This window comes from Lactuca serriola, chromosome 1 (genome assembly GCF_051521515.1).
Source record: "Lactuca serriola cultivar US96UC23 chromosome 1, Lser_US96UC23_V15, whole genome shotgun sequence".
In the NCBI taxonomy this organism is placed as follows: domain Eukaryota; kingdom Viridiplantae; phylum Streptophyta; class Magnoliopsida; order Asterales; family Asteraceae; genus Lactuca; species Lactuca serriola.
Window position 1 is genome coordinate 251646370 of NC_136408.1, and position 72089 is coordinate 251718458.

Consider the following 72089-nt stretch of genomic DNA (forward strand, 5'->3'; position numbering starts at 1 on the left):
TATGCGTCCCGTCAACTAAAGACGCACGAAGTAAATTACACGACCCATGACCTAGAACTGGGAGCCGTGGTCTTCGCCCTAAAAATTTGGAGGCACTACCTGTACGGTACTAAGTGCACCATCTTCACAGACCACAAGAGCCTCCAGCACATCTTGAATCAGAAGGAGCTGAACATGAGACAACGAAGATGGGTGGAGTTGTTAAACGACTACGAATGCGAGATCAAGTACCATCCAGGCAAGGCCAACGTGGTAGCTGACGCATTAAGTCGGAAGGAATACACAAATCGCCGTACGAAAACGCACTCGATAACCATTCAGTCTCATCTGACCACTCAAATTGCATCAGTCCAGGCAGAGGCTATGAAAGCGGAAAATAGAACTAGCGAGGCATTGCGCGGAATGGAGAAGAACCTGGAAGTCAAAGAGAATGGGGTATACTACTTCATGAACCGTATTTGGGTTCCAAAAATCGGAGGATTCAGAGAGACCGTTATGAAGGAAGCCCACAAGACACGATACTCCATTCATCCTGGTTCGGACAAGATGTATTTGGACATTAAGCAGCACTATTGGTGGCCTAACATGAAGGCGGAAATCGCAACTTATGTTAGTAAGTGCCTTACGTGTGCCAAAGTAAAAGTGGAATACCAGAAACCTTCTGGATTGTTACAGCAACCGGCAATCCCTGAGTGGAAATGGGAGGGGATTTCTATGGACTTCGTGACCAAGCTACCCAAGACGTCGGACGGATTGGACACCATATGGGTAATAATCGACCGACTGACGAAATCTGCCCATTTCCTGCCAATCAAAGAGTCCTACAAGATGGAGAGGCTGACGCGTTTGTACCTACGAGAGATTGTCAGACTTCATGGAGTGCCAAAATCTATCATCTCGGATAGGGACAGTAGGTTCACGTCACGCTTTTGGCAGTCGCTCCACAAGGCCATGGGAACTCATCTTGATATGAGCACCGCGTATCACCCACAAACGGACGGTCAAAGCGAACGAACCATTCAGACGCTTGAAGACATGCTTCGTGCATGCGTGATAGACTTCGGAAAGTCTTGGGATACCCACCTACCGTTGATCGAGTTTTCATATAACAATAGTTATCATTCGAGCATTAAGGTGGCCCCTTTCGAAGCACTGTACGGGCGTAAATGTAGATCACCGTTATGTTGGGCTGAAGTAGGTGACACCCAGCTAGCAAGAACACATACGTCGGATAGGGCAATGACAGGACCGGAGATCATTCGCGAGACCACAGAAAAGATTGTCCAGATCAAAGCTCGATTACAAGCATCGCGTGACCGGCAAAAGAGCTACGCTGATAAACGGCGAAAGCCCTTAGAATTCCAGGTCGGTGATCGAGTATTGTTGAAGGTCTCACCCTGGAAAGGAGTTATACGTTTCGGAAAACGAGGAAAGCTAAACCCGCGATACATTGGACCTTTCGAAATCGTCGCCCGAATAGGTCCAGTAGCATACAGACTACAACTACCCACGGAGCTAAACGGTGTACACCCCGTGTTTCATGTTTCTAATCTGAAAAAGTGCCTATCAGATGAAACTCTCGTCATTCCTCTTGACGAAATCGAAATCAATGAGAATCTCCTGTTCGTCGAAGAACCAATCGAAATCATGGACAGGGAGGTGAAGCGTACTAAACAAAGTCGCATCCCGATCGTGAAGGTACGGTGGAACGCAAAGCGTGGGCCAGAATTCACGTGGGAACGCGAAGATCAAATGAAGCAGAAGTACCCTCACCTATTCTAGCAATTCTCAAATCTAGCTTTCAAACAGAATTTCGGGACGAAATTCCCTCTAACGGGGGGATGATGTCACAACTGTAAATTTTGAGCCATGTAGATCTATACATTTAGGTTAATGTGAATCAAAAACTTCAATCAAATACAACATGCTAGAACTACAAATAGTCATCAAACAATTGGAGACCCTAGAAGTTCTTGTTAAGTCTAATTTAGGCTAGAACTTCCTTATTGGATCCAAATGGGCCAATAAGCTTCCAATTAGACTATCATGGGCTTAGAACCCTAATTGGGCTCTAATTGGACCCACACTTATTTATTTTAACATTTTAGGTCATGTAGGGCCTAGAATGAAATGGATTAAGAGCCTTGATACATGAATAACCTAAAACTAGTTCAAGAAAAACATAAAAATCCTACTACATTCTCTTAAGCATAAAACACACTCTAACTAACTCTAATTTTGGGCTTAAGGGAAAAAGCCCAAATTTTTCTTTTCCCTTTTTAAAAATCTCGGCCCAAAGGCCCAAACCCAAAGAGAAATGGAAGTGTTGACTTAATGCATGCCACCTCATCTTTACCCATAGGATATCCAAGCAACATCTCATGCCTCCATGCAAGCATCACTTCAAAAATCACTTCTTTCTCTTCCTCTCTCTCACTCTCGGCCATACACACATACACACTCCAAAAATATCTCCATTCTCTCTAGATTATTCAAGAACTCTTCTACCTCTTCTCCATCCAAGATCTCGAAAAATAGGAAGCATTCAAGGAAGTTCTTCCACAAAAATCATCATCTAAGGTAAGGTTTTGTTTGGATCTATGACTTGTAATCTTTATTTATCAAAAATCTCCTCCTAACCTATGCAAAATCATGATCTTACACCCTAGAACCATCTCAAAACTCAAGATCTTCATCAAAGGGAGCCAAGGCCAAAAACACTTCATTTTTCTTCCATCTTTTCTTCCAAAAACCGAAACAACACCCCAAGGTGAGATTCATACCCCTATTTTCTGTTTTTATGAGTTTTGTGGGGGGGGGGGGGGAATACAAGTGAAAGTGTAGATCTATATGTGTTTGTATGCCTTGTATGATTTCCATGCTTATATGTATGCTTATATGTGTTTTAATGTTGGATCTAGCCATTAAACCCCTCAAAACCGAGATATAACTTATGTTTTATGATTTTAGCTTCAAATATATTTCTACATATAAAGTGATACAAGAAAAATAGCTAAGTGGTTAGCAACAATTTTCTTTAAGCTAAAAACACACCTTTTGGGCCAAAAATGTGAAAAATACAAAATTAAGGGCCCAAATTGACATTTCACAGATTCTGATGGATGAAATGTGCCAAAACAGTTTCCATAAAACTATTTCTGGAACTATATTCAATTAGAGGATTAAAAACATAAATTTCAAGCTTATTGGGCTAAAAATGAAAATTTCGGCCCAAGGAGGCCCATTATGCGAATTTTTCTGTTTTGGAGGGCCAAAACTGTGAATTTCTGTAAAACAGTGGACTATAAGTGTCCCAAATCCTTTTCAAAGGTTTAAAATGCTTTTTAAATTTAAAAAGGGACCAAAGTTGCAAAAATTTTCCAATTTGGGCCAAAATTGTCAAAATTGCGAAAAGAAGGGCTAAAACCGAGAAAAACTGCATTTTCAGGGACTTAAACTGTTTTCTATGAAAAATATGCTGGAAAATATTAATTTCAATAATTTTTGGTGTTAAAATGTCAAAAAAAAATAGTTTAAGGACCAAACCGGGAAATATTACAATAATAGGGTTGAAAATGTAATTTTTACAAATAAAGAGGGGCTGAAAACAGAAATATTTCAAGGCTAATTAAATATGTACAATTTGATCAAATAATGACACCTCGACTATCGACGAAATACAACTCATTACAATACCAAAAGTCGTTGTTAAACGAATTGGCTCGGTCTCGAGCCAATGGAAATCTACAACTACTAACTCTTCGATACTACGATTCATACAAGTAACGTTTGGTAATACATATACATACGAGTGTGCACAGACGTCTACGCACCATCTTCGGGCCCCAAAAGTGTAAAATCTTGCTTGTTGGGCCTAGCTAGCCCAATGACCTGATCTTAAGGCCCGAAGACACATATTTTCTACGAAGTGTTGAGTTTCACCGACTTGGCACAACGTAGAGTGACTTTCAATGGCTTGTACCACTGGTCCCCAAGGGTCCTTGGTATTGCTAGAAGAGTCTGCATATTTTACGAGGCGGGTCGGGGACCCCTCGCACGCATATTTTCCCGAACCGGTTAATGGAGTCACCGGGGTCTTCGTGACCTCTTTCTCTTCGGATGTGGGACTACACCTTGTCCGGGCGATTGGATAACGCGATTAGTACTGACGACGCCTTCGGGAATCGTTAGTATATCTACAAACTGGGCGTTTGCGTAACGCGGGTTTGTAGTAAATAATCCTGCTCGAGAACCTTCCAACGTCGCCTGGGACTGACACTGCTATCTTCGTAATGGTTTCAACGCAACTTAATGGATTCCAAAGGAACTAGGGGAACATCGGGTTTCCCTAGGGTTTTCAATACATACAGATTTGAAATGCATACATCTTCAATGAACATTTTTTTTACAAGTATAGAAACAAACAAGCATACCTATGGATCTTCACAAACGTTTTCGAAAGCTTTTCTTTTCAGAAAATATCGGATTTTCTGGTGGTTTTTCAAGCAATACAAACATTCGATTTCAAACACTACTTATGAACTCACCAACATTTCATATGTTGACGTTTTTCAAAATACTTGTATTCTCAGGGAACCAGTGAATCAAGGGAAATCATACTCAGTGACGGTTGCAGTTTATTTTTGTATGAATTGAACAAATTAATTTTTGGGGAATGTAATGTTTAAACAATGTATGATATGTAAACACTACTGGTTGTAATATGAAATGAATGGTGACGAATGTTGTTATGTTTCATATATATTCAATGTTATGATATGCAATTGAGTCACGACAGCCCCCGGACGTTTCCGCCGTCTGGTTCGGGGGTGTGACAGGTTGGTATCAGAGCTTGGTTTATAGTGAACTAGCATGTCGAGCCATACATTGATATGCAACTATAAACCAAAAAGAAGGACTAACATAACTCTGAACAAAACAAATAAATAAAACACACTTGCTTGCATTAGGAATAAAGACCCAACGCTGAATCAAACACAATAACACTGGTATCTCGGTTAATTCGGGACTGTCCTTAGTGATACCAAGGATTGAATGTAGCCTGATCAACTACATTCTCTCCAAGGTAAAACTAACACACGTCTTGATGAGATCGGAATAGCCAGGGAACCTAAAACTATACCCTTTATCACCCAAAAAGAGAATGTTTGCTTAGTCTGTACAATAGTCATAGTACCCTAGGAATAATGTAGCATAATTACGTACTCGCGCAGACAGCATGGCTGGTTTTCATCACCCTGGAGACCTCTACTTCCCTAATCAGGGAAACAACGGGTGGCTAGAGGAGGAGGAGGAGCCTGAGGAGGAGCAGCCGGGTATCCAGTTTCATCAGGCCTTAGTAGCTCACGGGATGCTGGTGGATGAACCGGGAGAGAATCCAGGAGAAGCACACGACGTCGAACCCGACGAATATATAGACACCGACTACGAATTTGGAGAGGTCGACGATGACGACGAGGAGGGTCAGGTCGGGGGCCAGGACCCCATCCCGCCATGCGAGGACGAGGCACAACCAGATCACCCCGCTCCACCAGTGAACCCCCCAAGGGAGAACCGTTCCCTCGAAGCTGAGATCGCCGCACTGCGACAACAGCTGTATGCTATGGAGGCTCGGGCAGTGAGAGCAGAGCACGAGAGGGATGAAGTTATAGGAGACATGGCAGAGATGGCGCAGCTACTGGCGCAACATTTCGGCATATGACCTCGGCACCACCTCCTGACGCAGCTCATTGCGGTTAGGGATAGACCTATCGTAGTAGGATATTAGTAACTATGTTATGTACTCCGGCTCTATGTTTAAGTGACTACACTACTCATGGAGCCGTTATGCTGTCGGATTAGTGTTACTTATGTATGCTCTTGCGAGCAAATTTTCTTGAACTAAATGCGGATAATATTAATAAACTTTTGTGTGTCTTGCTATGATATTCTCAGTTGTTATGTGTTGAGGCGTTATGATTGTATGCTTGATGATAGTAATGCTTAGGTTCGTACCCTACACCTAGTTAGTAGGATCATAACCTCACCGAAACCACGTACACTCAACATCTTTCCGTTTCATGACAGAAAGATGCCTCGCCCAGCTACTCGCGGAAATCCCGAACCAACCCCGCCGGAAGTTGACTCCACTGCTTTCCAGGCAGCTGTGTCTGCTGCGGTCACAGCAGCTATGGCACAACTTCACCGAGGAAACAATGGAGGAGGCAATGGTCAAGGCTCCGGAAGTTCGAACAACGGGACGAACCAAGGGCTCACTAAAACGTGCACCTACAAGGATTTTGCGAACGCTAAACCCCGAACTTTCAACGGCACTGGGGGAGTGATCGCCCTAAAGCGATGGATCGAGAAGGTAGAGTCGGTGTTCGAGATATGCGAGTGCCCCGAGCAGATGAAGGTGAAGTTCGCGGCCTACACTTTTGTGGACCAAGCACTCACTTGGTGGAATGGTCACATAGAAGCTATGACACTCCCTGTTGCCAACTCTATACCCTGGACAGAAATGAAAGAGATGTTGACGGCTGAGTACTGCCCCCGAGGTGAAATACAGAAGATGGAGCAGGAGCTGTGGAATCTCACGGTGCAGAATGGGAACATCGATGCTTACATATCAAGATTCAGCGAACTATCCCTGTTGTGCCCGGGAATGATCACATCAGAGGGAAAGAAGATTGAACGATTCATCTGGGGACTGACATCCCCCATTCAAGGGAATGTGATAGCTGCTAACCCTGAAACGTTTGACAGCGCGAAGAGATTGGCAAAGAGGCTATATGATCATAACCACAAAAAGGGCGAAAAACCAGTGGAGACCGAGAAGAAGAAGGAGGGGGATGGTAAGAAGGGATGGAACCAAAAAAGAAAGGGGCGTCAGGGCCCCGAGACCTCAAAAAGGCAACAAACGGTGGCAGTTAACGCTGTTACTGCGCCAGTTCCAGTCACCTCACATGCTCCAGCCTCAGCTGCTTCAAATGCTTCAAGGCCCTACTCTGGTAGCGCTCCCAAGTGCAATAAGTGCAGTTTCCATCATCATGGAGAATATAAGGAGTTCCATTGCACCAGTTGCAACCGAAGGGGACATACTGCAAGATTCTGCAGGACTTATCCTTCTCAGAACCAGAGTCAGGGAAACAACCAGAACAACAACAACAACAACCACCGCAACATCAACAACACCAATGCCGGCGGCAACAACGCAGGGCCTAGCCACACCTGTTTCGGGTGTGGAAGGACGGGACATTTCCGTCGAGATTGCCCTAACAACAACAACAACTCAGGAAACAGAGGAACAGGAAGAATGCTGACTATGGGTCAGAGTGATGCAGTTCAAGATCCCGCAGTTGTGACCGGTACGTTTCTCCTAAACCACACTTATGCATGCATCTTATTTGATACCGGAGCGGAGCGAAGTTTCATTAGCGAGAAGTTTAAACATTTACTAAAACAACAACCCCAGAAGCTAAATGAAACCTATACGGTGGAAATGGCCAATGGGAAAACCGAATCCACTAGGGAGATCTACACCGGATGTACCCTAACCCTTAACCAACACGTCTTTCGAATAGACCTAATGCCAGTATCAATTAGGAGTTTCGATGTGATTATCGGCATGGATTGGTTAAGCCCCCACCATGCTGAGATTATGTGCCACGAGAAGGCCGTTCGCCTTCGTCTCCCAAATCACGAAACCCTAGTAATTTACGGAGACAAACCCGGTACGAATCTCCGCCTCATCTCGTGCATCAAAGCGCAAAAACACTTGCGAAAGAACAGTTTGGCGTTCTTGGCCCACATAGTGGACAAGACCAAAGAAGAAACTAACATCCAAGACATTCCGGTAGCGTGTGAATTTCCGGACGTGTTTCCCGAAGATCTTCCAGGAGTACCCCCAGAGAGACAGGTTGAATTCCGAATCGACCTCGTTCCAGGAGCAACTCCCCTCGCTAAATCACCATATCGGTTGGCACCTGCTGAAATGCAGGAATTATCCAGCCAACTCAGTGAGCTTCTGGACAAGGGATTTATCCGACCTAGCTACTCGCCATGGGGAGCTCCGGTGCTCTTTGTCAAAAAGAAGGATGGATCTTTCAGAATGTGTATCGATTACAGAGAGTTAAACAAACTCACTGTCAAAAACCGCTACCCACTCCCACGAATCGATGATCTATTCGACCAGCTCCAAGGAGCTAGCTATTTTTCTAAAATAGACTTACGATCCGGATACCACCAACTCAAAGTCCGAGAAGAGGATATTCCTAAAACCGCTTTTCGAACCCGCTATGGACATTATGAATTCGTTGTAATGCCCTTTGGTCTAACAAATGCACCTGCCGCATTTATGGACCTAATGAATCGAATCTGTCGACCGTTTCTGGACAACTTCGTCATTGTGTTTATCGATGACATCCTCGTCTATTCTCGAAGCAAAGAGGAGCATGGCCGACATCTCCAACAAATTTTAGAGACTCTGCGCACGGAAAAGCTTTACGCCAAACTCTCCAAGTGCGAGTTCTGGCTTCGGAGTGTGAATTTCTTAGGCCACGTAGTTAGCCAAGATGGAATTCATGTGGATCCCTCTAAGGTCAAAGCTGTGGAAGGATGGGCAACTCCGACTACGCCCACAGAAATTCGTCAGTTCTTAGGCCTAGCAGGGTACTATAGGAGATTCATCCAAAACTTCTCTAAGATCGCCAAGCCGCTTACCTTGCTTACGCAAAAGGGCGTGCCATTCAAGTGGACAGACCGACAAGAGATTGCGTTTCGAACCTTGAAGCAAGCTCTTTGCAGCGCTCCTGTACTATCTCTACCTGAAGGAACGGAAGATTTTGTAGTTTACTGTGACGCGTCAAATCAAGGCTTAGGTTGCGTTCTCATGCAACGTGGAAGAGTGATAGCATATGCGTCCCGTCAACTAAAGACGCACAAAGTAAATTACACGACCCATGACCTAGAACTGGGAGCCGTGGTCTTCGCCCTAAAAATTTGGAGGCACTACCTGTACGGTACTAAGTGCACCATCTTCACAGACCACAAGAGCCTCCAGCACATCTTGAATCAGAAGGAGCTGAACATGAGACAACGAAGATGGGTGGAGTTGTTAAACGACTACGAATGCGAGATCAAGTACCATCCAGGCAAGGCCAACGTGGTAGCTGACGCATTAAGTCGGAAGGAATACACAAATCGCCGTACGAAAACGCACTCGATAACCATTCAGTCTCATCTGACCACTCAAATTGCATCAGTCCAGGCAGAGGCTATGAAAGCGGAAAATAGAACTAGCGAGGCATTGCGCGGAATGGAGAAGAACCTGGAAGTCAAAGAGAATGGGGTATACTACTTCATGAACCGTATTTGGGTTCCAAAAATCGGAGGATTCAGAGAGACCGTTATGAAGGAAGCCCACAAGACACGATACTCCATTCATCCTGGTTCGGACAAGATGTATTTGGACATTAAGCAGCACTATTGGTGGCCTAACATGAAGGCGGAAATCGCAACTTATGTTAGTAAGTGCCTTACGTGTGCCAAAGTAAAAGTGGAATACCAGAAACCTTCTGGATTGTTACAGCAACCGGCAATCCCTGAGTGGAAATGGGAGGGGATTTCTATGGACTTCGTGACCAAGCTACCCAAGACGTCGGACGGATTGGACACCATATGGGTAATAATCGACCGACTGACGAAATCTGCCCATTTCCTGCCAATCAAAGAGTCCTACAAGATGGAGAGGCTGACGCGTTTGTACCTACGAGAGATTGTCAGACTTCATGGAGTGCCAAAATCTATCATCTCGGATAGGGACAGTAGGTTCACGTCACGCTTTTGGCAGTCGCTCCACAAGGCCATGGGAACTCATCTTGATATGAGCACCGCGTATCACCCACAAACGGACGGTCAAAGCGAACGAACCATTCAGACGCTTGAAGACATGCTTCGTGCATGCGTGATAGACTTCGGAAAGTCTTGGGATACCCACCTACCGTTGATCGAGTTTTCATATAACAATAGTTATCATTCGAGCATTAAGGTGGCCCCTTTCGAAGCACTGTACGGGCGTAAATGTAGATCACCGTTATGTTGGGCTGAAGTAGGTGACACCCAGCTAGCAAGAACACATACGTCGGATAGGGCAATGACAGGACCGGAGATCATTCGCGAGACCACAGAAAAGATTGTCCAGATCAAAGCTCGATTACAAGCATCGCGTGACCGGCAAAAGAGCTACGCTGATAAACGGCGAAAGCCCTTAGAATTCCAGGTCGGTGATCGAGTATTGTTGAAAGTCTCACCCTGGAAAGGAGTTATACGTTTCGGAAAACGAGGAAAGCTAAACCCGCGATACATTGGACCTTTCGAAATCGTCGCCCGAATAGGTCCAGTAGCATACAGACTACAACTACCCACGGAGCTAAACGGTGTACACCCCGTGTTTCATGTTTCTAATCTGAAAAAGTGCCTATCAGATGAAACTCTCGTCATTCCTCTTGACGAAATCGAAATCAATGAGAATCTCCTGTTCGTCGAAGAACCAATCGAAATCATGGACAGGGAGGTGAAGCGTACTAAACAAAGTCGCATCCCGATCGTGAAGGTACGGTGGAACGCAAAGCGTGGGCCAGAATTCACGTGGGAACGCGAAGATCAAATGAAGCAGAAGTACCCTCACCTATTCTAGCAATTCTCAAATCTAGCTTTCAAACAGAATTTCGGGACGAAATTCCCTCTAACGGGGGGATGATGTCACAACTGTAAATTTTGAGCCATGTAGATCTATACATTTAGGTTAATGTGAATCAAAAACTTCAATCAAATACAACATGCTAGAACTACAAATAGTCATCAAACAATTGGAGACCCTAGAAGTTCTTGTTAAGTCTAATTTAGGCTAGAACTTCCTTATTGGATCCAAATGGGCCAATAAGCTTCCAATTAGACTATCATGGGCTTAGAACCCTAATTGGGCTCTAATTGGACCCACACTTATTTATTTTAACATTTTAGGTCATGTAGGGCCTAGAATGAAATGGATTAAGAGCCTTGATACATGAATAACCTAAAACTAGTTCAAGAAAAACATAAAAATCCTACTACATTCTCTTAAGCATAAAACACACTCTAACTAACTCTAATTTTGGGCTTAAGGGAAAAAGCCCAAATTTTTCTTTTCCCTTTTTAAAAATCTCGGCCCAAAGGCCCAAACCCAAAGAGAAATGGAAGTGTTGACTTAATGCATGCCACCTCATCTTTACCCATAGGATATCCAAGCAACATCTCATGCCTCCATGCAAGCATCACTTCAAAAATCACTTCTTTCTCTTCCTCTCTCTCACTCTCGGCCATACACACATACACACTCCAAAAATATCTCCATTCTCTCTAGATTATTCAAGAACTCTTCTACCTCTTCTCCATCCAAGATCTCGAAAAATAGGAAGCATTCAAGGAAGTTCTTCCACAAAAATCATCATCTAAGGTAAGGTTTTGTTTGGATCTATGACTTGTAATCTTTATTTATCAAAAATCTCCTCCTAACCTATGCAAAATCGTGATCTTACACCCTAGAACCATCTCAAAACTCAAGATCTTCATCAAAGGGAGCCAAGGCCAAAAACACTTCATTTTTCTTCCATCTTTTCTTCCAAAAACCGAAACAACACCCCAAGGTGAGATTCATACCCCTATTTTCTGTTTTTATGAGTTTTGGGGGGGGGGGGGGGGGGAATACAAGTGAAAGTGTAGATCTATATGTGTTTGTATGCCTTGTATGATTTCCATGCTTATATGTATGCTTATATGTGTTTTAATGTTGGATCTAGCCATTAAACCCCTCAAAACCGAGATATAACTTATGTTTTATGATTTTAGCTTCAAATATATTTCTACATATAAAGTGATACAAGAAAAATAGCTAAGTGGTTAGCAACAATTTTCTTTAAGCTAAAAACACACCTTTTGGGCCAAAAATGTGAAAAATACAAAATTAAGGGCCCAAATTGACATTTCACAGATTCTGATGGATGAAATGTGCCAAAACAGTTTCCATAAAACTATTTCTGGAACTATATTCAATTAGAGGATTAAAAACATAAATTTCAAGCTTATTGGGCTAAAAATGAAAATTTCGGCCCAAGGAGGCCCATTATGCGAATTTTTCTGTTTTGGAGGGCCAAAACTGTGAATTTCTGTAAAACAGTGGACTATAAGTGTCCCAAATCCTTTTCAAAGGTTTAAAATGCTTTTTAAATTTAAAAAGGGACCAAAGTTGCAAAAATTTTCCAATTTGGGCCAAAATTGTCAAAATTGCGAAAAGAAGGGCTAAAACCGAGAAAAACTGCATTTTCAGGGACTTAAACTGTTTTCTATGAAAAATATGCTGGAAAATATTAATTTCAATAATTTTTGGTGTTAAAATGTCAAAAAAAAATAGTTTAAGGACCAAACCGGGAAATATTACAATAATAGGGTTGAAAATGTAATTTTTACAAATAAAGAGGGGCTGAAAACAGAAATATTTCAAAGCTAATTCAATATGTACAATTTGATCAAATAATGACACCTCGACTATCGACGAAATACAACTCATTACAATACCAAAAGTCGTTGTTAAACGAATTGGCTCGGTCTCGAGCCAATGGAAATCTACAACTACTAACTCTTCGATACTATGATTCATACAAGTAACGTTTGGTAATACATATACATACGAGTGTGCACAGACGTCTACGCACCATCTTCGGGCCCCAAAAGTGTAAAATCTTGCTTGTTGGGCCTAGCTAGCCCAATAACCTGATCTTAAGGCCCGAAGACACATATTTTCTACGAAGTGTTGAGTTTCACCGACTTGGCACAACGTAGAGTGACTTTCAATGGCTTGTACCACTGGTCCCCAAGGGTCCTTGGTATTGCTAGAAGAGTCTGCATATTTTACGAGGCGGGTCGGGGACCCCTCGCACGCATATTTTCCCCAACCGGTTAATGGAGTCACCGGGGTCTTCGTGACCTCTTTCTCTTCGGATGTGGGACTACACCTTGTCCGGGCGATTGGATAACGCGATTAGTACTGACGACGCCTTCGGGAATCGTTAGTATATCTACAAACTGGGTGTTTGCGTAACGCGGGTTTGTAGTAAATAATCCTGCTCGAGAACCTTCCAACGTCGCCTGGGACTGACACTGCTATCTTCGTAATGGTTTCAACGCAACTTAATGGATTCCAAAGGAACTAGGGGAACATCGGGTTTCCCTAGGGTTTTCAATACATACAGATTTGAAATGCATACATCTTCAATGAACATTTTTTTTTACAAGTATAGAAACAAACAAGCATACCTATGGATCTTCACAAACGTTTTCGAAAGCTTTTCTTTTCAGAAAATATCGGATTTTCTGGTGGTTTTTCAAGCAATACAAACATTCGATTTCAAACACTACTTATGAACTCACCAACATTTCATATGTTGACGTTTTTCAAAATACTTGTATTCTCAGGGAACCAGTGAATCAAGGGAAATCATACTCAGTGACGGTTGCAGTTTATTTTTGTATGAATTGAACAAATTAATTTTTGGGGAATGTAATGTTTAAACAATGTATGATATGTAAACACTACTGGTTGTAATATGAAATGAATGGTGACGAATGTTGTTATGTTTCATATATATTCAATGTTATGATATGCAATTGAGTCACGACAGCCCCCGGACGTTTCCGCCGTCTGGTTCGGGGGTGTGACATCTAGCCACCCATTGTTTCCCTGATTAGGGAAGTAGGGGTCTCCAGGGTGATGAAAACCAGCCATGCTATCTGCGCGAGTATGTAAATATGCTAACATTATTCCTAGAATGCTATGACTATTGTATAGACTAAGCAAACGTTCTCTTTTTGGTGATAAAGGGTATAGTTTTAGGTTCCCTAGCTATCCCGATCTCATCAAGACGTGTGTTAGTTTTACTTTGGAGAGAATGTAATTGATCAGGCTACATTCACTCCTTGGTATCACTAAGAACAGTCCCAAATTAACCGAGATACCAGCATTATTGTGTTTAATTCGGCGTTAGGTTCTTATTCCTAATGCAAGCAAGCGTGTTTTATTTACTTGTTTTGTTCAGAGTTATGTTAGTCCCTCTTTTTGGTTTATAGTTGCATATCAATGTGTGGCTCGACATGCTAGTTCACTATAAACAAAGCTCTGATACCAACCTGTCACACCCCCGAACCGGGCGGCGGAAACGTCCGGGGTCTGTCGTGACTCAATTGAATACCATAACATTGAATATATATGAAATGTAACAACATTCGTCACCATGCATTAATATAGTACAACCAGTAGAGTTTACATGAAGTACATTGTTCAAACATTACATTCCCAAAAATAAATTGTTCGATTCGTACATAAATAAACTGCAAGCCATCACTGAATATGATTTCCTTTGTTTCACTGGTTCCCTGAGAATACAAGTATTTTGAAAAACGTCAACATGTGAAATGTTGGTGAGTTCATAAGCGGTATTTGAAGAAAAACAATGTTTCGTATCGTTTGAAAACCACCAGAAAATCCGATATTTTCTGAAAAGAAATGCTTTTGAAAACGTTTGTGAAGATCCATAGGTATGCTTGTTTGTTTCTATACTTGTAAAAATTGTTCATTAAAGTTGTATGCATTTCGAATCTGTATGTATTGAAAAACCCTAGGAAAACCCGATGTTTTCCTAATTCCTTGAATTCCATGAAGTTACATTGAAACCATTGCATAGCGTGTAGTGTCAGTCCCAGGCGACGTTGGATTATTTTTTAGCATGATTAATTGCTACAAACACGCATTACACAAATGACCAGTTTATATCTATACTAACGATCCCGTAGGTGTCGTCCGTACTAATCACGTTATCCAACCGCCCTGACTATGTGTAGTCCCACATCCGAAGAGAAAGAGGACACGAAGACCTCGATGACTCCATTAACCGGTTGGGGATAAAAAATGTACGAGGGGTCCCAGACCCGCCTCGCATGAAATGTAGACTTTACTAGGAATACCAAAGGACCCTTGGGGACCAGTAGTATACAAGCCATTGAAAGTCCTTTTACGTTGTGTCAGATCGGTAAAACCCAACACTTCGTAAGATAGAGGTCTTCGGGCCTTAAGATCAGGTCATTGGGCTAGCTAGGCCCAACAAACAAGATTTTACACTTTTGGGGCCCAAAGATGGTGTGTAGATGTCTGTGCACACTCGCATGTATATTGAATTCCCAAACGTTACTTGTATGAATCGTAGTGTCGTCGTGTTAGTAGTTTCGGATTTCATTGGTTCGAGACCGAACCAATTCGTTTAACAACGACTTTTGGTATTGTAGTGTATTGTATTTCGTCGATAGTCGCGGTGCCATCAATTGATCAAATTGCGTGTATTGAATTAGCCTTGGAAGTTTTCTGTTTTCAGCCCCTCATTGTTTGTAAAATTTACTTTTTCAACCCTTTAATTAAATAACTTTCCGGTTTGATCCTTAATTCATTTTCCTTGGCATTTTAACACCAAAAATTATTGAAATTGATATTTTTTTCAGCATACTTTTCAATGAAAACAGTTTTAGTCCCTGAAATTGCAGTTTTCTCGGTAATAGCCCTTCTTTTTCGCAACTTTGACAATTTTGGCCCATATTGTAAAATTTTTGCAACTTAGGTCCTTTTTAAATTTAAAAAGCATTTAAACCTTTGAAAAGGACTTGAAACACTTATAGTCCACTGTTTTACAGAAAATTACAGTTTTGGCCCTCCAAAGCAGAAAATCTCGCATAATGGGCCTCATTGGGCCGAAAATGTCATTTTTAGCCCATTAAGCTTGAAATTGATGTTTTTAATCCTCCAAAAGAGTATATTTCCAGAAATTTTTTTATTGAAACTGTTTTAACACATCTCATCCATCAGAATTCGTGATATGTCAATTTGGGCCCTTAACTTTGTATTTTTCACATTTTAGGTCCAAAAATTGTGTTTTTAGCCCAAGGAAATTGTTACTAAGCCATTTAGCTATTTTTCTAGAAGCACTTTGTGTGTAGAAATATATTTGATGCTAAAATCATTTAACATGAAGTATATCTCGGATTTGAGGGGTTTTATGGCTAGATCCAACATTATAACACACAAAACCACACATATAAGCATGGAAATCATACAAAGCATACAAAACACATATAGATCTACACTTTCACTTGTATTCCCCCCCCCCCACAAAACTCATAAAAACAGAAAATAGGGGGTATGAAACTCACCTTAGTGTGGTTTCGGTTTTTGAAGAGAAAATGGAAGAAAAATGAAGTGATTTTCGGCCTTAGCACCTTTCCTTGGTAGATCTCGAGTTTGGTGACTTCTAAGGTGCATGATCACAAGTTGGAATAGATTTAGAAGAGGTTTTTAATGGAATGAAGTAGCTAGATCATGGATATAAGTAAAAACTTACCTAAGATGATGATTAACTTGCAAGATCTTCTTGAAAGCTTCTTAGAATCTCGAAATTATGGAGAGGAAATGAGAGAGTTTCTTTGAGAGAAGAATGACTAAATTTTTGTGTGTGTGTTTGAATATGGCCGAGAGTGAGAGAGAGAGGAGAGAAGAGAAGTGATCTTTGATGAGATAGGTGCTTGGAAGTATGAGTTCCATGCATAGATATCCTTTGGTTAATAATGAGGTGGCATGAGCAAGTCAAACCCTCCTCTTGGGCTTGATTTGGGCCGAAAACATGGAAGGAAAAAGGAAAATTTTGGGCCTTTGTCCCTAAGCCCAATATTAGAGTTAATTTTGGGTATGTTTTAAGCCTAAAAGAATGTGGTAGGATTTTTATATTTTTATTGGACTAGTTTAGGTTATTCATGTATCAAGACTTTTAATTCATTTCATTCTAGGCCCAACATGGCCCAAAATGTTGAAATAAATTAGTGTGGGTCCAATTAGAGCCCAATTAGGGTTCTAAGCCCATGATAGTCTAATTGGAAGCTTATTGGTCCATTTGGATCCAATAAGGAAGTCCTAGTTCAAAATGGACTTAAACAAGGACTTCTAGGGTCTCCAATTGTTTGATGACTATTTGTAGTACTTGTATGATGTATTTGATTGAAGTTTTTGATGTCATAATCATAGGTGTTACACATGTTCTTAAGCTTTTGATTCACATTAGCTTGAGTGTATAGATTACATGACACAAAATTTCCAGTTGTGACATATACTCAAAATTCCGGACCCCTCTCTTCCCATATATCTCTCTCTCACTCTCACTCTCCAACACACACACACACACATCTCTCTTCTTTCTCTCTCTAGAAAACTCTCTCTACCTTCTCTCTAATTTCTTTTCTCCAAACACCACAACCACAGCCTCTTAACCACGAAATTATGGAGATTCATAAGGGTTTTTCAAGCCACAAATAAATTTAAGGTAAAGAACATACATCTCTTGAAGATCCACAACAATGATTTAAGCTATGCATGTGCATTTTACTTCAAAAACCGACTTCTACTTCATCATCTTCTTCAAACTTGTTTTATTTTTGTTAAAATGGTTTTTAGAACATCGTGGATGTGTTCTAACACCATGCATGTATGATAAACAATGTTGCATGTTCATGATCTTAGTGCAAAAATCGATTTTAAGGACTAAAACATCAAACTCAAGTTAAGAGTTTTTAAGAAACAATTTTTTGTTCATAAATGAATGTATACATTTTGATAAGTTTTAATCTTTTGATCTCTGGAAACATAACTAGAATATAAGTTTATCATGATATCTTTTAAAAAATTTCAAAAGATTTACTCAAAGAAATGATGAAAACTCATTTTTCTAACCAATCACCATGTATGCAATCTGCCAGATTTCTTTACCTGACTTTAAACTGTCATATCTCACTCATTTCTTAACCAACATGCGGGATTATTTTTCTCAAATATAATATTTTGAGTTAGCTTTCAAACCCAACTGGTCTCACTGTAAAATATTAAATATCCGATTTTTGGCAATTTTTACAAAATGGTTGCGCAAACAGCTCTTTTTCTGTGATCACCATTTTTGCCTTGCATGATCAATGGCCTTAAACCCAACCGTAAATCTGGGGAAAAATACTTTAGAAACTTAACATATCCAATTAATGATGGCTGAAATTTCGTGGCTTAAAACCTCACTGAATGGGCTACTCAAATTCATGAACTTCAGCCACATTTACATCTCATGCACCATTGCATGCAACATTTCTTAACTTGTTTGGGTTCATTACCCCTATTTCCCTTCTGAATAAATTTTGATCATTTTTCCTTTTGAAAGCCCTCACATGCATGTGATAACCTGTAAAATACCAAGAACTTTTATTATTTCTTTGATTTATTAAAATTATTGCTAAAACCAAGGACATAAATCACATAAAATACTTCCAGAGGTCAATAAATCCGAAATAAATTCATGGATGACCCTTATGGTGAGTAATGACCCTTCACTAAATTGTATCAATTTTTGTTGCTGTTTGGTATGATTTCCGATGTTATTTTTTGTTAGGGTATAATAAATCACAAAACCACTTTAGAAAGTGTGAAAATTTTATCTAACAATTTTCGCATATCTTACTTGAGATTATTGACTCAGAAGAATAATTTCAAAATTTTTCATCATGCTTTACTATTTTTCCCAATTTTTGGTAATTATAATTTTCTAAAAATAGGAAAAATAGTTCTGATTATCCAAAATTCATGAAAATTTACCAGAACATCATGTTTTACAGTAGGAGGTTACATAAAAAATATTGAGGATTTTTCTCTACTGTAAACTATTTTTCTCTTATTTTGTAAAGTTAATTACACTTAAATACACTTAAATACACATAAATACCCAAAACCGGATTATACAATATGAAAACCACTTTTAGTATTTTTCCCAGGTTATTTATACTGTAAATGATGTTACAAAAATTTTTGCTAATTTATTTTAACTGTTTAATATTATTTCTTCAAGTAATGATTATTTAAAGTAATAAAGCAAGGAAAAATATAAATACCCACTGAAAAATATCTTTTATATTTTTACCGGCCCAGTTATGTATCATAACAGTTAAATAAAAAGTTTGGGTAATTTTGGAAACTGTTTTCTATTTATTTCAATTTTTATTGGAATAAATGCTCAAAAATCATAAAATATAATTAAACATCTTGGAAATCCATTTTTATATTTTTCCCAGCTTAATAATGGTTAATAACAGTAATATAAAAAGTTTGGGGAATTTTCTTAACTCATTTCTGTTTTTCATGAATTTATGGTTATTCAAGAAACTAAAATGGTGAAAAATAGTTAGACAACTCAAAAATTCAAGAAAATTTATCTTGAGGTTTTTGACTCCAATTACAACTGAAATGAAAATTTTGGGATATTTTAGAACTAAATTTATTTAGTTTTGAATATTTAATCATTGGAACACCTCTAAAATGTTAAATATTAACATTTCAATAATGGAAATTTTCCACTTAAATTGTTATATAAAAATTGATTCATTGAAATTAATTTTTCACAGAAAAATGTTTGTAACTTATCAATATTAAATTTTGACACACTATTGACATAATTCTATTGTAGTAGTAAGTATACTAGTGTTAGATTTCGATTAGAGACTCACTAGCGAATACCATTATTGTAGGAATCGATAGTGGTACCAGTGGAGCGTAGATCAATGCATCATTTGCATCGTCTCAATGCATATTGTGAGTATTCACGCACTCCCCTATTTTCAGTTTTTAAATGTTTTGGGGTGGAAAAGCATGTCCTAAACTATTTTTATGTTTGTTGTATTTATTTTGACTTGTATGAAACTTGGTTCCTATATTTCGTATGTATGTGTATGTTACTTTAATTCATGAGGATTGTATCGCGGTTAAGTCCCTGGAATCTCTAGACACAACTCATTAACTCTTTTGAGCCTATGGTTATTATGGATAGCACTATCAGGAGGTAGACAACTCCTCACTCGCACGATTCGCTTGAGTGCATTTTACCATTTTCTACACTATGTTTGCGATACACATAGTAGTCAATAGGGCACGATTCGGTCATTAGGCTTGGGTTGTGAACTCATGAATGGAAACTTGATGCACGTACGAATCTTTATGCACATACGAAACTTGTATTCCCATGTTAGCAACGAAACTTGTATACTTATTTTAGCAATGAAACTTGAATACTTATTTTAGCAACGAAACTCGTTGCTCATTATAGCAATAAACCTTGTATCTCATTATAACAACGAACTTTTGTTACTAAATACTTATTTACTTGTTTAGCAACAAACTTGGTTGCTTCTTATAGTAACAAACTTGTTTGCTCCTTGTAGCAATGAAACTTGATTGCTCATTTTAGTAACAAACTTTATTTCCCATGAGGATATGATCGTTGCATTTCTTTTGGGCAACATACTTTATTTATCATGGTGACAAAGACTCTGATGTTTGTTTATACAAACTTATTTACTCATTTTAACAATATATTTTTGTTATTGGAAACTCTTATCAAAACTTTGATTTCGATTCATGAAACCAATATTATTTTCAAACTTGTGAGTACTCACCAACTATTTTCATAGTTGACGCTCGTTTTACATGCTTTTTCAGGAATCATCGAGTAAGTGGCACTTAGGGACACTTCACTTTTAGGAGCATTCCCATGTGTTGTATTTCTATTTTCATTGTAATTTCTTGTAAAAGTTGTTCGAACCCATTGTAAATTTGTAATTATTTTTAATACTATGGTTGGTGTTGTCTTTTAACTTTTACTATGAAACCCTTTATACTGCCACGCCTCATGTTTCCGCTTTAGCGGGGTGTGACAAGAACCCCCCGAGGTCTTCCATATACAATACACAGATACAACTAGCACATTACATATCAAGTAATCCAAGTGGAATATACATAAAAATTAATAGGCCGGCCTTGGTGCCTTCGACCTATTGGTATGGTGAGGAGACTCACCTCTGTCTACTGAATACCAAAGCTACTTTCCTAACAGTCCGAATCTCCCGTGCTGAATAATAATATTAATCAATGTTAGGACCTTATATTAGTCAAAGGGAAAACCCAAACTCCAAACCCATCCATGAGGCCTAATTATCCTTCCCGTGTTGATGGGATCAGAATCCAAGTCCAAAAATTATTAATGGGCCTCTTGGCCCAGTAAGGCCCCACCAAAGTATCCATGGCCCATAACAGATAAAATAGCCCATAATTCACATATGCAATCAGTCCAATAACTAAAATGAAGCCTAAAAGCTCAAAGGCCCAAAATAGATCTGATCCAATCTATAGCGCGTACGCTCGGCGTACCATTCTTGTAAGCGCAGCGTACTGGGGTCTTAAGGACTACGCTCAGCGTACATTGAGTACGCCCAACGTTCTTCCAGATCTAGCACTTTCTCCATTAATTACTTAATGCTAGATTCCTTTACGTCCAAAAGCCAAATCTGAGTTGTTTAATACATCGTAAGGCATAAATTTGCCAACTTTATGCCTTTGCATGCCTCACATACACCCAAAACCTTCATTAAGACCTTTCCAAGGTCCTTAACCCATGCATAAGGCCAATACTTCCACCAAGGCTCCATTTTTATGCTTTTAAATGACCAAGGGACCTCAGATCTGCCATTCTCCTCTCATGGAGTTGCTTAACTCGCCAAAAGTGGTCCAAAATCCAACCAAAGGACAAAACTAGAAAACCCTAGCTAGATCTAAAGATTTAAATGGAAAGGTGCAAGCTTTTTACCTCCAGAAGCCTTGTAAGATGACCCCAATGCAGATTCTTGAAGTACCAAACTAATCCAAGCTTGCTTAACAACTCTCCTTCTTGAAAGAACTCCAAAATGGCCACCAAAACCTTCTTCTTAGTCTCCAACTCTCACTCACACACTAGCTCAGCTGTAGGAAGACGAAATGGGGCTAAAGAGACTGATAGGGTTTGCTCCAAGAGGCTAAGAGACGTTTAAATAGGGGCAAGTCTGGGATTTACGGTTTTGACCCTCTGATGCGTATGCCCGGCATATCCTCACATACGCCCAGCGTATGTGAGGCTCCTACGCGATCATTCATGCAGAGTACGCTAAGTGTACTCATAGTTACAGCCAACGTACTCGAGGGACCAATTATGCTAAAACATAAACTCTTTAGGGTTTCAAGACGTACCAGGTTTAGGGTCTTACATATAAAGTTGTCACCTTGACCTCTAGTTGATTAGATCCCTTTTCTTGGTAGTAAATGGCCATTCTTATTGAAAAATGGAGTCAAGCTTGGATCTGGACTTATCACAAGAATATGGTTCCAGATCTTGACCTCTCAAGGTCCCCAATGGCATAACGTTGCTCACTTTATGCAGCCTAGCCCTTTCCATGCACAAAAACCTTGTAAGAAGCCTAGTTTTGGGGTTATGGCCTTGTAAGGCCTTGAATGCACATAAAGTTTGAAACTTTACATGGTATTTGCACTAAGGGAGTTTGGATCGGGAGTTTGGTACCATAGATCCCACTAAAAAGGGCTGGACTTGTTAAGGACTAAAGGAACTCGTTGATTCCCTTAGCTGAATCGACAAGACGGGGTAGGGTTTGCTCATTCTGGGTTTCTGGATAAGTGCAGCGAAGGATTAGGGTTTTTCGTCCGTTTAGATCTTAGTTTTCTATACATATGATGAAATCGACGAGTCAATAGGGTGACTCGATGAGTTGAGGTGGGACTCAGTGGGATGGACTCGGGAGGAACTCGACGAATTAGAAAAGGTAACTCGGCAAGTTAACGAGTCATACAGGAACTCGATAAGTTCATGGGTGCACTCGACGAGTTGAGGTCAATATGGATTGTTGACCAGTGTTGACCAAAGTTGACTTTAAGGGTAATTATGGGATTATTATAAGCTAATGGTTATAGGAAGTTGAGGAGGAGCAGTTCGTGGGACAAACCTGATTATAGCTTGTCAGTTCAGCATTTGAGAGGTGAGTCTTCTCACCATACCAATGGGTCTAAGGCACTAAGGCCGGTTCATTTTATATTATGTGGATTTTTATTGATTACGCATTATGATAGTATGACATTTGCATGGTAGACCACGTGGGGGTTCCTATGGCATTTGGTATAATACCTTGGAGGGTTTCCATGGCATCCTAGTATATCTGCTTGTATAGTTTGCATTATGTCTGTTTTGGTAGTGAAGACCTTGTGGGGGTTCCCAAGACAGGAAGACCTTGTGCGGGTTCCCATGGCAGGAAGACCATGTGGGGGTTCACATGGCAGATAAGACCACGAGGGGGTTCCCGTGGCATTAGGTGTAAGACACTGGAGTGTTTCCATGGCTTGCTTATATGTTGTATGCATGGCTTATGTGATATGTGTTGCTTTATAGCTAATATGATATGTGTTATGTCATTTGTGTGTGGGGTATGATCTGGGGGACTCACTAAGCATTAGCTTACGGTTTGTGGATTTGTTTCAGGTATATCTGAGCCAAAGGGCAAGGGCAAGGCTTGATGGCGCGGCGTGCACTCTCTCACCGACATTTTGTGGGACACTCTGATGGTTTTAAATAAAGATGTAATGAATGTGGATTTGAAAACAATTATGTTGGGATTTCATGATTTATGGAAATGTGTTTGATTATTTAACAATGAAAATTTTCTTTTGAAAATTTGGGTTGTTACATAGGATAGTTGGGAGGAAGGACCATTTCGGCATATAGTTTTTCTAAAATCGAATAACCAAGCCAACGTGACCATTCTAGACACCTCTCCCGTATGTAGTTCAATCGGTATAACGAATTTGAATCACTGTTAAATCTTGTATATAGGTTCATAATAACGATAATGAATTTAAACATAAGTTATACTTAAAGTAGGGTAAGCATAGCTCACTTACAAGGGGGTTCAGCGAGGAACCGGGCTCTTTGCGGGCAGAACTTCTGAGCCGATAGCTCTTCTTCTCAGAGCCTTCTGGCACTCCAAGAATCGCTTCTAGCACTAGGGAAAGGGGGAGAGGGTTTGGGGTTATTTGGGAGAGAAGTGTGAGAAAGATGTGAAGAAAAATGAGGAAAACGCCTCATATTTATAGGTTGGGCAGGGGTCGAACGCGGGGTGTAATTAAGTTGTACGTTGGGTGTACATAGTATGTGGGGCGTACCAAGAGCTACATGGGGCGTACTCCGGCCACGTGTCATCATCGTATACGAAACCATGGGGAAGAAGGTGGGGCTGAGATCTCTCCACGTGTCAGGCCCGCAACTTAACCCATAAATTAATTATCTTCTAAATTCCGTAACTTTTGCATATGAGCTCCTTTTTTAACGTTATTTATATTCACTCATAGGTGGCGACATGATCTTCAACTTTCATTTAGAGTCCATCGGCTAAGTTTGACTTTATTTTGAAGTTTTATTTTAACTGGCTTAGATAGTTAAAGTCCGTTATAAATTCATAACTTTGTCATCCGACGTCCGTTTTCGTTTGTATTTATAACATTGAGCTCCTATTAATGATATCTTCAAATCTTGTTTAGATTGTGTCAGCTAAAAATTGATCGATCTAAAATTCGATTTCCGGCCTACAAACTGCTATGCAAAATCTTAGAAAATTCATAACTTCCTCAAATAAAGTCAGATATGGACGTTCTCTATATGCACGCTCTCAGTTTAGCGTATACTATGACTTTCGTTTAGATTACTAAGGCTAAAAAGTTTATTATCAAAATTTCACTTTTTACGTTACGCGGAGTCATGTCGGTTTAGTCGCAAAACTTCGATGGGTCATAATTTCGTCGTTATAAGTCGGATTTTAGCGTTCTTTATATGTACGGAACCCTTGTGACATATACTATAACTTGGTTAAGATTATTTATCCTAAATAATCTTCTAAAAAAGTCATTTTTAACGCTTATTGTCTCTAAATTGACTAGCCCGAATTTGCGGGCGTTGCATATTAGTTTCTCAATTTCAGGAAACCAAATACTATATGTGGTACAATTGTTTCAGCAAGGTAAAATATTAGTTTTTATTTAAATTAAATATAGCAAATTCCAAAAATAACATAAAGACGAAGATGCCAGTCAATTTTTCAGGAGTCGTGTTAGGTTTCCTTTAGCAATTATCACTCTACCTGCGAATCCATCAAAAAAGAACTCAGTGGCAAGTAATATTCCCTCAACCCTGGTTATCTCCAAATCCAATGAAATCGATGTAATTTATAGTGTAAAAATTTGAGAGCGCTACCATTTTTAATGAAAATCATAAATAGAAAGAAAATGGACAACTTTTTTAATCAAACCTAGATATCTTCCAGTTTTAACACAATTTTCTTAAATAAATTAAAGAAATAGCGATTTTATAAGAATCCATTGGTAGCGAGCCCTAACTCCTACTTAAAACTAAAAATGAAAAAGGAGATGTGACAAACAAAATGGAAAATGAGGCAATGTGATTTATGAATTGAGGTTGATGGCCTACGCTACGTGGTACCACCAAACAGTGTAAATGTGATTTTGGTGGCAGGAGAAAAGATGGTTTGTTTTATGAAACTCCACGCTTGAAATACGAAATACTTTCAAACCAAGAAATCACAAACCCAACAAAGTCAGGATTTCAAAAGAGCGTAAAATCTTACTTGACCATCGGTTCCTTCAATGATTTCAACAAATCAAATAAAATCTGACAATTATTCGGATAAGAAAAAAAACCATTGAGACCATTTAATCCAAAGAAAATTCTTCATCTTTGAGCTTGAACTGCTCCCGCTTTCTAGCATCTCTACTAAGACCCTAAAAAACATTAACAATGATAGTAGTCGATGAGGAAGAGAGAAGGCGTATGGAAAACTTAAGAGTAATTGAGATAGATTGATCTTGACCCGAGATAAGAGGCTATATATACCCTTTGTCTTCAAGAAGCCAATGAGAGTTTGTGTCAATTCAATGCATCATTTTCTGGAAGCCTTCGAAAAAACATGTCGATTCACTTTAATACTTTAATCCCTTTGACACAAGTTTGATTGGTTTTGTTTCAATGTCGAGTGAGATGGAGTAATTTAAAATGTAAAAACCTTTTGTATTTAACACCGAAATAAATGGATATGACGGTGCAGGTGTGAGAACAGAAGAAACGTGTTAAATGAAGGGCTTGTTTTAGACTGGTGGGTATAGGTGATGGGTTTTGAGCATTACAACATTCCTATGTGCACATGCAACCCTAATTGCTTTGGATCTAGGTTTTTCTCAAGTTATACATGCCAATTAATTTTCTAAAGCAAGAACCCTAATCTAGCATACAAGAAAACAAAATCTAATCATATTAGAGTTAGAAGAATACTTTTCTTGTTGATAACTTGATCTTGACCTTCAAGAGCTTAGTGCCTCAAGCGTTGGACCTCTAATGGAGTCACAAACACCACTTAGGAAAGGATGAAGGAGGGAGGTGATGGAGGATCTACAAAATTCGACTAGGGTTCTCTAAGAATGCATAGGGCCGAAAACTGTAAGCCAAGGGTCCTTTATATATCTGAGGCTGCTAGGGTTTTAGGTGGAAACCCTAATTCCCTGCTTAAGCCTTAAGCAATCCATGGACACCTTCTGGAAGGCTCCTTTGACGAAATCTTCTATGGACTTCCCATAGATTTCGTCTAGCCCTTCAAAGGTAATCCAACAACCCAACATGCAACTATTAGTGATTTGCAACATCAGTCCCCTTACTTTTAATTAGTTTCTTTTGATCACCAATTTAATTCCAAATCAATTTCTGATCAATACTAATTAAATAATATGATTTCTCATTTAATAAATTATGCTTATGATATATTAATAAATCATTTATCAACCTCTTTTTCCATAAGTCATCTTGTCAAATTTATATGGTGAAGGCAATCTAAAAGGACCATGCTGCTATCGGATCAAGTACATCCCAATTATAGTTATGGGCTTAGACACCTAATCCAACAGTCTCCCACTTGGATAAGTCTATTGACTATAACTGTCAATGCGACTTCAGGATCCGATTAGCAATCGTAGCTCTCAAAAGCCACTATCGAACTCTAACCTAGTCAATAACGCATCCTTTAGATAAGGGATCATATAATCCTCCATTATACAAGATATCCTGTGGAAAAAGACATGGAACATAATCATTCTTAATGTCTAACATTTTATTTCCCGAATTCTGATTTCTTTGTGTAACAACCCGAAATTTCATATCACTTCTTGTATCACAACTTGTAATCCGATCCGATCAACCAAACGTCATTTTCAATTTCGTTTCCAATTACACCAATTTATTAAAGTCATTAGTTTATATTGACCTAAAATGACTTAATGGGTGTCTTAATACATTAGAAATCATTTTAAACACCCAACTTTAGTGATCGGAATATTTCTAGAAATTACTATGTCGGGTTACGGTAACTCAATCGGGTACGACCAAAAACCTCAATTAACGTCGGTATCGGGTAGAATTCTATCGTGTCCATTTCTCGAACATTATATAATCATGTTTAAGACTCCATTTGAAGCCTTTGGCCAAATTCACACTAAACTCTTACAACCTCTCTCCTCCAAGCTAGAATTAAGGTCCAAATCACAAGTTTAAGGCTTCAAATCTTTAAGGTAACCTCTATAACATGTTATTCATCATCTTTAGCCTTCAAATTGATGAATTAATTGAGTTTTAGGGTCAAGAACAAGAGTTTATGGCCAAGGAGCAAGCTTGGGTCGTAAACTCCATTTTATGGGGTTTTAAGCTCTTAAACTCCTTCCTAAACTCAATTGGACATTAGATATGGCTAAGGGACTTTAAGATATGGACTTTAAACAATTAAAACATGAACTTTGTGAAGTTTGAAGGAGTTTACGGCCAAGGAGCATTCTTGGGCCGTAAACTCAATAATCTAGGGTTTTTATGCCTTTAAACCCTTCCAAATCCCTTCTATGGCTTAGGTATGAATTATAGGACCTTGGATATACCATTTGGACACTTGAAACATAACTTTTGAGGGACTTATGTGAGTTTACGGCCAAGGGTAGTGCTTGGGCCGTAAACTCCCTAAAACATGACATAATTTCATTTCTAAGGTGTTAGAAAGCCATCCAACACCACCAAAAGCCTTAGAATAAATCAAGGGACCAACCAAAAATAGTTTAAGGGACTTAAACACAAAATTTGTGGGTTTTCTAAGAGTTTACGGTCAAGGCATTGTTCTTGGGCCGTAAACTCCAAAATTTTTGGTGTTAGAATGCAAACTAAACACCCCTAAAGCCTTTAGATGAATTTTAGAAGCCCTTCTATGCAAGTTATAGACCTTGAAACACATTATATCACTCTATATTAGAGTTTACGGCCATGAAGAGGGTCTCATGGGCCGTAAACTCCATAACTCCCCTCATATGTCCCATAAAACTCATACTAGGCCTTGTAATAATCCTATTAATCACATGTGATTTGCTTTAACAACATTTGGCATCATTTTCTTAAGGAATAAGGAGTTTATGGCCAGGAGCCTATGCTAGGCCGTAAACTCCCATAAATTAATCATTTTGATAATTTTAATTCATTCCATGCATTTAGATCAAAGCCTAGAATCATTTCCCATGTCCAAGTAAGCCATTTATGCAATTTAAACACCCAAAACCACACCCACATGAGTTTACGGCCGTAAACTCATGTATGTGTGTGTTTTGTGGTTGTAAACTCATTTAAATGTTTACTTATGGAGAGTAAACTCAAGTCCCTAGTCCCTAGTGCCTTTACAAGTCCTTAAACGCCACCCGGGTCACTCCAAACGCTCATTTTAAGGTGTTTAACCTCATTGGAGTGTAATGTTCCATATGATTAGTGAATGTATCCCTAATTGTATATATATGGACATTATTTCATTTTACATAGGGTCATCGCGAGTAATCAAACCCCGAACCAACGTCTAGCATTCAAAACCGACACGTTTCCGAGTCCGGTGAGTTCATACCCCTACCTTTTTCACTGTTTTTCACTGTTTTCAGGGGGGAACACAAGCAAAGTACAAGGGTTTTCTTGTACTCAAAACTTATTTTCGTGTGCGTGTTTCACATTTCTTATGCTTTTAATACTGATATACGTAACTGATAACTAGTAGATCATACAGTTCACTTAAACATTTATTTGTGAAATAGATTTTATAAATGATTATGTTATATATATATATATATATATATATATATATATATATATATATATATATATATTCACAAATGGTTTCCACATTATATCAGTTAAAAGCATGACATTATAACACATGAACAATATAATTCATACACTGTCCTGTCCTCGGTAACATTCCACAAAGATACGCGAATGGAGGATTATTCTATTATTACTAGTAGATTTGTTATTCCGTATGATTGGAGACACGTCCTCGGCGAACACTCCACAGAGATACGCGAGTGGAGGACTACACCCGTAACCAGAATCTCTGGAATTTAGAGAGCGTGACTTGAGTGTATAGATCTATACGGGGCCGACTACCCCACACCTGGCTGCTAGCTACAGCCGAACCGAAATGGTTCAAGGGTGACGAAAGTCATAGGAATTGTGGACTACTTATTGCCACAGGTTCAGTCTTTAGTATGGTTATGGAACTCGCAATTAGGATAACAGAGATTTACTTACAGTAATAATGAACCTTATACTAGATTTTCTTCGGATAATCAGGAATCAGTTTACATCTTTTACATCTTTTACATATGATAACCAACATTTAGGAAGGTATGGGATCTTCCTGGGGAAAACTTTGTATATAACCAGTTTGACAGAAAACATCTCTTACATTAAAAACCGACATACAGGAAAGCATGGGGCATTTCTGGGTAACATTCATAAAACCAGAAAAGTGTAAACAAGTGTAAATCATTACATCTTTTACAATAATTAACTATTCAGGAAAGTATGGGACTTTCCTGGGAATACACTGATACATTTTTAGAAACAGAAAAGAAACATAAACATTTTCACAAAACAAAACTACTTATGAACTCACCAGCTTTATGCTGATTTTCAAACCGCTTGTGTTCTCAGGTCAACGTTAGAACAGGTACCCGGAGATTTCTTTTGATCAGAAGATGAAGTACATGAAGATCCGTTTCTTTTGTCTATATATACTATGTATCACAACTGTACAAACTTTACTTTTGAAACAACTGTAAAACTATATAATGTAATGTAATGGTTGTTCTACTTTACTTACTATTTGCATTGGATTTGATACTCAACGTGGAGTCAACCCCGGAAATGTTTCCGCCTTCGGTTTTCGGGGTCTGACAGATTGGTATCAGAGCCCTTGTTTATAGTGAATAAAGTATACCAAACCTTACATGGTATAAAACTATAAACACTAAAGGGGCCTAAGTACTCTGAAATAAAAGTATCTTCAGACTATAAGTATTTTCAAAAATATACAAGTATACCGAACCGTCGAGATTCGTATCTATAAGTAGAACAAAACATAAGTAAATGGGTGTTGTGTATTGCAGTTAAACCTGGGCAGTTATGTAGTCGTGTCTAGGGTCAATATAGCCTGGCCAACTATATTCATTCGAGACACGACCAACATGTGCCTGGGAGTGATTGTGGTACGTGGCATGCCTAAAACTTACCCAATATCCCAAACAACAAATCGTCGCTGCAGCGAACCATGAAATACTATGGGAGTATTTCTCGAGCCGATCCTTAGTGGAAATTCTCGTATACGTGTTATTCCTTGATCATTCCTCTAGCGATAAAATGTTCTATCTTGATAACTCCTTTCTTCTTTATCGCTTTGTATGATGCTATATTTGCCTTGATGAGATATCTCCTGTTCCATATCTCTTGATTCAATTCAGAGGACTTATGATCCTCTCTTTCCTGATCTTTTTAGATCAAGATGCCTCCAAGAAAGAGACCCAGCTCAACGAACAACATCAATCCTCCTCTGCCACCACCTCCTATTCAGATCGATTTGGAAACACTTCAGGCAACCATTTCTGCTACCATATCAGCTCTCTTACCTCAACTGAACTCTAGGGGTTCGGGAGGTGAAACCCAAAACCCAGATGGTAGTCAGGGGCACCAAAGAGGAAATTCTTATAAGGATTTCATGAACGCGAAACCAACATCCTTTAATGGCACTGGAGGTGTCATTTCCTTATCCCGATGGTTCGAGAAAATCGAATCCATCTTCGAAATCTGTGCTTGTGCAGAGTCTGATAAAGTTAAGTTTGCGACTTGTACCTTCGAAGATAAAGCCTTGACTTGGTGGAATGGCCGAGTCAAATCTCTGACCTTACCTATAGCCAATGCCATGGGCTGGGAGGCCATGAAAGAACTTCTCCTTGCTGAGTACTGCCCCCGTGGCGAAATGCAAAAATTAGAGCACGAGCTTTGGAATTTGAAGATGAAAGGTTCTGACATTGCTGCGTATACTTCCCGATTCGATGATCTCGCACTTCTCTGCCCGGGATTAGTCACTCCTGAAAACAAAAAGATCGAAAGGTTCGTTTGGGGATTATCTCAACCGAAAAAGAGTCATGTTTTGGCTGCTCGTCCGAATACTTACGATAGTGCCAAGACTTTAGCTCAAATTCTGATTGATCACAGCGACGACATTAAGGAAATCACTACCACTTCTGAGCCGACTCAAAGGAGTGGTGAAAAGAGGAAATTCTGGAAGAAAAAGAAGGGTCAATCTTCTCAAGGATCTTCCAAGAAACAACAGACGGTAGCAGTCCATGCTGCTACTGTTACTCCTGTTACTGCAGTTTCTGTCATGGGATCCACAGCCTCAACTCCTACCAGCCGATATGTTGGTAACCTCCCTCTCTGTGAAAAATGCAAGTATCACCACAACCCTGGTCCCTGTCGAGAACTATCTTGTACCAATTGTGGTAAAAAGGGACACACTGTTCGATACTGCAAAGCTCCGACTCATTCAGCAAATCAATCCTCTGGAACAGGCGTTGGTCAAGCCTGTTATAATTGTGGTGAAGCCGGGCACTTTAAAAGGAACTGCCCCAAGAAGACTACTGCTGGCAACACAGGAAGAGTTCTTACTATGGGACGAGAAGAAGCAGTTGCTGATCCCAATGTTGTCTCGGGTACGTTTCTTCTCGACAACTCGTATGCTAATATTCTTTTCGATTCGGGCGCTGAAAGAAGTTTTATTAGTCATGCATTCAAACATAACCTAAAACATAATTCCCAACCACTAACTGAAATGTTTACCGTTGAAATGGCAAACGGAGAGAAAGAAAGTGCGAGTGAGGTATTCGTAGATTGCATTCTTACCTTAAACGACCATTCGTTCCCTGTCGATCTTATGCCAGTATCCATAAAGAGCTTTGATGTCATTATTGGCATGGATTGGTTGAGCCCCAATCATGCAGATATCCTTTGCTTCGAAAAAGCCATCCGTCTTAACCTTCCTTCTGGTCAAACTCTAGTGATCTATGGCGACAAACTCGGTTCCAACCTTCGTATCATCTCCTGCATCAAAGCTCAGAAACTCCTGCGTAAGGAGTGTGTTGCATTCTTGGCTCACGTAATCAACGAAAATCAAGAAGTTAAAAACCTCGCGAGCATCCCCGAGGTCTGCAATTTTCCTGATGTGTTTCCCAAAGAGCTTCCAGGAATCCCTCCTGAGCGTCAGGTCGAGTTTCGTATTGACCTAATTCCTGGGGCTACTCCTGTAGCGAAGTCTCCGTACCGCTTAGCTCCAGCAGAGATGCAGGAGCTATCCAGTCAACTTAACGAGTTGCTTAGCAAGGGATTCATCAGACCGAGTTCCTCACCCTGGGGAGCCCCGGTTTTGTTTGTCAAGAAGAAGGATGGATCCTTTCGAATGTGTATAGATTATCGTGAATTAAACAAGTTGACTGTTAAGAACCGATATCCTCTTCCACGTATAGATGACCTCTTCGATCAACTTCAAGGAGCCAGTTACTTCTCTAAGATAGAGCTTAGGTCAGGGTACCATCAGTTGCGAGTTCATGAAAGTGATGTGCCCAAAACAGCCTTCAGGACTCGATATGGACACTACGAGTTCGTAGTGATGCCCTTCGGTTTAACCAACGCACCGGCAGTGTTCATGGACCTTATGAACCGTGTGTGCCATCCCTTCTTAGACAAATTCGTCATCGTGTTCATTGATGACATCCTCGTTTACTCCCGAAGCGAAGAAGAACACAAACAACACTTGAGGCTAGTATTGGAAACCCTTAGATCCGAAAAGCTATACGCAAAGTTTTCAAAATGTGAGTTTTGGATACGGAAGGTAACTTTCCTTGGTCATGTGATAAGTGAGGAGGGTATTCATGTTGATCCTTCCAAGATTAAGGCAATAGAGAATTGGTCAGCACCGAAGACACCCACAGAAATCCGACAATTCTTGGGTCTCGCTGGCTATTATCGAAGGTTCATCCAAAACTTTTCCCGAATCGCCAAACCTCTAACCACTCTAACACAGAAAGGTGTACCCTTTTGTTGGGGTGATAAGAAAGAGACCGCATTTCAGACGTTGAAGAAAGCTCTGTGCAGCGCGCCTGTCCTATCCTTACCCGAAGGAACAGAGGACTTTGTTGTCTACTACGATGCGTCTACTCAAGGTTTAGGTTGTGTGCTTATGCAGAGAGGAAAAGTGATTGCTTATGCCTCTAGGCAGTTGAAAATACACGAGGTCAACTATACCACACACGACTTGGAGCTTGGAGCCGTAGTTTTTGCATTGAAGATTTGGAGACATTACCTTTACGGAACTAAGTGCACAATCTTTACTGATCATAAGAGCCTGCAACATATCTTTGACCAAAAAGACCTGAACATGAGACAAAGGCCAATGTGGTAGCAGATGCCCTTAGCCGAAAGGAGAATACCAGTAACAAAGTGAAGAGTCAGTCGATAACCATCCATTCCAACCTACCCGTGCAAATCCGAGAAGCTCAGTTAGAAGCCCTGAAACCTGAGAACGTGACAACTGAAGCTTTGAGACGGATGGAAAAGAAACTTGAGATCAGAAGTGACGGAGTCCAGTGTTTTATGGATCGAATCTGGATTCCCAAGTCTGGAGGATTAAGAGAGTTAGTCATGGAGGAAGCACATAGAACCAAATACTCTGTTCACCCGGGCTCTGACAAGATGTACTTAGATCTCAAGAAACAATATTGGTGGCCAAACATGAAAGCTGAGATAGCCACATTCGTAGGCAAGTGCTTGACTTGCGCCAAAGTCAAAGTTGAACATCAGAAACCTTCAGGTCTGCTTCAACAACCCGAGATTCCTGAGTGGAAATGGGAGATGATTACCATGGACTTCATCACCAAACTACCCAAGTGCTTGAATGGGAATGATACCATTTGGGTGATTGTTGATCGATTGACAAAATCCGCTCACTTCATTCCAATTAAAGAATCATTCAAAATGGAAAGACTTGCGCGAATCTACATCCAAGAGGTAGTACGTCTACACGGTGTACCTGTATCCATTATCTCTGATCGAGATAGCAGGTTTACTTCCAGATTCTGGCAATCCCTTCAGAAAGCCCTTGGAACCCAACTAGACATGAGCACAGCATACCATCCTCAGACTGACGGTCAAAGCGAGAGAACAATCCAAACTCTGGAGGACATGCTTAGGGCATGTGTCATTGATTTTGGAAAGTCGTGGGACGCACATCTACCATTGATCGAATTCTCATACAACAACAATTACCACACCAGCATTAGGGCTGCCCCGTTCGAAGCCCTATACGGTCGCAAGTGCAGATCCCCTCTATGCTGGGCCGAGGTAGGAGATACACAATTAGCAAAGAGTCGAGTCCCCGACAGTGCACTTACCGGTCCTGAAATCATCCGTGAAACCACTGAGAAAATTATTCAAATCCGTGAACGACTAAAGGCCTCACGTGATCGTCAAAAGAGTTACGCTGATAATCGTCGGAAACCACTAGAATTCCAGGTTGGGGACCGTGTTCTGTTGAAAGTCTCGCCCTGGAAAGGCACTGTACGTTTCGGTAAACGTGGGAAACTCAATCCGAGGTACATTGGACCTTTTGAAATCATCGCCAGAGTTGGTCCGGTAGCCTATAAGCTTCATTTACCTCACGAACTCAGTAACATTCATCCTGTCTTTCATGTTTCAAACCTCAAGAAGTACCTATCCGATGAAACCCTACTGATTCCGTTAGACGAGATTGAGGTCGATGAAAACCTCAACTTTGTGGAGGAGCCAATCGAAATCATGGATCGAGAAGTCAAACGTACGAAACAGAGTCGCATTCCGTTGGTGAAGGTTCGCTGGAATGCCAAGCGAGGACCGGAATTCACTTGGGAGCGAGAAGACTCGATGAAACAAAAATATCCACAACTCTTTTCTAATCCATGATTTGTATCTTGTCTTGTGTTTTAAACTTTGAATTTCGGGACGAAATTCCCTTTAACGGGGGGATAATGTAACAACCCGAAATTTCATATCACTTCTTGTATCACAACTTGTAATCCGATCCGATCAACCAAACGTCATTTTCAATTTCGTTTCCAATTACACCAATTTATTAAAGTCATTAGTTTATATTGACCTAAAATGACTTAATGGGTGTCTTAATACATTAGAAATCATTTTAAACACCCAACTTTAGTGATCGTAATATTTCTAGAAATTACTATGTCGGGTTACGGTAACTCAATCGGGTACGACCAAAAACCTCAATTAACGTCGGTATCGGGTAGAATTCTATCGTGTCCATTTCTCAAACATTATATAATCATGTTTAAGACTCCATTTAAAGCCTTTGGCCAAATTCACACTAAACTCTTACAACCTCTCTCCTCCAAGCTAGAATTAAGGTCCAAATCACAAGTTTAAGGCTTCAAATCTTTAAGGTAACCTCTATAACATGTTATTCATCATCTTTAGCCTTCAAATTGATGAATTAATTGAGTTTTAGGGTCAAGAACAAGAGTTTACGGCCAAGGAGCAAGCATGGGTCGTAAACTCCATTTTATGGGGTTTTAAGCTCTTAAACTCCTTCCTAAACTCAATTGGACATTAGATATGGCTAAGGGACTTTAAGATATGGACTTTAAACAATTAAAACATGAACTTTGTGAAGTTTGAAGGAGTTTACGGCCAAGGAGCATTCTTGGGCCGTAAACTCAATAATCTAGGGTTTTTATGCCTTTAAACCCTTCCAAATCCCTTCTATGGCTTAGGTATGAATTATAGGACCTTGGATATACCATTTGGACACTTGAAACATAACTTTTGAGGGACTTATGTGAGTTTACGGCCAAGGGTAGTGCTTGGGCCGTAAACTCCCTAAAACATGACATAATTTCATTTCTAAGGTGTTAGAAAGCCATCCAACACCACCAAAAGCCTTAGAATAAATCAAGGGACCAACCAAAAATAGTTTAAGGGACTTAAACACAAAATTTGTGGGTTTTCTAAGAGTTTACGGTCAAGGCATTGTTCTTGGGCCGTAAACTCCAAAATTTTTGGTGTTAGAATGCAAACTAAACACCCCTAAAGCCTTTAGATGAATTTTAGAAGCCCTTCTATGCAAGTTATTGACCTTGAAACACATTATATCACTCTATATTAGAGTTTACGGCCATGAAGAGGGTCTCATGGGCCGTAAACTCCATAACTCCCCTCATATGTCCCATAAAACTCATACTAGGCCTTGTAATAATCCTATTAATCACATGTGATTTGCTTTAACAACATTTGGCATCATTTTCTTAAGGAATAAGGAGTTTACGGCCAGGAGCCTATGCTAGGCCGTAAACTCCCATAAATTAATCATTTTGATAATTTTAATTCATTCCATGCATTTAGATCAAAGCCTAGAATCATTTCCCATGTCCAAGTAAGCCATTTAAGCAATTTAAACACCCAAAACCACACCCACATGAGTTTACGGCCGTAAACTCATGTATGTGTGTGTTTTGTGGTTGTAAACTCATTTAAATGTTTACTTATGGAGAGTAAACTCAAGTCCCTAGTCCCTAGTGCCTTTACAAGTCCTTAAACGCCACCCGGGTCACTCCAAACGCTCATTTTAAGGTGTTTAACCTCATTGGAGTGTAATGTTCCATATGATTAGTGAATGTATCCCTAATTGTATATATATGGACATTATTTCATTTTACATAGGGTCATCGCGAGTAATCAAACCCCGAACCAACGTCTAGCATTCAAAACCGACACGTTTCCGAGTCCGGTGAGTTCATACCCCTACCTTTTTCACTGTTTTTCACTGTTTTCAGGGGGGGGAACACAAGCAAAGTTCAAGGGTTTTCTTGTACTCAAAACTTATTTTCGTGTGCGTGTTTCACATTTCTTATGCTTTTAATACTGATATACGTAACTGATAACTAGTAGATCATACAGTTCACTTAAACATTTATTTGTGAAATAGATTTTATAAATGATTATGTTATATATATATATATATATATATATATATATATATGTATATATATATATATATATATATATATATATATATATATATTTCACAAATGGTTTCCACATTATATCAGTTAAAAGCATGACATTATAACACATGAACAATATAATTCATACACTATCCTGTCCTCGGTAACATTCCACAAAGATACGCGAATGGAGGATTATTCTATTATTACTAGTAGATTTGTTATTCCGTATGATTGGAGACACGTCCTCGGCGAACACTCCACAGAGATACGCGAGTGGAGGACTACACCCGTAACCAGAATCTCTGGAATTTAGAGAGCGTGACTTGAGTGTATAGATCTATACGGGGCCGACTACCCCACACCTGGCTGCTAGCTACAGCCGAACCGAAATGGTTCAAGGGTGACGAAAGTCATAGGAATTGTGGACTACTTATTGCCACAGGTTCAGTCTTTAGTATGGTTATGGAACTCGCAATTAGGATAACAGAGATTTACTTACAGTAATAATGAACCTTATACTAGATTTTCTTCGGATAATCAGGAATCAGTTTACATCTTTTACATCTTTTACATATGATAACCAACATTTAGGAAGGTATGGGATCTTCCTGGGGAAAACTTTGTATATAACCAGTTTGACAGAAAACATCTCTTACATTAAAAACCGACATACAGGAAAGCATGGGGCATTTCTGGGTAACATTCATAAAACCAGAAAAGTGTAAACAAGTGTAAATCATTACATCTTTTACAATAATTAACTATTCAGGAAAGTATGGGACTTTCCTGGGAATACACTGATACATTTTTAGAAACAGAAAAGAAACATAAACATTTTCACAAAACAAAACTACTTATGAACTCACCAGCTTTATGCTGATTTTCAAACCGCTTGTGTTCTCAGGTCAACGTTAGAACAGGTACCCGGAGATTTCTTTTGATCAGAAGATGAAGTACATGAAGATCCGTTTCTTTTGTCTATATATACTATGTATCACAACTGTACAAACTTTACTTTTGAAACAACTGTAAAACTATATAATGTAATGTAATGGTTGTTCTACTTTACTTACTATTTGCATTGGATTTGATACTCAACGTGGAGTCAACCCCGGAAATGTTTCCGCCTTCGGTTTTTGGGGTGTGACACTTTGACATAGACTTACTTGAACACATCAATTCAGTCCTGATCGGGCTCAGCACATAAGTCAACACAACATCATCGAGGGGCCCAAGATATCGCTTTCACCCTCTTAGGATAAAAGGAACAGATAAACTTTGACTTATATGCTTATACTATTTACTCATCAAATCGCACATAACAACATGTTTTATAACATCAAGTTACTGATGCGTTTACACATTATCAATGCACTACCAACTTTTAAACAACAACTTATATATCTCTGTTTAAATATTATATGATATTATTGTCTCGCAATCACTCGTGACAAATGTCATAACATTCTGACGCATGAAGAACGTCATAGCTGGCCATCCATGTTGTTTAGCATGGTTATAATAACCCACATAGGGAAACAACGATACATATAGTTTATGGGGATACTTTTACAATTTTTACATAACTTAAAACTAGATATACTATTTTAAGTATGGATTATACTTGAACATTTTGGTCTTTGGGTCTTAAGACTACAGCTCATTTTAAAAGGAAAATATTGGATTTTCGGTCTTTGGGATTAACGGAACTGATTAGTAATAGAGGGATTGTTTTGCAAATCATTGATAATTGCAGAACTGGGCTATTGGACTCTTTAATTAGGAGTGAAAGAAATTCTATAGGAACGCCTTATAGATTTAGTCCAAGGCCTCATAAGGAGGAGTCCATGGGATGCTTGGTGCCTAAGCAAGGTATTAGGGTTTCCTCCAGAAACCCTAGCAGCACAGACAACTATATAAGTCCCCTATGACATGTGAAATTCGGCCCTATGCATAAGATACACACCTTATCTGATTTCATCATCTCTCCAAGTCATCCTTGTATTGGGTGTTTGTGACTCCATTAGAGGTGCAACAATTGGGGCACTAAGCTTTCAAGGGTCAAGGACTTCTTATTATTGCTACATAACAAGCAAGGTAATGTTCTAACCCTAACTTTGTATGATTTTTGAAATTGTATACTAGTACATAGGGTTATTGCTTTGAAGTTTGTATTTGCATTTTCAATAGAGAAAAACTTAGATTCGAAGTGTTAGGGTTGCATGTACACCATAGGAATGTTGTAGTCCTCAAAACCCATCAGTTTTGACATCCATCTGACTTATTTCATAATCATGAAGCGCATCTATGGCCAACATAATCCTTATAGACTTGATCATGGCCACTGGTGATAAGGTCTCGTCATATTCAACTCCCGAAGTTTGAATGAAACCCTTCGCAACCAATTGTGCCTTAAATGTGTGCACTTTCCCATCCATTTTGGTCTTCTTTTTGAATATCCACTTGCACCCGACCATCTTACGACCTAGTACATTGTCAACCAAGTTCCAAACTTGATTGTCATACATGGACTGAATCTCATTGTCCATCACCTCTTTCCATTTTGCAGACTCTAGGCCTTCCATGGCTTCCATGTAGTTGTTAGGTTCATCCATATTTATTAGTGTACTATCACTAATAAACGTATCACCCTCAACAGTTATATGGAAGCCATATAACACAGGTGGAACACTAACTCTACTGGAACATCTAAGAGGTAAGGACTCATCAATCGGTTCAACATGAGTTTCCTTCTCGGGTTGAGCGCTAGTGTATGAGGTTCCTCAATCACTTGATTCTTGAAGCTCTTCAAGGTCAATTTTCCTCCCGCTTTCCTCTTGGCATATGAGTTCTCTCTCTCAGAAAACCCCTCTCCTTTCAACGAAGACAAAATTGTCACTTGGTCTGTAGAAGAGATATCCAAAGGACTTATGTTGATAGCCGATGAAAATACACCACTCACTGCGAGGTTCAAGCTTTTCATGAGTCTCTCGTCTTACGAAAGCCTCGCAACCCTAAACCTTGATATGTTCATATGAAGGAAAATTCCCTATCCACATCTCGTGAGGTATTTTGGCAACCTTCTTAGTTGGGACTAGATTAAGGATATAGGTGGCAGTCTCTGAGGCATACCCCCAAAATGAGATAGGTAACGAAGCTCGACTCATCATGGAACGAACCATGTCCAACAAGGTTCGATTGCACCTCTCAGCCACACCATTCAGTTGTGCTGTCCTAGGCAGCATCAAATGGGAAACAATTCCACATTCCTTAAGATAGTCATGGAACTTGATACTAAGATAATCTTCACCTCGATCGGATCAGAGCATCTTTATCTTCCTACCCAATTGATTCTCCACTTCCTGCTTAAACTCTTTGAACTTTTCAAAAGTTTCTGACTTATGCTTGATTAAGTAGATATACCCATATCTGCTATAATCATCGGTAAAAGTCACATAGAAGCGATTTGCATCCCTTGCGGTGGATCTAAAGGGCCCACAGATATCGGAGTGTATGACATCCAATAATCCCTCACCTCTTTCACAAGTAACAGTGAAAGGTGACTTAGTCATCTTTCCAAGTAGACAAGATTCGCACGTGTCATCCGACTTTAGGTTAAATGACTCCAACACTCCATCCTTTTGGAGTTGGGCTATGCGTTTCTTTTTGACATGTCCAAGACGACAATGCCATAAGAATGCCTTGTCCAAACCATTGGACAAATCAATATGCAACACATTATTTCCTAAGTTGTCTACAAACATCACATGTTCATATATACCATTACAAGGAAATGATTCAAAATAAAATTTACCATTATAGAAGGCATTAACAGAACCAATTTTATTATTAAATGAAAATCTAAAACCTTGTTTATATAAACCGTGACAAGAAATAATGTTTCTCGCCATTTTTGACGAGTAGCAACAATTGTTCAAATCTATCCCTAACCCATTACTAAGCAATAAAGAATAAACTCCAATCTTGGTGACATGCGATTTTTCCTATTCCCCATGATCAAGTTCATCTTTTCGTGCTCCACATCCCTACTTCTTCTTAGATCCTACAAATCAGAAAAAATGTGAAAACAACACCATGTGTCAATGACCCAAGAACTAGCATGTGATGAGTTATTAGATTGAATAATGTAAATAGCTGCGAAGGTGGGCTGTATCTTCCCATCCTTGATATCTTGCAGATACTTCAGGCAACTTCATTTCCAATTCCCTTTATCGTGACAGTAGAAGCACTCTACATCTTTCGAATTAGATGAAGGAGCAGAAGAACCACCTTTGGTTCCACTTGAAGATGAACCATCATGAGTCTTTCCTTTGTGGCTATTAAAAAGAGTTTCCTCTTCTTCCCTTTCCCTTGTCCAATTGCCAAGACAGGGGTAGCAGTAGTAGGAGTTGAGGTAAGAACTTCACCTTTTAAGCCGGTTTCAGCAGTTCTTAACAAACCTTGAAGTTTGCTCAAGGTCACCTCGTCCTTGTTCATATGATAAGTCATCTTGAACTGTTCATAACAAGGAGGTAAAGAGTGGAGGATAATATCAATGGCCAGCTCTTTATCGAAGTTGACATTCAACTTGAGCAAACGATCCACATATCTTTGCATTATTTTCAAGTGGGTCGTGATGGACTCTCCATCCTTCATTTTGGATGTTATTAATGAGGCAACTTGTAACACTTAGTTCCTGGTACATATTTAAATTCAAGTAATGTTGTATTTTACTTTAGGACTCGCCGAGTTGGAGGCCCAACTCATCGAGTAGACTCGAGATTATGCAGGGGTTTTAGTGATCTACTTGACGAGTCGGGAGACCGACTCGGTGAGTAGGAGCTGTCTAGAGAAAACCCTAATGTTTAGGGTTTGCACCCTATTTAAACACTTTATCTCATCCCAAACCAACCTCCATCACCCTCCCAACTTAGAGAAGCCCTAGATTGAACCTGTGAACCCTTATTGAGTGTTCTTGAGCCTTTTGGTGCCTTTTTGTATGTGTTTGAAGTTGGAGAAGAATAAGGAAGCTTGGAAGTTCAAGTAGTAGCAAGGAGATCCAAAAGTTTTACTCCATTCTCAGCTCATTCAAGGTAAAAAGCTGGAACCTTGACCATCTATCTCTTAGATTTTGATTTAGGGCTATTTCTACCTCTTTTTATGAGTATAGAGAAACTAAAATCAAATTTTGTGGGTATGCTTAAAGTTGCACATCGGATCTGGAACTATTGGGGGTCTTTATGGCATTAAGGTGCCAAGTTTGTTTCCATAAACACCCCATGCATCTTGTAGACCTTCTTTTATGGCTTTTTGAGCCAAAGGCCCCATGCATGTACATCAAGTTTGTAGCTTTACATATAAAATGGACCCTAGGACGCCAGATCTATGGTTTGGATGCATTAAGACCCATTATAATCGACTGTATAGTTTTGGAAAAAGAAGGACTCGGCGAGTCATTCATGGGACTCGGCGAGTCGGGGTGTATTTTCCACCAAATCCTTTCTCTTTATGGGCCAGTTGTTAAGATCGAAGGTTCTCTAGTTTTTTAGGTTCACTAGGGACCTGGAAATCATAGGACTCGGCGAGTGGATGAACAGACTCGGCGAGTTCAAGGCAATGTTTTAGCCACATGAAGACAGACTCGGCGAGTTCAAGGGGAACTCGGTGAGTCATAGACTGAACACCTTCTTATGGATGAAGATGAACTCGACGAGCTCAAGGAGGAACTCGGCGATTCGGTTGAAGATAGTATGATGTGTTGTTGAAGGTGAACTTGTCGAGCTCTTGCTAGACTCGACGAATAGGGACAGAATTATGGCATTCTGTGGATATGGGGACTCGACGAGTCAAGCAGATGGTGACTTTGACCAAGGATTTGACTTTGACTTTGACTTGGATTTGAGTGACTCTTGTAAGGGTTATGAGTATGAATTAATAACTTGGATAAGTTGTCGTGTAGGGATTGAGGAGTTAAGGAGAGTCGATTTTCACACCGAGGACAGTGCAGACACTACACGACTTTGAGGTGATTTTTCTCCTAGTAGGAGTGGGTCTACGGACACAATGCCGGCCCACGAGTAAGAGTGTTGGATAGATGATTGTCTTTGTGATAATTATCTAGTGTTGATATGAGATATGATTGCTATGCTTGATATGATTATTGTGCTTGATATGTTTACTGTGCTTGGTATGTGGTAGCAGTAGTAAGGGTGAAATAGTCCCCGGTTACCGGTTGAAAGATACCGAAGGGGAGGGTAGCTCCCAGTTACCGGTTGAAAGACACCGAAGGGGAGGTTAGTTCCTGGTTACCGGTTGAAAGATACCGAGGAGGAACCCAACTCCTGGCGATGTCTGACAGTTACCGGTTGAAAGATACTGAATATTATGCATTATTTGGTATGGGTATGATGGGGGAACTCACTATGCTTTGTGCTTACGGTTTTTAGTTTTGGTTTCATGTAACGACGTAAAATTTTCAACCAATTTTTCATTTTTAAAACACGGAAAATTACATATCATATTTCTCCAAAACTTTAAGTCTCAATGTCAAAACATATTTCAAATTAGTTTTTCACAAATCTAGGATCCACAATAAACATAACTCCAGCTCAGGTGTGTGTGTGTGTGTGTGTACAATCAAGCTGATGCCTTCCCGCGATCCTCGGAGGTACCTGAAACACATAACACATAACATAGTAAGCACGGAGCTTAGTGAATTCCCTAAAATATCACGCACAAATAACTAGCCACTCGAGGCTATAGCTTTGTAAGACCCTCTGGTTAATGTGTCTCAATTTGACCCTCCAGTCCCCCAACTCGTTGGACCCACTGGTCCGGTCTGGTTGGGACTCTCTAGTCCCATGGATCGTGACCCTCTGGTCCAGTCTAGTTAAGAACCCTCCGGTCTCATAGTTCGTTGGACCCTCCGATCCGGTCTAAGTAACACATAATATAGCATACAGTACATATCACACAAAAATGCAGAACTCAAGCAAGCACATAAGACCCTTTGGTCACACATAGTTACCACTCTAGGTAAAATATAGTGAGAAGACTAACCTCGTAAGAACTCGGATAATCTCGAACTCGAATCACCAGTCTAGCCTCTACCTAACACACACAATAATTATCCCTAATTAATAACGGCTCTCATAAGGCTAGAATAACCCTTCCATGCACTCATAGAAGGGTAAAAGACCATTTTACCCCTCCATGGGCTTAATAGACCACATGTTGACCAAACCCTAAAAGTCAACGACAGGGAGTACACTGTGCGTACCAACTCTCTACGTTGGGCGTACTCAGCTGCCATGCTGGCATCAGGGATGCTCGACCCCTACGTTGCGCGTACTGGGATTATGCTCAGCGTACGTCCCAGTTTCACTCTCCTCACATTTTTGGTCTTAATTAGTTAAGACATAGGCTCATATCTCAGATCTGGACTCCCTAATGTCTCTTAATCCATAAAGTTGGTGACTTTATGCCTTTGCATGGCTGATTAGGTCACAAACACTCAAAACACCCATCCCCTTTCCTTGTGAAGGTTATAACTGATGTGTGGCTCACTCCTAACGTCCAAGATTGGATTTTTATGACTCTACTCCACAAAATACACTGAAAAGGGGTAGATCAAGGACTCTGGAGATCATTATCTCATAAAGTCTCCATCTTTTGGGACCAAAACCCTAAAATATTCCATATGAATGAACCAAACCATAGAATGAGAAAGCTTGAAACTTTATACCTTTTTGTGAAGCTTTCCACACAGCTAAGCTCAGATCCAAACTCCTGGGGCTCTTACTCCTTCTTCTCCAAGCTCCTTCTCTACTTCAAGAACAAAATATTACACTCACAAGCTCTTAAATGGACTCTCCAACTATAAGGACGAAGATTTATGGTTAGGAGGATTTGGTTTCTGGCAATGGTGGCCAGGAATGAGGCCATCATGTCCTTTAAATAGGGAGCTCACTAACAATTAGGGTTTCATTATGGGCCTAGTACACCCAACGTACTAAGTGGCCTCCGCGTCACATGCACGCATTCAATTACGCTGAGTGTACACTCTAGTACGCCCCGCGTACTCGTTTACCACCTTTTCTCTATAAAGGGCCAAAATGGACAAGAGCTCAGAAGATCAAGGTTTTACAAGATATACCTAGACTTAGGATGTTACAATTCTCCCCCACTAGAATTAGACTTCACCCTCGAAGTCGTGCTCCGCAAATAACTCTGGGTGCTGCTCCCACATCTTTGACTCTGGCTCCCAAGTCAGCTCGGACTCCCTCTGATGTTTCCACTGGACCCGAACCAGAGGAAATTCCTTGTTCCTTAGAACCTTAACCTTTCGATCCAAAATCGCGATCGACCTCTCGATGTAATTCAGGCTCACATCCACCTAAATGTCCTATAGTGGTACCACTGCCGTCTCATCAGCTACACACTTCCTCAACTGGGGTACGTGGAAGGTGTTTTGGATCTGACTCAATTTCGCAGGTAGCTCCAACCGGTACGCTACTTTACCCACTCTGGCGATAACTCTGAAAGGACCGATGTATCGGGGTCCCAGCTTACCCCGCTTCCTGAATCGGATCACCCCTTTCAACGGGGATACCTTCAGGAGCACAAAATCTCCGACCTGAAAATCTAGCTCAGATTGTCTCCTGTCCGCATAACTCTTCTAACGAATCTGGTTCATCAGTAACCTCTATTTGACCTGCTGAATCTACTCGGTTGTCTTTGGCATTATCTCCATGCTACCCATCACTCTCTATCCCACCTCTCCCCAGCAAACGGGAGTCCGACACCTCCTCCCATACATAAATTCAAACGGAGGCATACCAATACTCGAATGATAGCCGTTGTTGTAAGAAAACTAAGCCAGTGGTATGTAGGTGTCCCAACTTCCTCTGAAGTCCATGATACATGCACGCAACATGTCCTCGAGCGTCTGAATCATCCGCTCGCTCTGCCCGTCCGTCTGTGGGTGATATACAGTGCTGAAATGCAATCGCGTGCCCAACTCCTCATGAAATTTCTTCCAAAACCTGGAAGTGAAACGCACGTTACGATCCGACACTATTGAGATTGGCACTCCATGTCGAGCTACCACCTCTCTCACATAGATCTTGACCAATCTCTCTGTAGAAGAGCTCTCACTAATAACAAGAAAGTGAGCACTCTTTGTCAGCTTATCCACCATCACCCAAATCGTGTCAACTCCACGCGTCGTTCTCGGTCGTTTGGTGATAAAATCCATGGTAATTTTCTCCCACTTCCATTAGGAAATCTCTAGAGGCTGCAATGGACCATGCGGTCGTTGGTGCTCTGCCTTGACCCAGCGGCAGTTCAAGCACCTCTTAACTACCCATGCAACATCCCTCTTCATACAGGGCCACCAGTAATCTCTCTTCAGGTCCAAATACATCTTAGTGGCCACAGGGTGGATCGACAATCTAGATCTATGTGCTTCCTCTATTAGTATGCCTCTAGCTCCGCCCGTATAGGGCACCCAAATCCACTCTCAAAAGGTCATAAGCCCTCGGCTATCCGTCACAAACTCTGAAACCTTTCCAATCACCTGCTCCCTCTTGCGGTTCTCCGGTCTCATGGCCTCCGCCAGGGCCTCTCGGATGGTATCCAAAATTGGAGTCATCACTGTCATCCTCATACACATGTCTCGAATCGAGGCACTCTATGCTCGACGACTCAGGGCATCGGCTACCACATTAGCCTTTCCCGAATGATACAGGATCTCGCAGTCATAGTCTTTCACCACATCCAGCCACCTCCTCTTTCGCATATTCAGGTTCGGCTGATCCATGAGGTACTTCAGGCTCTTGTGGTCTGTGTATATGGTACATCGAACCCCATATAGACAGTGGCGACAGATCTTGAGGGCAAACACCACCGCCCCCAACTCTAGATCGTGGGTGGGATACCACGTTTCATGAAGCTTCAACTACCTTGATGCGTAGGCTATTATGTGCCCTCTCTGCATTAGCACCGCACCCAACCCAGATATAGATGCATCATAGTAAACCACAAAGTCCTCCATTCCCTCGAGAAGGGATAACATCGGGGCTTCGCACAATCGTTGGCGAAGAGTCTCAAATGAGGTCTGCTGCTCGGTACACCAAGTAAAAACAATGCCCTTCTGGGTCAATCTGGTGAGGGGGATGACAATCTTAGAGAAATCCCTGATAAATCTCCGGTAGTAGCCGGCCAACCCTAGAAAACTCCTGATCTCGATGGGGAATCTTGGCATCTCCCATCTCATAACTGCCTCAATCTTGGCCGGATCGACCAAAATCCCATTCTAATTAACGAGGTGTCCCAAGAACTAGACCTCTCGTAACCAGAAATCACAATTAGAGGATTTGGCATAAAGCCTCTCCGATCTCAATACCCCAAGAATCTCTCTTAAATGCTCGTCATGCTGCTCTCTGGATCTCGAGTACACCAAGATATCGTCGATGAACACGATCACCAATCAATCCGACATAGGCCTGCACACCCGGTACATGAGATCCATCAACGTTGTCGGTGCGTTGGTAAGCCCAAAAGGAATCACCACGAACTTGTAATGCCCATAACAAGTCCTAAAGGCCATCTTATGGATATCCTCCTCGCGGACCCTCATCTGATGATATCCAAACCTCAAGTCGATCTTGGAAAACCAAGACGGGCCCTGTAACTGATCGAACAGATTGTCCATCCTCGGTAGCGGATAACGGTTCTTGACTCTCAGGTTGTTCAACTCCCAGTAATCAATGTACATCCAGTGTGAACCATCCTTTTTCTTGACAAAATGGATCGGCGCTCCCCACAACGAGCTACTCAGTCGGATAAAACCCTCCCCGAATAGCTCCTGAAGCTGCAAGGATAACTCATGCATCTCGGGCGGCACAAGGCGATAAGGTGCCTTGGAAATAGGCGCCGCTCCCGGAATCAAATCAATCCGGAACTCCACCTGCCTCTCGGGAGGCACACCTGGTAACTCCTCATCAAAAACATTCGGAAACTCACTCATTATCGGAACCTCATCGATAGACCTCGATCTCTCGGCAGCAACTTACATATCCATCACATACGCTACAAAACCCCTGCAACCCTGCTAAAGACTCTATCTTGCTCTGGCGGTCAAGCAAAATGCTGACCCAGACCGTGTACCCTCGCCATATATTGTAAGAACTCCCCCACTAGGGTCTCGTATGGTCACCAATTGACGCTCGCAATCTATCATAGCTCCAAATCAACACAACCAGTCCATGCCCGCGATGACACAGGCGTCCCCCATTGCGATCGGTACCAGATCTATCGGAAACTCAACTCTAAAAATCTCAAGCACACATCCCCGAATCACATCAGTCGCAAATACAGCATGCTCATTGGCTACGGAGCCTCTCAGAGGTTGACTTAACGCCTCTTGTCGGATGCTTGTGTGACGACTAAATACTAATGATATGAAGGATTGACTTGCACCTTAGTCAAATAACACCAAGGCAGGTACAGAAATCACAAGAAAAGTACCTATGCATATCACAAACTAAGCACCATATACTAAACAATAGAATAAGTACAAGATCACATACTAGCCACAATGTCAGGTGCTGCGTGGACCTCCTCCACAGTCAGCTGAAAGGCTTTCCTGTAAGCCTTCGGTGTCTCGGCCTTCGCTGGCCGAATCTCAGTAGCTCGAATAGCAGCAGGTGCGGATCTCTACGCTGGTCCCTGAAGCAGCTGCGAGCACTCGGCCTTCCGATGGCCAGTCTGGTTGCAGTGAAAGCAAGCTACAAGCCGCTTGGGACATTCCCTCGCGATATGCCCCTCCTTGCCACACATGTAGCACTCCCCCGCTCTACATACCCCATCATGACTCTTGCCGCACTTCCCACAAGTGTGGCTCTTTTGGCCCCCAGATCTCGAATCAACAAGCTTTGCCCGCTTGGCTACCGGCTGAGACTGTTCCGGCCGCTGATCCCTCCCCTAAGACTCTGCCTCCTCCCTGACCCAAGTCTCTAGCTCAATCTACCTCTTCCAGGCATTTTCCTGGAGCTCAGGAAATGTCTAGTATGTCGATTTCACCATGAACTCACGAATATTCCCCCTCAGTATGCTCAAATATCGTCTCATTCATGCCTGCTTGGTAGACATGTGCTCAGGGCAAAACAACGCCCTCTCGTGGAACATCCTCGTAATCACTATAACAGACTATGTCCTCTTCTTGAGGGACAAGAACTCCTAGGCCAACCATTCCGTCTCCACCGGAGGAACATACTCATCTTGAAACATAGCAGTAAACCTCTCCTAAGACACTGCAGTGAGCTCTGCAAGAGTGAAGCTGGATATCACAAACTTCCACCAGTCCTTTGCTGTAACACTCTAAAAATTCCAACCAATTTAAACTTTTCAAAAACAACCCAATTTCATAAAGTTATTACAAAAAGGTTTTCAATACATTTATTATTAGATTATTTCCCAGAAACCACATCATAAACAAATAAAACCCAAGGAGCGGTACGATCATGCCTTTGCCTTGCCACGATCTCCTGAAGTACCTGAAACATTTAAACCATAACTGTAAGCCTGACAGCTTAGTGAGATACCCCCAAAATACCAACGCCATACAAACATAACCATATCATATAACCGATACAGAACAGCCACGCACTTCAGGTCTACTGTGTGACTGGTCCGCCGCACCGGCCTACAGTCCACCTGGTCCACCCTCTGAGTCTAGCCCTATACATCGAGTCTACAGTGTGATTGGTCCGCCCGCACCGGGCCTTCAATCCACCTGGTCCACTCTCTGAGTCTACAGTATGACTGGTCCGCCCGCACCGGGCCTTCAGTCCACCTGGTCCACTCTCTGAGTCTACAATATGACTGGTCCGCCCGCACCGGGCCTTCAGTCGGCTTGGTCCACTCTCCGAGCCTCGGCACGTCTGGTCCGCCCTCGTGGGGCCTACAGCCTATCTGAACCGCTCGATAGGCCTTCGGGATAACCGGTCCGCCCTGGGTACGTTGGCCTACAGCAGAAAGCAGGTTCCGCCTCAACCCAACCCCAATCCAACAACCATGTGCACATAAACATATAATCATATAACAATCCACATCCAATCAAACTGATCTAGCAGATCACATAACATAACCTCATCCTAACAAGGATACCGACCTAACCGGTCACTAGCATAGCATCATCCTATATACCAGGATACCGACCTTAACCAGGTCTCTAACATATACCATCCTAACTACCAGGATGAAAACATAAGAAAGAAATAATATAACAAACAACTACCCGGATTACAATCCGATAAAGAGTCGGCCTTGGTGCCTTAGACCCTATTGATATAGTGAGGATAACTCACCTCGCAACTACTAACTGAAAAGGATAAGATCACGCTGCTCCAACCTCCGACACGAACTCCACCACTGATCAATACCAAAATACTGAACTCAATAAATACCCATAATTACCAAATTACCCCTGGAAGTCAATTGGTCAACTCTTGGTCAAAGTCAAAGTCAACCCTCCTGACTGACTCTACTCGCCGAGTCAACCCACTGACTCGTCGAGTCCCCATGCTCTGAAACTCCCATAACACGACTCAACTCACCGAGTCACCCCAAGACTCGCCGAGTCCCAAAACTCTGAGTCTAACCGTACTCAACTCACTGAGTCATCCCTTGACTCACTGATTCACAGCATAACCAGTAAAGGTTACGACCTCACGACCAGACTCGCCGAGTCCAAGGCTATCTTCAGCCAACTCGTCGAGTTGTTCTTCCAACTCGTCGAGTTGCTGCCTATCTTCATGCAACTCGCCGAGTGCACGCATGTGACTCGCCGAGTACCACTAGCTCTTAACCCATACAGAGGCTTTCCAAGCCATGCAGGGTCTCAAATCCATAGATCTACTCTTATACAATCCATCCATCACATAATGTGGCAAACTTTACGTGAATCCAAGGAGATCTAAGCATAATACACTCTTGGCTAAGGTTTGGGACTAAAAGGCTTCATCAACAGCTCTTGAACAGGGAATTTATGCTCTTTTGGATCATCACTACTCTAGATCTGAGGTAGCAACCTCAAATCCAACCTCCAAACTCAAGATAACACTAGATATATTCCCAAAAATCCCACAAATGATAGATCTAGATGGATAACAGCTCAAGCAACGAATCATTACCTCCAAAGAAGACTCCAACAGAAGAATAAGCCAAAACCTTGTAAAGCCCCTTGCTCCAAGCCTCTTAATCTTCAAAGATCTCTTCAACAACACTCCTTCAAGATCCAAAAGCTCTCTAATTCTCTCTCAAACGAATATTAGGGTTTTTGGACTTCAAGGGAGAGCAAAGAGGCTGGTGAGAGGGTATTGTGTTCTTTATATAGGGCTCAATCCCTAGGATTAGGGTTTTCTCCACACAGCACCAACTCGTCGAGTCCAGCCACCGACTCGCCGAGTTGGCCACTTAACACACGACCATAATCGCAACCCTACTCGCCGAGTTGGCCACTTAAACACGACCATAATCGCGACCCTACTCGCCGAGTCCACCCATGGACTCACCGAGTTGACCATTCACATTTTCACTTTGAACCCTGAACTTGCACTCCTGAACTCGGGATGTTACATTTGCCCCCAAGTGAAGCTGGTTTAGCGCAAACCGTACCCTCAAATGTTCCAGACAGGAACAAGTGTAGAAACACCCCTCGATGTCAGAGATCCATCTCATCACGGCAATCGGATCCTGATTCCCGTAAAAGTCTTGTGGCTTCGTGTTGTTGAACACTCGTTACAGCAATGAGTCACCCCCATGTAGCCTGGCAGCAGCGACAGCTACGGTGGCTGCAGCAGCAACCGCCTCAGTAACAACAACGTATCGCTCATCAAACGTCTCAATCGGTGTGGTCTTAATAGAACCGAACATCTCTGGGATAGCCTCTCATATAGATGCAGCCACCTCTTCATGAATCATCCTGTGAATCTCCTCATCGCTGACCCCACTGCTCTCCGGGTTGTGGTGCGTACTCACCATGATGTCTCTGAAACACAACACAAAATAATCAGAAACTCGATCGAGAATACTCACACTCGATCACCCACACCTTCTCATTTCTTAGCATCCTAAGGATTCTTACTTGGACTGCTCACCGATCCGACGATTTCTTCGGGAGTAGCAGTAGTTTCGTTGATCTTGACGAGTTCTTTTTTGAGAATATCTTCCTTGTCGTCGTACCTTAGGTCCATGCAAATGTTTCAAATCCAATCGTTAAAGTTGGATCCATCAAATGTGATCCTCCCATAAATGCCCAAGAGAGAAAGTGGGTTCGAGGAGTTGGCATTAGAGGAGTTTTAGCCTAACATCTGAAAAAGAAAAGAGTCAAAGTTTAGATTAGATAAGAATCCTTAATATAACACCCAAATGAAATATTAAGGCTAGGACCCAACACAATATTCTACGATTCGGAAGAGGGATGCTGTAATCCAATTGCAAAAAAATTTGAAGGTAGGTAAATGACGATTTACCAATTTCCATCATGAAAAACGAAAATGAACTTTAGGTTTTAAATGAATTGAAATTCCTAGATTCTTTGAGATCATTGAACTTTTCAATGACATGTTTTAATCTCGATTATGCCCTTCAATTTTGTGAGTGGGTTACCGAGGATCACAAACAAGGTGTGAATAACCATGCAAATGTGCTCGGTACTCTCGATGTCATTTATCTCCTAATCAATGTGTCGGTTAACCACACACGCTCCATTGATCTATGATAAACATCGAGCTACCCTTTTTCACCCTTGTTAGTCCAAATTAGTGTGTAGGTTAACCACACACGCTCCACTAACTTGGCAAGGTGAAAAGTGCAATTTCATGGAATAGCATCATTTTCACATTTTGCGTAAAATAACTAAGATTGGGAAATTATGAAAAACATTTAGTTACTTTATAATAATCATTATACTTATTAATGAGAAATTAGTTGTCCTATCCTACCTGTTCAGCTAACGACCCTTCACTAGTCAAGAGTGCAGTGGGTAAAAGTGGATACCCAGTGGCGGTCATTTTATAGGTCGCTTCCTTAAACACCCCTTATAGACCAGCTTCGTGAATGAGGCCTACTAACGGTAAGACTGACTTATCTTATACATACATATATATATATATATATATATATATATATATATATATATATATATATATATAAGTATTAAGATTTTAATATTATAATAGTATAAGGATTGTATTTTAAACTTTTCAAACACTAGGGTTTAGAATTTAATATTTCAAAATTAAAATATTTTAATCAAATTTTAAATTCCAAAACTTGAGGGCAAGTTATGAAACAGTTCAAAACTATCTAAATCAGATTTAAAATAATTAAAATAATCATATAATTTTATCTTTATCAAAAATTTGACTTAATCCAATTTTATTTGGTAAGATAATTCAAATCAAATTTTACAAATAACTAATTAATCACATAATCTTGTAATTATCTTAAAATTTGACAATTATCCTTCAATCAGATGAGGATATTCATTACCATAATATAAAAATCGAATTTTATCCGTAAACATAGTTTATGGTAATTATCCAAATCTAATTGAGGCTTAAATTCCAAAAATTGTGCAGTTAGACTGTAACGACGTAAATTTTCAAACAAATTTTTCCTTAACAAAAATCACATAATTCTCATATCACGTTTCACGAAAATACCATTTAATTTATTTACAATACACAAATCTATAATTATTTAATAATAATCCATGATCCTCAAATAATAACTCCTTCTCTGGTGTGTACAATCGAGCTGGTGCCTTCCCGCGATTCTGGGAAAAACGTAAGACACATAACACGGTAAGCACGAAGCTTAGTGAGCTCCCCAAAATACCACACACAACACATTAGCCACTCGAGGCTATAACTCAATAAGACCCTCTGGTCGATGTGTCTCAGTGGGACCCTCCAGTCCCACGGTTCGTTGGACCCTCTGGTCCGGTCTGTAAAGCTCCGCATAGCATAAATCATAAAGACATAATGCATAGCATACAACATAAAGAAGGATAAGGTAATACTCAATGTAAGCACATAAGACCCTCCGGTCACACATAAGTACCACTCTAGATAAGTATAGTGAGAAAACTCACCTCGGATGATGAACATCCCCTAAAAATGTTGTTGCTACGCACCGACCACTAACTTTGTGCCAAACCCACAATTATCTCAATTAGAAATTAAGTCCAAGCTCTCACTCATTGGGTCTAGAGGTTAATCTATAACCAGCCCATCAATGACCTAAAACCCATTGGTTCCACCAAGGCCTAATAATAAACGGGCTCTCCCAAGGCCCAATTCTCAATCTCAATGACAAGCCCAACACAAGGGCCCAAGGCAATACTTATAACATTTCTCTGCTCATAGTCTCAAATACACCATCCCAAAGATTTAGGCCCAACCCTTAACACCCATTAATAAAGTCTAGCCCAAAAGCCCACGGAGAGGTTACGCGGGGCGTACCTCCTTAGAGAGGTTACACAGGGCGTACCTCCTTAGAGAGGTTACGCGGGGCGTACCTCCTTTGGTACGCTCAACGTACTCAAGCATGCACGAATCTGATCGGGGACCTCAACCCAGTACTCGGGGCATACTAGAATTACGCTGGGCGTACGCTCAGTTTTGCTTAGTCCATTTTTCTTGGTCTTAACTCATTAAGACCTTAGCTCATTTCTCAGATATGGACTTCCTAATAGCTCTTACTCCATAAAGTTATGGACTTTAAGCCTTTGCATGGATGATGGGGTCACAAACACACAAAATAATCATTCTCTTTTCTCATTAAGCTCTTGTCTCATGCATGACTTGATTCTAACATTCAAGATCTCATTTTTTATGAAACTACTCCATCAAAAACAATCAAAAGGACAGATAATAGGCTCTGGAGTTTAACAACTCGTAATGCTTCAAACTTTGGGACCAAAAACCCTAAAATGAACCATATTATGCACAACTCAAAAAGGAATATGAAAGATTTGAGCTTTATACCTTGATATGATGCTCCATCCCCATAAAAGCTCAGATCCAAAGCCTGGACTCCAACTCCTTTCCCTTCAATGCTCCTTCTTCACTTCCAAGGACTCACAAGGTCACCCCAAGGGCTCTCATGCCCTCACAAGCTCTTATGGACGAAGGTTTAGGGTTTTGGAGGGTTTGTTCTCTGAGAAGGTGGCCAGGAATAAGGCCATCTCATTCCTTATATAGGGTCACTTAAAATATTAGGGTTTCCATACTGTGCCTAGTAAGCCCATCGTACCTTCTGGTATGCCCAGTGTACTAGGTGGCTCAGCTTAAATGTCACGCGCATGAGTACGCTAAGCATACACACACGTACGCCCAACGTACTCCGCTGCCATAAATTTCAACTAAAGGACTTATATTGCCAATCATCAAGCTATCAACGCTTCCTCGACATAACCCCGATTCCCACGAACCTCATACCCTCGGATAGGTGACGAGTTGCCCTAGGCTCCTAGCAACTCGTCACAACCCTGAGACTTCCTCATGCCTGGTTTGCAGCCCACGAACCCTAATCACCGACAATCAAAAACAGGATGTTAGGATTCTCCCCCACTTGAATTAGATTTCGCCCTCGAAATTGTTCCTTATCAAGACATAGATCGAACCGAGAAAAACAACACCGAAATGACCTCTTCTCATACAACAATCTCCTCCAAAGACACTGGATCCCAACATGAACTCCCGACCCCGAAGAAGGATAGACCCAACTACCGCTGCGATACTCGATCTGACTTTTTCCGAAATTGAAAACTCTACCGGTCTGTCTCCCTGCCAGACCACCCTCGCATAATATAATTTTAGTCTCTCATCGGTTAACAACCTCTAAGAACACTCTATCAACTCTGATTCTCTAATCGATCCCGGTCGAACTCAAGAGGAATGGAAAGGTCAAAACCCACTAATAACCCACCACTTGAATAACTATCAGAACTTATCGGAAAGAATAAATCCCAAAAATATGACCTCAAACACAATAAAAGGCCACACTCACTGGAAAGTATCCACTGAAACCCATAGACATAAGCCCCGGCTTCCTCTTAGCTTTCCCTTTCAATATTGAGCACCAGGCCAGCTCCCGACCCAATAGATGAGCCTCCAAAGGTTACTCATTGCAAACCAAAATGTCTCATCGACTTCCTTCTCACAATAACTATTGTGGCTCATCGCGAAACACAAGTCACGAAGTTCTCTTTATCCCAAGCGAGTGCTACAACTCATCTGAAATTGTCTCGCTTCCGACCCTTGGTCATCTACCACCCATTGGTTCCATGCGCCTTGCGAGTATTCTCATACCAACGAAACTGACCCACTCCAGTCTAATAAATCAGATGAAGATCAATACCCCTCTAAATGAGACCCATCTACAAAACCGAAACCTCATCTCTCCTACTCAACACACGAATGAATCCAGACTCAAGCTTGAGAGTCTGATTCAACAACAGGCTTGGAACCACTCAATTCCAATCTGGTACTCAACTCATGACCCAAGATTCGCGAATTTAAGCACACACCTTCTCCCTAATTTCTTCCGACTACGACAATCCCCACTCAACCTGGGATATATCAATTCCCAACTGACACGGAGACCCCCGTCTCGCCCCTGGTTCGGCAACCAGGCTCCCAAAGACTCAAACAGTAAGGCTACCCAAGCCTAAGAACTCCTCTGCGCCATAATCTAACTAGTGAATACTACCCAATCCCTTGGCAGAATAATATTCACTCTTATAGACTACTGAGTGCTACGGTCTCCCCGTAGTCTTGCGATACTCTCTCACTGACTATTGAAAACTACGGCTCCCCGCAGTATCACAACCCAATGTCATTATCCAGTGAATGTTACGGCTCCTCGTAGTATCATATCTCTCTCTCTAATCAATGAGTACTACAGCTCCCCACAGTATCACGACACTCTCTTTCGCTGACTCATGGATGCTACGGCTCTTCGTAACCTTACAACACTCTCTCACTCACTGACTCACCATGGGCTCACTCCACGGTTTCTCCTGATAATCCCAAGCGAATACTTCCACCTGGATCCACTTGCTTTCTTATCACCCCATAACATCATCGTCACACATCACCACACTGAGTTCACCAACTCATGCTCCGCAGTTCAACATAGATAGGTGCTTGCACTCACCCAACTTATGCACTACCACTCCTGATGCAAATTGTTGTAATCCAGGCACTTATCTCAACACAGCTACACCCTTAGACAGTCTCACTCTGGAGACAATTAACTGATGGGTTCCCACTGGAATAATAGTCACTCGATACTCCACTTAAAACTCAAATCTCAAAATAATTCAAAATTTTAGGGCATCATACTCAGATACCCCAGTACACCATCACAAAATCTCATGATGTCTTGTCACATACATTGATGTTCCTGTTGGGTTTTGAGCATTCTAACACTCCTAAGTGTACATGCAACCATAAATACCTTGGATCTATGTTTTCTCTATTATACATGAAAATATGAATATTCCAAGGTATTACCCTATCTAGCATACAATCTTTGATACTTGGGTAATAAAAACAAGTTTGAAGACATACCTTTTTATGTAGCTTGATTTCTTGATGCTTAAGAGTCGAGTTCCCCAAGTGTGACACCTCAAATGGTTCACACAACACCATATGCCATTGGAGTAAACTTGAGAGAAATGTAGAACACTTGAAATCGGCTAGCCCTTTCTATCACACATAGTGGCCAATTTTTCCCAGGAATATGATCTTTATATAGTGTCAATATTAGGGTAAACCCTAATTCTCATGGCTTTCCATTTCCTTGAAACCATGGGTTCAAATACACCATGGATCATCCATGGAGCATCCTATGGGTTTTAGCCAAACTTGATAATCCATGGAGTCTTAGCCCACTATAAAAGTATGGATGATTTACACAATCAACCCATATATTTAATTAGTCTTCTTTTGATCACTTAATTAGTTCTAGATTAATTCTTGATCAATACTAATTAAATAATCTTATTAATATATTAGAAATTATAATATATTAGTAAACCTTAAGTGTTATTTCTCTCATTTTAGTCTATCCAAGTGCACGATGCCATGCAACCCAAATGGACCATGCCAATCGAGTCAAGTACATACCAAATATAGTTATGGACTTAGACACTAATCCAACACTTCCACTTGCACAGCTCTGAACCTCGAAATACTTCAACTCACAACTTAAAACACGGGGAATTATCAACGACTGAAAACACGTTTACAGAATCCAAAGCTCCACCTTCTACTGATCACTACCCAAAGGAACTACTCATACCAACTCGAAAATTGGTCGACAAACCAAATGTTGCCCTCTTCTGGGGTATAGATTACAATCTATACCTATACCTGCAATCTCAGCTATTTCACCCTGCCTTATTCACCAATAACCCATGTCTCAAGTGTCCGCACCGCAGATCTCCATAACCAGTTCCCTAACTGCACTTGAACGAATCACTGATCTTCCCAATTGACTACCCAGTTCTCCCCCACTCAGGGTTCAAACCATCACCAGAGGGCATACCAACAATTTACTCCATAAACCGTTCCACCAAGTACATCACACTTGATTCATGAAACATACCACGTAAACACTCAATGATCTTCCCGATGGAAACCAAGCAACTCCAAATATCTCGAAACTCAGAAAAAAACCTCAAAATCTTCCCAGCGCAACTGCCTCTAGACATCTCAAAATCTCAGACCGATATTCTGCCGGACACCTCTATTGTTCCGAAAATCCTGACCCTTTGTAACACCGTAAATTTCCAAAACAATTTTTCGCATTTTATACAAAACACAATTCATTCATGGTTCATAAAAACATCATTGTTTGAAACTCCAATTCATAGCATATAAAAATCCCAAGATCTCGTAACATAAAAATCCCGTGTGTGTACTGATCAGGCCGGCGCCTTCCCGCGATCCTCACTAGTACCTGAAACAAATAACACCAAACACTGTAAGCACAACGCTTAGTGAGTTCCCCAAAATACCACACATAACACATATCAGCCACTCGAGGCTATAACTCTGTGGGTCCCTGGACCCTACTCTGTGAACCCTCTGGTTCTAACTCTGTGAACCTTCCGGTTCTAACTCTATAAACATGCACGCCATAAATCACATAGAAATAATGCAGTACAACACATATCATAAATATATATATATATAGCATACAAATACTCTGGCACATAACTCTGGTTACCTACTCAAGGTAAAGTATAGTGAGAAGACTCACCTCGTGTATCTCGGTAACTCGTAAATCCCTGAAATCACTAGTGCTCGATCTCCCGAGCTATAGTCCTCCTATAACACAATAGATCTCTAATTAACACTTTCCCAACTAAGGTTGACTAACCCTATCAAGTCAACACCGGTCAACTCTAGTCAATGGTCAACGATCAATCCAACTCGCCGAGTCTGGCATGGACTCGCTGAGTCTCTACGGTGACCCGATTCCTCTGAGTCACTTCCGACTCACCGAGTCACTCACCCAACTCGGTTACTCAACCCCTGGTTCGAAATCCCTAAACAACCCGCACCAACTCGTCGAGTCTGCCAATGGACTCGGCGAGTGCATTTCATGCACAACGCCAAACGACCTTCTGAGGTCAGATCTGTTCCACTAACTCATAGATCCAGTCCTTCCAAGCTTATTTATCACGTAAAGTTCATGTCTTGGCGCTCATATCACACCTAATGACTCATAAATGGTGTTTTGACCTCAAGCACAAAGATCCCAAAGCAAAACCTCCATGGATTCATAAAAAGCTTGGACAAAGGGACACTCTGGACCTCCAAGGGTCAAGATCCAGAACCTTACTCGCTTAAGGGACCAAAGGAGCATTAGATCTAGCCACAAAAGGGCTCAATAAGCCCTAAATGAACATGAACATCACCTCAACATAAAGGGGTTCGAAAATGGTACCTTAAACATGATGTTCTGGACCTCAGATCTTCAGGAAGTTAACCATCTTGCTTCCTCTTGGCTATAGCTTCCTTTCCCTTGCTAGACAACACCACCAAGGTTAACAATGGCTCCTTTCACTCCAAACGCTCAAGCTCACTAGGGTTTCGCTCTGGGGACTGGTGAGCACAAATGACGGCCATAAGGCCCTTTAAATAGGCCCCAAACCCAAGAAATTAGGGTTTCATTAAACAGCACGGACTCGCCAAGTCCACCAATGCGACTCGTCGAGTCCGGTCTTTAATCCGGATGAGAAATCGCGTCTCTACTCGGTGAGTCTACGCACCAGCTCGCCGAGTTCTTCCACAAAACTCAAAATAAAATGAATAAACATAATACCTAAATTTCCGAATGTTACAATTCTCCCCCACTTGAATCTGACTTCGCCCTCAAAGTCTCATCCCTGAAATAGCTCCGGATGCTGTTCCCGCATCTCACGTTCTGGCTCCCAGGTCAACTTGGATCCTTTCCGATGTTGCCACTGAACCTGTACCAGAGGCACCTCCTTGTTCCTCAGAACCTTGATCTTCCGATCCACAATCGCAACTGGTCTCTCTGCGTAGTTCAGGCTCGCATCCACCTGAATGTCCTCTAACGGCACTATCACCGACTCGTCGGCTATACACTTCCTCAACTGAGACACATGGAAGGTATTATGAATCCGCTCCAATTCTACAGGTAGCTCCAAGCGATACGCTACCTTGCCCACCCACGCGATCACTCTGAACGGCCCAATATACCGGGGCCCTAGCTTGCCCCTCTTCCTGAATCGAATCACTCCTTTCCAAGGAGATACCTTCCGGAGAACATAATCACCGACCTCGAACTCGAGCTTGGATCGTCGTCTATCCGCATAACTCTTCTGGCGGCTCTGAGCGGTCAACAATCTCTTCCTGATCCTCTGTATCTGCTCTGTCGTCTGCAGCACAATCTCCATACTACCCATAACACGCTGCCCGACCTCTCCCCAGCAAATGGGGGTCCGACACCTCCTCCCATACAACAGCTCAAAGGGTGGCATACCAATGCTCGAATGATGGCTGTTGTTGTAGGAAAACTCTGCCAAGGGAAAATATGTGTCCCAACTCCCCCCGAAGTCCAACACACATGCCCGGAGCATGTCCTCGAGCGTCTGAATCGTCCGCTCACTCTGTCCGTCATTCTGGGGGTGATATGCGGTACTAAAATGCAGCCTAGTCCCTAACTCCTCGTGAAACTTCTTCCAGAATCTGGAAGTGAAACGCACATCTCGGTCTGAAACAATCGAGATCGGCACTCCATGTCGTGATACCACTTCCCTCACGTACATCTCTGCTAATTTCTCTGCGGAAGAACTCTCACTGATAGCAAGGAAGTGGGCACTCTTTGTCAACCTGTCCACAATCACCCAAATTGCATCGACTCCCCTAGCAGTCCTTGGCAATTTGGTGATAAAATCCATGGTAATCTGTTCCCACTTCCATTCGGGAACCTCCAACGGCTGCAACTTACCATGCGGTCTCTGGTGCTCGGCCTTAACCCTACGGCAGGTTAAGCACCTCTCAACAAACCACACAACATCCCTCTTCATATAGGGCCACCAATACTCTCTCCTCAGGTCTAAATACATCTTAGTGGCCCCAGGATGGATCGAGAATTTCAACCGATGAGCCTCTTCCATCAAAACGGTATGCGTCCCTCCCACAAACGGTACCCATATACGCCCCTGAAATATCATAAGCCCCCGACCATCGGTAACGAACTCTGATACCAACCCAACAACTCGTTCTCTTTTCTGGTTCTCCGACCTCACGGCCTCAGCCTGTGCTCCACGAATGGTGTCCAACACCGAAGCCATCACGGTCAATCGCAAACATACATCTCGCAATGGGACGCTCTCCGCCCTGCGACTCAGTGCATCGACTACGAAATTAGCCTTGCCCGGATGGTACAGGATCTCACAATCATAATCCTTGACCACATCCAACCACCTCCTCTGCCGCATATTTAGGTTAGGCTGATCCATCAAATACTTCAGGCTCTTATGGTCCTTGTATATCGTACACCGAACCTCGTACAGATAGTGACGCCAAATTTTGAGGGCGAACACCACTGCCCCCAACTCTAGATCATGGGTGGGATACCTCGTCTCATGAGGCTTCAGCTGCCTCGATGCGTATGCTATCACATGCCCTCTCTGCATCAGTACCGCTCCCAACCCCAAGATCGACGCATCACAGTATACCACAAAGTCCTCCATTCCCTCTGGGAGGGCTAACACCGGGGCTTCGCATAACGTTTGGCGAAGTGTCTCAAAGGAGGCCTGCTGCTCGGGGCCCGATGAAAAAGCGACACCCTTCCGGGTCAACCTGGTGAGTGGCACTGCGATCTTAGAGAAATCCCTGGTAAACCTCCGATAATAACCTGCCAACCCCAAGAAACTCCTGATCACGGAGGTTGACCTCGGCACCTCCCAACTCATCACTGCCTCAACTTTGGCCAGGTCGACCAATATCCCTTTCTAGTTAACGAGATGCCCTAGGAACTGGACCTCTCGCAACCAGAAATCACACTTGGAGAATTTGGCATAAAGCCTCTCCGATCTCAAAACTCCGAGGATCTCCCTCAAATGCTCCTCATGCTGCTCTCTAGATCTCGAATATACCAAAATGTCGTCGATGAATACAATCACCGACCGATCCAACATCGGCCTGCACACTCGTTTCATGAGATCCATGAACACTGACGGGGCATTGGTGAGCCCGAAAGGAATCACCACAAACTCGTAATGTCCATAACGCGTCCTGAACGCTATCTTCTGGATGTCCTCATCTCGCACCCTTACCTGATGATATCCCGACCTCAAATCAATCTTGGAGAACCAAGATGCTCCCTGTAACTGATCGAACAAATCGTCGATCTTCGGCAACGGGTAACGGTTCTTGACCATCAGCTTGTTCAACTCCCGGTAATCAATGCACATCCGGTGTGAACCATCCTTCTTCTTGACAAAAAGGATAGGCGCTCCCCACGGCGAGCTGCTCGGCCGAATAAATCCCTTTCCCAGCAGCTCCTGAAGCTGCGAGGATAACTCTTGCATTTATGGAGGTGTAAGGCGATAAGGCACCTTGGCGATAGGCGTGGCCCCCAGAACCAAATCGATACTGAACTCCACTTGCCTCACGGGAGGCACACCCAGCAACTCCTCTGGAAATACATCCGGGAACTCACGCACTATCGGAACCTCCTCAACTGACCTCGGCCTCTCTGAATCAACCCGTGTATCCATCACATATGCCACAAAGCCCTTACAGCCCTGCTGTAGACACTGCCTCACTCTAGCGGCCGAACAAAACGCTGACCCAGAACGTGTACCCTCGCCGTACACCGTAAGAACTCCCCCGCTAGGGTCTCGTATGGTCACCAGCTGCCGCTCGCAGTCGATAACCGCACCGAATCTTCTCAACCAGTCCATGCCCACAATGACACAGACATCACCCATCGCAATAGGAACCAAATCAATCGGGAATTCTACACCGAAAATCTCAAGTACGCACCCACGGATCACCTCCGTGGCATATATCACCCTCTCGTCAGCTATGGAAACTCTCAAAGGCCGACTCAATGCCTCACGACTAACACTGATATGCTGACTAAAAGCCAAAGATACAAAAGACCGACTCGTACCCGAGTCAAATAACACCAAGGCAGGTACAGAATTCACAAGAAAAGTACCTACGCATAATATAATATAAGCATAATATCTCAACATCAAAATAAATACACGAAAGAATACATACCAGCCACGACATCGGGTGCTGCGCGGACCTCCTCCACGGTCAACTGAAAGGCTCTCCCTCGTGCCCTCGGCGCCTCGGCCTTCACTGGCCGACTCTCGGTAGCTCTGATGGCGGCAGGGGCAGATCCCTGAGGTGCTCCCTGAGCTGATCCCCGCAACTGCGGACACTCTGCCTTCCGGTGTCCGGTCTGGTTGCAGTGAAAACACACTGCAAACCCCTTGGGGAAGTCCTTGGCCATATGCCCCTCCTTGCCACACTTGTAGCAAGATCTAGCTCTACAAACTCCATCATGACCCTTGCCGCACTTTCCACAAGTGCGGCCCGTCTGGCTCCCTGTTTTGGGATCAGCGGGCTTGGCCCGCTTGGCTGCCGGCTGGGACTGTTTCGGTCGCCGATCCCTCCCTTGAGACTCCGCCTCCTCCCTAGCCTGAGTCTCTAGCTCAATCTCCCTCTTCCGGGAATTTCCCTGAAGCTCGTCAAATGTCTGGTATGAGGAGTTCGCCACGAACTCCCGAATATCTCTCCGCAAAATACTCAAATAACGGATCATACGTGCCTGCTCAGAAGACACGTGCTCAGGGCAGAACATCGCCCTCTCATGAAACATCCTCGTGATAACTGTAACGGACTCTGTACCCTGCTTGAGGGTCAAAAACTCATGTGCCAACTGATCCCATTCCACCGGAGGAACGTACTCATCACAAAACATGGTGGTGAACCTCTCCCAGGTCACCGCAGCAAGCTCTGCTGGAGGATAGTGTGTTGTCGTGAACTTCCACCAGTCCTTCGCCCCCAAGCGAAGCTGGTTCAGCGCAAACCGAACCTTCATGTGCTCCAGGCACGAGCATGTGTAGAAACAACCCTCAATTTCAGACACCCATCTCATCGCTGCAATCGGATCCTGCATCCCATCAAACTCTGGTGGCTTCGTGTTGCTGAACTCTCAGAACAGCAACGCATCACCACCCTGCGACCTCGTAGCAGCAACAGCTGCGGTGACCGCAGCAACAGCAGCCTCAGAAAGAGCAGCATAACGCTCGTCAAAAAGTCTCAATCAACGTGGTCTTAATAGACCCAAACATCTCTGGTATCTCTGCCCTGATGGCCGCAGCCACCTTCTCATGGATGATCCGGCGGATCTCCTCATCACTAGTCCCACTGCTCTCTGGCATAAGACGTGTCCTCACCATGATCTACCTCTGAAATACAACATACGATACATTAGAAATTTACTCGAGTATACTCGCACTCGATAACTCATCCATCCTTGATCCCTGGCATCCCGAAGATTCTTACTTCGACTGTACACTGCCCCGGTGTTTTCAGTAGTACGGGCCCAATACTACTGTCCGCACCGTATCAGTATACACCCCAAGTCCTCCTCTTCGGATCCCAAATCCCAAGTACTCTACTATGCATAATCCACTCTCTAACAGATCTCTCATAAGCTCCTCGCTGCTACCTACTCACTCTCAAGCATCTCATAGCAGCTCACCTCTCCCTAGGCTAAGGCATCACAAATCAGGCCACTCTAGTCCTAATAGGAGTACCTAGCCCACTCTAGCATGAGAATACATCATATCAATATCATAACATATAATATAAAGGTACCTTGGGAAATCACCGTTCGGGCGCTGACTGATCGTACACACGACTCTGCTCTGCATTTTCCAAAAATCTTTTACTCTTTTTGAAAATATTTCTCGAATCCTCAGTTTGAGTTCAAATACGCCCGAAGGTGTACTCGAATCCCTCAAACCAAGGCTCTGATACCAATTTCTAACACCGTAAATTTCCAAAACAATTTTTTGCATTTTATACAAAACACAATTCATTCATCGTTCATAAAAACATCATTGTTTCAAACTCCAATTCATAGCATATAAAATTCCCAAGATCTCGTAACATAAAAATCCCGTGTGTGTACTGATCAGGCCAACGCCTTCCCGCGATCCTCACTAGTACCTGAAACAAGTAACACCAAACACTGTAAGCACAACGCTTAGTGAGTTCCCCAAAATACCACACATAACACATATCAGCCACTCGAGGCTATAACTCTGTGGGTCCGTGGACCCTACTCTGTGAACCCTCTGGTTCTAACTCTGTGAACATTCCGGTTCTAACTCTATAAACATGCACGGCATAAATCACATAGAAATAATGCAGTACAACACATATCATAAATATATATAGCATACAAATACTCTGGCACATAACTCTAGTTACCTACTCAAGGTAAAGTATAGTGAGAAGACTCACCTAGCGTATCTCGGTAACTCGTAAATCCCTGAAATCACTAGTGCTCAATCTCCCGAGCTATAGGCCTCCTATAACACAATACATCTCTAATTAACAATTTCCCAACTAAGGTTAACTAACCCTATCAAGTCAACACCGGTCAACACTGGTCAATGGTCAACGGTCAACCCAACTCGCCGAGTCTGGCGTGGACTTGTCGAGTCTCTATGGGGACCCGATTCCTCTGAGTCCCTTCCGACTCACCGAGTCACTCACCCAACTCGGTTACCCAACCCCTGGTTCGAAATCCCTTAACAACCCGCACCAACTCGTCGAGTCTGCCAATGGACTCGGTGAGTGCATTCCATGCACAACCCCAAACGACCTTCTGAGGTCAGATCTGTTCCACTAACTCATAGATCCAGTCCTTCCAAGCTTATTTATCACGTAAAGTTCATGTCTTGGCGCTCATATCACACCTAATGACTCATAAATGGTGTTTTGACCTCAAGCACAAAGATCCCAAACCAAAACCTCCATGGATTCATAAAAAGCTTGGACAAAGGGACACTTTGGACCTCCAAGGGTCCAGATCCAGAACCTAACTCGCTTAAGGGACCAAAGGAGCACTAGATCTAGCCACAAAAGGGCTCAATAAGCCCTAAATCAACATGAACATCACCTCAACAGAAAAGGGTTCGAAAATGGTACCTCAAACGTGATGTTCTGGACCTCAGATATTCAGGAAGTTAACCCTCTTGCTTCCTCTTGGCTATAGCTTCCTTTCCCTGGCTAGACAACACCACTAAGGTTAATAATGGCTCCTTCTCTCACTCCAAACGCTCAAGCTCACTAGGGTTTCGCTCTGGGGACTGGTGAGCACAAATGACGTCCATAAGGCCCTTTAAATAGGCCCCAAGCCCGAGAAATTAGGGTTTCATTAAACAGCGCGGACTCGCCGAGTCCACCAATGCGACTCGTCGAGTCCGGTCATTAATCCGGATGAGAAATCGCGTCTCTACTCGGCGAGTCTACGCACCAACTCGCCGAGTTCTTCCACAGAACTCAAAATAAAATGAATAAATATAATACCTGAATTTTCGGATGTTACACCCTCAGTCCGGAAATAATGCCCTATCACGCACCACGTCTCTGGCTCCTCGACCCGCCTCCCAACATGGGAATCATCATCAAGGCACGGAACCTCATTCTCACAACTGATACACGACATAACAACGAGGGCCACCTCCCTGATATATTCCTCATAACCACCTGAAACTGCTGCTAAAAAGCATGCTACACTCATATAGGCACCTTCCTGGGTCTCTTCCATCTCAGTCTCCACTAATGACTCCTTGGTACCAGAAATACCTCGCAGCAGACAAATGCCCACATATTTTGATGAAAAGGTCACCACCAATTTAACCCCACAGGGTTTTTCCTTCAAACTCTAAAACCGGAAACTCGATATCTCCTTCGCTCTCCCGGAAAAAGGGAACAACGCAACTCTTGCCACAGAAGGTGATGTCTCATCCATTAGCCGATGACTCGACTCAGACCTCGGTCCTCCAATAAGCATCATCTCTACTCATCCCTGAGCCTGGCGACTCCCACTAACATCTCACCAATAAAATTCCTCAGAAACGAACTCGATTTCCCCTTTTCAGGTATACTCCATTAAAACTTGCTCGACATGGCCCTCTGGCCCCACACTCTATCACATGATCTCAGACTAGTCACCACCACGAGGCAACTAGCAAAACCAGAAGCACTAACCACCACTAATCATGGTACTCGAACCATGTTATCTCCTTTTACTCTGCCACAAATCATGGTACTCGAACCATGTTATCTCTCTTCTCAATCTACTACTTAGAACCTCTGGAATTCTCCCTGTTTTGAGTATGGGTCCTCTGCTTTCAGTAGTACGGGTCCATACTACCTTCCACATCTACCCATACTTTCCACACGGATCGTCCCAGATTTCCTAAGTAGTTGCTCAACTTCCCCGATCACCAATCCTGCTACACACGTTCGCCCTACAAAAAATACTCTCCTCTATTAGCGTACTCCTTTGACGCAGTCACTTTCCTAGGCTCTTCCTAGGTTCTCACACTTCTCTCCCATTAGTTGCTAAAGAATTTATCATGATGCCAGCCATCTACCTCTTGAATATCGTCATATTCAATTAGTAGCTGACTCCCATCATCAAGAATTCCACAAAGCACGAAGCAAGCAGCATTCGGGCATCGAATTACCTCCACCGGCACATAAAACTACTCTAGGTTACAACTCTATTTTCTCTACTCACGCTCAAGAGATGTCACCGAACTCTAGAAACCCTACCCCACGCGGGTATCTAACTACACTCTCAGTAGGCTCCTCCACTATTCATCTAGGTATCTCTCCTAAATTACTCCTCTACTAAAAGCCCTCTCTCTCTCTAAAAGATTCATGCTAGATACTCTTACTCCGCACATATTCAAAACACATCACAAATAGCAAAATTCCTAGGCTAAGGAATCACAATCAGGCAACTCTATCCCTAAGATATGAAATAACTAGCCTATCTTCTAGCATGCATCACTAATATCTCAATAATATCTCATAACAAAAACAAGTAAGGGTATCTTGGGAAATCACCGTTCGCGCTCTGGCTGATTGTACACACTGCTCCTTCTCGTTTTTCCTCTTAGAAACTCTTACTCGTTTTAGAAAATCATTTCTTTTGAAAATTTTTGTCAATTCCTCAGTTTGAGTCCAGATACACCCGAAGGTGCATCCGAAGCCCTCAAACCAAGGCTCTGATACCAACTTGTAACGACGTAAATTTTCAAACAAATTTTTCTTTAACAAAAATCACATAATTCTCATATCACGTTTCAAGAAAATCCCATTTAATTTATTTACAATACACAACTCTATATTTATTTAATAAAAATCCAGGATCCTCAAATAATAACTCCTTCTCTGGTATGTACAATCGAGCCGGTGCCTTCCCGCGATTCTGGGAAAAACCTGAAACACATAACATATAACAGGGTAAGCACGAAGCTTAGTGAGTTCCCCAAAATACCACACACAACACATTAGACACTCAAGGCTATAACTCAATAAGACCCTCTGGTCGATGTGTCTCAGTGGGACCCTCTGGTCCGGTCTGTAAAGCTCCGCATAGCATAAATCATAAAGACATAATGCATAGCATACAACATAAAGAAGGATAAGGTAATACTCAATGTAAGCACATAAGACCCTCCAGTCACACATAAGTACCACTCTAGATAAGTATAGTGAGAAAACTCACCTCGGATGATGAACATCCCCTAAAAATGTTGTTTCTACACACCGACCACTAACTCTGTGCCAAACCCACAATTATCTCAATTAGAAATTAAGTCCAAGCTCTCACTCATTGGGTCTAGAGGTTAATCTATAACCAGCCCATCAATGACCTAAAACCCATTGGTTCCACCAAGGCCCAATAATAAACAGGCTCTCCCAAGGCCCAATTCCCAATCTCAATGACAAGCCCAACACAAGGGTCCAAGGCAATACTTATAACATTTCTCTACTCATAGTCTCTAATACACAAGCCCAAAGATTCAGGCCCAACCCTTAAGGCCCATTAATAAAGTCTAGCCCAAAAGCCTATAGAGAGGTTACACGGGGCGTACCTCCTTTGGTACGCTCACCGTACTCAAGCATGCACGAATCTGATCGGAGACCTCAACCCAGTACGTGGGGCATACTGGAATTACGTTGGGCGTACGCTCAATTTTGCTTAATCCATTTTTCTTTTTCTTAACTCATTAAGATCTTAGCTCATTTCTTAGATCTAGACTTCCTAATAGCTCTTACTCCATAAAATCAGGGACTTTAAGCCTTTGCATGGTTGATGGGATCAGAAACACACAAAACACTCATTCTCTTTTCTCATTAAGCTCTTGTCTCATGCATGACTTGATTCTAAGATTCAAGATCTCATTTTTATGAAACTACTCCATCAAAAACACTCAAAAGGACAGATAATAGGCTCTGGAGTTTAACAACTCATAAAGCTTCAAACTTTGGGACCAAACCCCCTAAAATGAACCATACTATGCACAACTCAAAAAGGAATATGAAAGATTTGAGCTTTATATCTTCAAATGATGCTCCATCCCCATAAAAGCTCATATCCAAAGCCTGGACTCCAACTCCTTTCCCTTCAATGCTCCTTCTTCACTTCCAAGGACTCACAAGGTCACCCCAAGGGCTCTAATGCACTCACAAGCTCTTATGGACGAAGGTTTAGGGTTTTGGAGGGTTTGTTCTCTGAGAAAGGTGGCTAGGAATAAGGCCATCTCATTCCTTATATAGGGTCACTTAAAATATTAGGGTTTCCATACTGTGCCTAGTACGCCCATCGTACCTTTTGGTATGCCCACTGTACTAGGTGGCTCAGCTTAAATGTCACACGCATGAGTACGCTAAGCGTACACACACGTACGCTTAACGTACTCCGCTGCCATCAATTTCAACTAAAGGACTTATATTGCCAATCATCAAACTATCAACGCTTCCTCGACATAACTCCGATTCCCACAAACCTCATACCCTCGGATAGGTGACGAGATGCCCTAGGCTACGAGCAACTCGTCACAACCCCGAGACTTCCTCATGCCCCGGTTTGCAACCCACAAACCCTAATCACTGACGATTAGAAACAAGATGTTACGTAAACGAGTCAACTCGTCGAGTCAGGCTTTGGACTCGTCGAGTCCCATAATGGACTCGTTGAGTTCATCTGTTAGATCCCACATTTCTACTGCTTTTAGCTTTAAACAATTAACCATAACATCAAAGATAATAGAAAAATACCCTAAACTCTGATACCATGTCACACCCCAAAACCAAGAACGGCGGAAACGTTCTGGGGCGGAGGACGTCATGTAAGGTAATCACAACACAGTAAATGTAAATAGGTAAACAACATCATCCATTGCATTAAATATATAAATTTAATACATGCGTGTTCTGTACAGTTTTAGACACCAAAAATATAACGTAAATCAAAATAATAAAATGATGAGTCTTGAGTACGCTCCATCATCTCAAAAGTTGGCATCGGTACCTGTCTACTGATGACCTGAGAATACAAGTTATTTTGAAAGAGTTTATCAGCATTAAGCTGGTGAGTTCATAAGTATTTTAGTGTCAATGTTTGTTGTCAAAAACGTTTGAACCTGTCTCAATGTATAAGTTTGTAAAAGTTTGAATCTCTCAGAAAATCCTATATTTTCTATAAAAGTAACCTTCTACCAAGGCTAAACTGTTTTGTAAACTCGTATGTTGTAAAAGTGTGTAATTACCCAAGTATAACTATCATTTGTTAAAATATAGTTTGTACATTAATGCTTAATTGAGATTATCACCAAAATATGTAATGGGTAAATCATTGTAGTACTGTAGCTTTGTATAATAAGAACTACTGTTGTACTAATTACTACTACCTTAAACCGGATTTATAT